This window comes from Aythya ferina, assembly GCF_964211825.1.
Source record: "Aythya ferina genome assembly, chromosome: 2".
NCBI classification, from domain to species: Eukaryota; Metazoa; Chordata; class Aves; order Anseriformes; family Anatidae; genus Aythya; species Aythya ferina.
Window position 1 is genome coordinate 153,041,348 of NC_140297.1, and position 57,769 is coordinate 153,099,116.

The following is a 57,769-nucleotide window of genomic DNA, read 5'->3' on the forward strand; positions in this document are numbered from 1 at the left end:
CAGCACCTGGGCATGGGCACCCTGTACAGTCTCAAGTGTATGTGCAAGTGTATGTAGTCTCAAGGTTTTATGTGCAAACCAGGAAGTGATCCATACTCATCTGTATGGACTTATCAATTCTGTGACACCAAGAAGTAAAACATAATTCTTTTTCATAGTTCAGTCAGTAGGCATGATTTGGAATTCATAGACAATGAGGATATATTGCAAAACAAGTTGATGTTTTTATATATCCCAGCTACCAGGGTAGAGCTGATTAAGTAGATTTCAGGGATGAGAGGCTTGGATCATGGAATAATTTACTCAGGAACTAGAAAAATCAAGTCAGTATACAAGACGGGAAAAGAACTATCCAAGATGATACTATAATAGATAAATATGTGCAAATTCAACCTTAGCTAATGCCTTTGTGATTACATACATTTTCTTTTCATCTCTCTGTGTATGTAGCATTAGTATGGAACTCCACTTTTTTATTTTATTTTATATCCATCTTAGATTGCAACTGAAGAGATTAGAATTGTAGAGCTTAGGGATATGGTTTAGTGGAGGGCTGTTAGCGTTAGGTTGGAGGTTGGACTCGATGACCTTGAGGTCTCTTCCAACCTAGAAAATTCTGTGATTCTGTGATTCTGTGAACAAAAAGCATCAATTCAACCCATCAGCCTAAACTGATGGATTTATTCTGCTTCTTTCCAGAACTCTTTAAAAAAAGACTATTTATCCTTATCTTACATTAAACATCTATGGAGAACCATAAAGCACTTTAGAGAGGCTAAAAAAGGTGGAATTCAATAGCAATGTTTTCTTTTTAATCACTTATTTATTTTATTTTATTTTATTTTATTTTATTTTATTTTATTTTATTTTATTTTATTTTATTTTATTTTATTTTATTTTTACATTCTGTTTTTCACAATTAGGGATGTAGCACTTTCAAAGAACGTATCGAGAAGTTTACGATGTACTGACCAATATCATAGATAGGCATTATCTGAACCTAGATTGCTACCTAAATAACACATTTTAAGTGCAGTTTTAATATTTCAGTTATAAGTGCAGCTTATTAATTTTCTATCTTAAAAATGAAAACAAGATCCAACCACAAAATACCCTCTGATACTTTCAGAGTTGCTTTTGCTCCTCATATCCAATTTGTCTGGAAGAAAAAGCTGTTTTGAAACACTAGCATTTTCTTTTTGCAGGGCCAAATGAAGCGTTCCTTTACAAAGGAAGTTTCAGATTCATTAGCAAGGTAATCTTCTAGATCACTGGGTTTTTATTTATTTATTTATTTATTTGGCTGGAGTTTCCCTTTTTTGTTTGTTTTTTCATTTGTTTTAATAAAAATGTCTTTAAAATCAGTGTACAAAAAAAAAAAAAAAAAAAAAAAGTATTAATTTTCAGTATAGAATCAAATGCTAATTCCCCAACTAAAAGATAATAGAGGCATTCAGGCACATACATTCTTAAATCATTTGGTAGACAATGGAGCTAATGAAGCTTGGTTTCCTGTGATTTTGTCAAATGTCCCCTGTGTATTCTTCACTTCAGCAATCCCCGAACCTAAAAATATTTTCTGTGATCTTCCCTCTACAAAATTTCATTGCCTTCTCAATACTATCTCTTTCCATAGTTACTCAAGGTCTAAGCATATTTCCTAAATACTTCCCACACTTACCTTGGCTTTTCCCCAGGTTCCCAGAGCCCCACCATCATGACTCCTACTTTAACTACTGCCTAAGCAAGAATGATAACATGCACACAGAGCTACTGACATATTGATTAACTGAGTAGCTACTGTCCAAATAAGTAGTGGCTGAGTTGTCTTCCCAGCAGTGGAGGTGTCCAGAGAATCCCTTTTTACAAGTCAGTGATGATTTTTACTAAATTTAGAGGATCTGAATATTTCTGGGACCTTTTTCTGCTGTCAAATAGGGTAATAATGACCAAAATGATTTTTGAAAGCAGAACTGAGATAACAATAACATGAGCCTTGTTTTCCTAGGAAACCAGGGGGGGGAAAGCAAATTTGGTCTTACCAAATTGCAATAATTTTCAATAATGGAATGGTAACCTAGCATGCATTTGTTCTTCGATGCTGCCTGTTGCAGTTCTAGGGCAGTTGAAAAGCTGAGGGAAAATAAGATAATGGAGTCTCTGGTCGCTAAAAATGGGCTAAAATATAGGGAAAGAATAGCTCGTCCTATTCCTCCTGTCCACCCTTCTTTGATCCCAAGGCTAATCACAGCTAAAAATTAACCTTGGTATTTGTAAGGGACTCTGAAAAACTTGGAACTGTCTAGAGCAGCTGCATTTAGAGGACCAAGAATGGTCTTAGTGATTTCTCTCAGCTGCCCCACAGTGCCACATGTCTGAGATAACTTGTTCAGTGATATCCTCTCACAACATTTTCAAGGAGTGGTATTACTATACCAGCTCCAGAATCCTGGAGCTCTGCCTTATGCTTAAAAATTCAGTCACTTATGGTAGAATACAGCAATGTCTCTCATCTCCAGAATGCATTGCTTTCTTTTACTGTTGTCCTTCATGAAAAAGAAAACATTGGAATAATACATAGAGATTTCTGTTATCTTTAGGTCAGTTAGAATAATCACAAATATTGTACAAATGCTTTTTCTCCTTCCTTCTCTTTTCTTTTTTTTTCAGTAATACGACATCTTTTAAGCTAAACAATACATCATTTGAAGAAATGACAATATTTCACTTATATGGCTCCCATTCTGATTTGGGATTTACTGCATAAAAAATCCAGAAAAAGAAAGAATTTCTAGAAGCAATATTCTAACAGAAAACACAGAAGAAAACAGAGGCATAACAAAGTTTATGATAACAACTGTAAATAATATTTCCAACTTCAGCTATATTATATTTACTTTACACATAGGTTCATGAAAACAACTCAGATATACAAGCCACATATAGAGGGACTACTTAAGAACACTTCAAATTAAGGGAGGAACATCTTCATTATCTTCAAAATCAATAAAATTCTTCTTAGTCTCTGAAATCTTCTCTGTTTGTAGCCTAATAGGTCCCTGTCCAATTCGTTCCTTTTCTTGGATTATTTTTGTCACATCAGGGAATGAATATTTACTAGGATCAACTTCTAATTTCTCAACTTGTCCACTCCTGAAAGAAGAAGAAAGCAAATGAAAAAAAAAAAAAAATCATTTCAGTGTCAAATACCACAATTCAGGGACACTGTTTATAAACCTGTTGACTTCTAAGTGAGACTTGGTACTAAATTTATTTATTTATTTCACTTTTTTTTTTTTTAATTCATTTACAATTTAGAATTAAATGAAGATTGAGTTCTTGTTATTTGTAATAACATATTTGCTTATATCAGCTTATATCACCTAACTCATGTTTTGTCAATATGAATCCTAACCATGTTTGTATTATGAAAAGGAAAAAAAAAAAAAAAAAGATATATAAGAAATGTCTGGGGTATAACAGAATTTCCAGATTCATTCACTATTAAGGTAATTCTTTTAGATCACATTTAGAAATGTGTACAATCCATGCATTAAGGCAACCAAGCAATGACATGATGATCAAAGATTTGAAATACTCCTATAATTTCTGTCTTGCAGCATTGGAAGGCTGGTTTTTGTTTGTTTATTTTTTTTATACTAAAGGAACTAAATACTTAACTGGAAAAAAATCTAGCCTGTTTTCAAGTAATTTGTAACAGTTTACAGCAAAAAAAAAGGCAAAATGGAAATGTAATTGTTCAATGATGTTCTAATTTCTGCATATTCCAACATGATTTTTACATTTTTGAACAAATTTTCCTTTTATACTGAATGGTACTTTGGGTCTAAGTTCCAAGCTCAGCATTACAGATGACAGTACATCAGTCTTCAAAGATGTGAGAAAACTGCCTGCTTACCCAGGAGATCAGAAAGACTTATTAGGACTAGAACAAAGGAAAAAGTAATAAAGCCACTGGATGAAAGAATGCATTGTTTTGATGACAATGTAGGTAATGAAAATATGTAAATAAAGTACATTAGATGATTTTAAACTGAAAATACACCATTTTTACTTGTTAAAAGTACAGCTCATTTTGCCAATGAGCTGCCAAAGCCTGTTTCACCATCAAGGCTCCTGAGGGGCCTGAGCAGACATCCCAGTTCACTTTGTGTAAGATGTCTGTACGTGTAGAGGAGAGGTGCAGAGGGATTCATGGCAGGTTTCTTCCTCTCCTCTGCCGAGGAAAGCAATAACAGAAGAGGTGTTAGTCAGCTTACCCACTTCTTTCAGCCTTATGCCTCTAGGTTTTTCTTGGGAGTTTCTTAGGAATTATTTGCTCATTTTCCTGAGCTCATTTTCTGCTGCCTTAAGAATCCAAAAAAAACTTTCCCTGCAAGTGGCACAATCAAAAACTACTCAGAAGATAATTTTATCGATAATGAGGGATCATACAAGAAAACTTTTATTTCTTCACCTGGAATGTTCTTCACTTTATAAGGCTAGATCTTTAATGATATTACACATTTTTTTTGAAACAAAAGTGGATGTGCTGTGTGGCAACACTTCAGAAAATGTTCATCCCCAAGAGGTAAGAAACATTTTTATCTCCTTTGTGATTTGTGAAATGTGCTGTGACCTTGAGTGATTCTATTTGTAGCCACTGGGGAGATTCCAAAAAGAGCACCACCTGTCCAGAATCCTAATCTAATTGCTAATGACTAATCACTGATTCAAAGTACCTCAGAAAAAGCTAAAAATCGTAAGTATGAAAATTAATTAACCTCAGCATGTGCTTTGTTCAAATAGTAGAAAAGGTTTTCCTTGATTTGATGTATTTTAATTAGTAGTGGTAATTTACATTTGTTCAACAGCTCTAAAATTGTACAAATTGCTAGTCATGAAAATATAGTAAATTCTACGGAGTTTGAATAATTTATTGCTTAGTAGCAGAATAAACTTCAATACACTAACTAATTAACAGTGAGTGTCATAATTAACTGTCCACATCAGCAAGCTATGAAGGGATTATAAACATCAGTCATTCTCAAAAATTAATCAGCACATGCTATCTACAAGTATCTATTAGCAATGAACAATAGGGAAAATAGAATCAAGTACAGATGATTTTTTTCTTTCCAAAAACGAAGTAGATTTTTATGTACTTAAATATGCATGGTGCAATATTCTATATTTATTCAGTAAACCTCGTGGTACTATCTCAACTACTATGATACATGTATTTGGCAGGTGACAAGACAGTTGTGATAGTCAGTGCAGCTAGCATGCATTAATCTCCTGTGAATATGCTCTTCTGATCATGTAATCTGTGCAAAAAGAGCTGAGTATTGATGATGTCAAGACTAACTACCTAAAATTGTTGGAAGAAAAATTAGAGTTTTGGAAGAAAATTAGAAAATTAGAGAAGAAATAATAAGAAGAAAATTAGAGTTTTAGGTCACCTAAAGATTTTTTTCCCTGTAAATCTACTTAGAGGAATAAAAATAATCTTGTTGCTAATGTGGTTCCATGAGCAATAGTAAAACAATAGTGATGAAGACAATAATATTGCTTGCAGGACCAACTACAGCACATCTGGAAATCCCAATAATTGCAAATTATTTCAAAATCAGGTAAAATAAATAAATAAATAAGTTCACTGTGTTGGGCATTGCTACCTGCTGCTGAGCAGTCTCTACTCAGGGGAAAATTATGATGTAAAGATTAAATGACTATACAAAATAGATAATATTGAATTAAATGTTTTGTTTTGTTTTGTTTAAAAAAAAAAAAACTATTATTTTTTTCTGACATTCCTTTCCCTTAGAAAGGCTATTCCTATCTCTACATAGTTCAACAATGTTTTAAAAAAAGAAAACAATAAAGAGTTCACTATAAAAAAAAATGCAATTTTGCATAACTATAGCAGCCTGCTGAACAATCTGGTGTGTGACAGAACACTTATCTGATAATTTGATATTTTTTTATAATTTACACTTTTGTTCACACAGTTCTTAATCCCCATATTTGATATTTTAATGGTTTGACAGTTACATTTCCTTGTTTCAACTTCTGAATTTCAATAAAAGTTTAGATTACCAAACATTTCTCATACTTCTTATCCAGAAAATGCACTTTCTAACATTCTGACATGATTGAGTTTCCTTTTTGGCATCAGCATGTCCAAAGATATTTACAAGGTATGAGCAACAGCTTTGAAGAGCCACTTTTTCCAGTCTTCTAGCTCCAGGTCTTCATGAGAATGCAATTCAATCCATACTATAACCTTAACTGGAATAAAAAGTGTTTTATTTTGTTTGTAGTTTGTTTGTTTGTTTGTTTTGTCTGTTTGTGTTGTTTTTTTGTTTTTGTTTTTGTTTTTTTTAAATATTGCTTAGTCATACCTGATCTATATTCTGTTTAAAAAGTCAATTGAACTCCTGTAATTCTTCCTATTCCAGACAACATAACTTGAAGTGAGAGCAAGAATTCTCAATATCTACATAAAAGCTATCAAACTATGTAGCCTGAAAAGATTATATCTGCAAATCTATTCAACTCTAAATTTGTGATCTACTCCTAGGTCTCTGTAGATGGCACACATGACATCTTGGTAGAACTGATACCTGATTTGCTATGTGTGATCTTTTCATACATATATTCATCTCTTATGCAAGCCAGACCAGAGCTGCACTTACCTATCTCTTAGCTAAAATATTTGTTCTTGGTTTAGGAGCAGAAATGATAGTGAATTTGGGTTTTGAAAAAACACATAAATCCTCTTGCAATTCCTTCAGGTTAGTTTGTCTATAGATCCATTCAACTTCAGGCCTCATCTTACCTCACATTCCCAGACTGGAAATTAATTTTGTTCTACTGTATTTCTCTTTGCAACATGAATTTCTTTCCTTTCCAAGTTGTCACACCTTTATGTCTCTCTGTGAACTTTAGAAATTTATTGTGAGAGATCTTCAGCCATTAAGTCTGTGGAAAGGAGAGGGGTATTCCCACATGGTGCAAGGATTCTTTCAAGGATTCAAATTAAGACTCCTTACTTATGATAACGTTTGCTAGAAAAAGGGTGGAATTAAAATACAATGCAGTGATTTAAAATATCCAAGATCTCTTGGCCTATAGTTCAACAAAACTTACAAACATTTTATGTATCTGATGTATCTGCCAACAAGTCAAATTTGGCATTAGATAACCTGTTCAAAAGCATTTATGAGTGCACTAGCAAATAGTGATGGATACTCCAGCAGCATATGTTTTTCTTTTGTTTTTCCTCTCAAGAATCCAGAGGAGAAAAAAAAATAATACTTAGTTAACCAGTGCAATAGTGCAATTGTACTTAGCTAAAAGGTACTAGGATTTGCAATGTTTGAACTAGTTAGGTAGAAAAGGTAACCTTTACTTTACATTCCTTATTTCATTGTGAACAATATATTTGATATTTTAATGTTTGAATTTGTTGATTTGTTTTTAATTCTATGTTGTGAAGTATTATAGAATTTGATGCTCCGTTCCTTCGCCTCTTTAAATGGACCTATTCTCTAGCTGTATTTCTCTACTTCTGTACATAAAGAACTACAGTACAAATCAAAGAATAGGGAATCTTCCATGTATTCCTCCATCCTTTACTGGAAGATTTCAGGTATGTGTATATTAACATTTAGAGACATTTTGAGTTTTCTTTTCTTTTCTTTTCTTTTCTTTTCTTTTCTTTTCTTTTCTTTTCTTTTCTTTTCTTTTCTTTTCTTTTATTTTATTTTATTTTTTTCTTTTACAATGACATAGGAGGAACAGTCTCAAGCTGAAGGTATGTTACTTTTGTAACTGTTACTCTTAAAAATTATAGTATGACTTTATTTCTACCTATATATATACTTCATTTATGCAATTGCGAAAAACTCAACTTCTGTACCTCATAGATGAATGAGGTCAATTACAGTAAAGACTGACATACTCAGCTACTATATTAATAAATATTTTGGATGCATAATAAATAAATATGTCAAATTCCTGCTATGGAAACTTATCTCTTTGAAGGTTTGAAGTATAGTTTTGTATACAATCACAGAAGAAATTTCTCCTATGTGGCAGAAGTAATAATAGTATCATCATGCAATCTAGCTAACAAGTTAAGAGATTTAAAGCACTATACTGCAGTGTAGAAGATTGTCTGACAGAATTTAGCTAAGACATCTGTAGCTGTCAAGTGTAATCACTGTAATGAATGTTCTTCTGTAATCTAAGAGAACTATTCAGCAAATTTTTAACATCTGGCTAGTCAGCAATTTTTCAACCAGAGGTCAAAACTTACTATTTGTAGTAAGAGCTGTAATTCAGAATGCTTCTTTCCTACTTCTGTTTTTGCGATACATATTCCGGTAATATATTAACAGTAAAATTTGTATTTTTCCTTCAAAATCTTCAGTAAGCATTTTCATAATTACTCAAAGCTGTACGAAATCAAACACAACTTCTTAAACTTTTATTATGCCATGGGGTACCTTTAGTTCATCAATTGGCAGGGAAGGGGCAACTCCCCATTATGGCTATTTAATCACCTACTGTGTAGCCAAAACTAAATACACTCAGAGAGCTCTAAGTACATATGTATTCTTAACCCTGTAGTTGCTATCTCTTTTGCTGTTTGGCAGAATCTGGAAGAGAGATAACATCAGGTATCTACAGAAGGAAGATCTAGTTTTATCCCGGAGAAAAGTTCAGACATTTCTTTTAACTGATTTCTTTTAATGTTTCTAAGGCTTTAGCTGTGCTTCTGCTGGAAAGAACCATCACTTTTGCGCCATTTGGCTTGGACCTTTTAAAGAAAAATTACGGAAATATTCAGTAATTAAGAAGATGCACTGCTGCCTAAAGTAAGGGTGCAGTGGTTGTGGCTCATTAGGAATCTTAACAAAGTTTTGCAGTCACCCTATTGTCTTCTCATTAGTCAGGCCACTCAAGAAAAGACACAACTGATCCTTATTAAAATTACAAAATAAAAAGCAGAAATAATGACATCAGTAACTCTTGTGGTGCCATTTGAACAATGTCCCAAATATTGAGAGCAAGAAGAACAGTTGTGATCAATAATGCTAATTTTTACTAACTACTTAGCCTTTCCATCAACATGTTATCACAATGAAAACACACAAGGAAACAAATATAACAATTAAAATACAAACAGGTAAGATGCTTAACAAACTTTGCTGTTACCATATCTCATAATGGTGTGAACATTGCTGCCTATAACAAGAGGAAAGGCAAAATAATTTAACACATATTGTGGCATCACTTAGTAAGTCCAAGTGGCTATGAGCCTGTCTGACTACCATAATGGCTAGCAACACTTGGTAAGAGGAAAAACAAAAAACAGTGCAGCCCTGATATTTACTTCTTACTGGCAGTCACTAACTGAAAGAGTTTAAGAGCTGGAGTTTACGTCACATGTAACAGGATGGAGCTATGTTATAAAACCTTGAAGAACTGCTTTTTGAAACTACTTATTGGTGCAGTAGTTCAATATGTATACTGTATCACTGTGCAAATACATTCATGAGGTGTTCAAAATCATTGCTTTCTAAATGGTTTTGAGACCTAGACTATGTAGCAAGGAGCTCTGCAGAGGCAATTCTCAGTAGGTGGTTTGGTTTTAGTGTATACTAGATCAATATCTGAATGAGCTGATGAAACAGAACCGATCTGCGGAAATAAGTGCTTTTTTGGCTCTGCCATTGGAGCAGATCACTTTATAAACAGCACCAGACAGGCCATTAGTCTAAAGCTTTCATACATAGTTTTACTCTATACAAATCAATATTTTCATACTTTCCACAATAAGATACTCAATAAAAAACATATATTCTGACAAGTGAATAACTAATGTATCAAATAAATAAATAAATAAATAATGCTAATGTGAAATAAAAAAGGAATTACCTTCTTGCATTTTTTTGCATTGTGTCAGAAGGTTTGATTGAAGTTGATAATTTTTGCTTAGCCAGGATTATTTCTTTAGCCTAAAATACAAATATACAGAAAAATAAGTCCCACAAAAGTTATTTATGCTAAAAAAGCATCTAAATAATCTATCCAAAAAAAATTAAGAAGGTGTAAATAATTTTTTTCATGTGACTTTTATGTGATTTTAACACTCTTCACTCAGTGTGAAACATGCATAAAGCCCTTTTAACCAAATGATCTGAATGGAATTATATTCAATTATATATATGAGTTTATATATCTTTAAATATTTAAATATATACATATATATATGTATGTGCTGTATTTTTTTAGTACAATGCTAATAATGCACATTACTGATTTTCTCTGTAGCTAATGAACTTGTTCATGATGTGTCTCCTTATATTTCCGTCTGTGTCCATGTGCTAGTTCAGATATTTTTATTAAAGAATCTGCTGCCCTCTGGACTTCTCATTCTTTTTAAAAGGGACAAATGTCCACAAACTCCCTCAGCAACTTTGCTGAAAACAGAATCTCAAGATTGAAGACAAGGTAAATTCCCTTTCTCAAGGAAAATACCATTTTTTGGAGGACATATATGTTATTTCTTATGGCAAAAGAAATTCCTCATTCCCTATTTAGCGACATCAAGGGAGAGGGACCCCTTAAAGTTTGAAAGGAAGGAGATGAACAGGAACTATGACAAAGAGTATCAAGTATTTTCTAGTGACATTGGTTTGAAAACATGCTGTTCCAAACCTGCTCTAAAATGTTCAAGAAATAAGACAGATCTCATGGCTTTTATCATTCATTTCTGAAATGCATTGTCAAAGGGCTGATCCTTTCTGACTCTATGTATCCTCTAGTGAAGAAAAGTCTTTTTCTTTGAACTTTCCCTCTTCTCAGTAGGCTCTACAGTGTTCTGTTCTTCCGTAACTCATTTTGTTGATCCATCTGAAGCTAAGGTTCCTTGCTTCGCCCTCAGAGCACATCATCAAGGATGGTGAGGAAAATTGCTGATTCTGCAATCAACAGAAATGTCTCCTTGATGGGTTGTGATTCTGTCAAGGGGCTTTCAAATTAGGGAAGGGTTAGGAATTGTGTACTGGAGCATCTATTATTGTCAAATATCATTTGACTCAAAAGCTCCTTTGCTCAAAAGACATCCTCCTACCTCTGTTCAAGAAAAATCTTAAGTGATATTCTCTTTTTTCTTGTTTTTGAAACAATGTGTAACAATGACACATGAGCTTCACCAGGACAGTGATTGCATATTGATCTCTCAGAGATGCCAATCAAGTTAGGACAAATGATCTGGAAAATGGAACAGCCACTGCTTCAGCTGTGGACAAATATAAGACTTTGGGCTCAGTAGCAAGTTCATTGAATGAAATTTAAACTCTATAATATACAGGAAGAGGGACTAATTGAATATAACAAAGCTTTCTGCGAGTAATTCTATGAACCTATTGCTAGTATTTAGTGTAATCAGAAATCAGAAAAGAAAGGAACAGAGAAGCACAGACAGCAGAGAAGTCTAGAAAATGATGTGTTAAATAGAATCTGGAATATATTTGAGAAAACAGATGGAATTTGTGAAAACAATATTTTTAAGCTGAGTCATCTTTTCAGCCTACAATTTATTCCTGCCATGGCTTTCTTCTTCGGCACCATGAATTCCACTGAGTAACAGAGTTTCCCTGAAACACATTTATTTTGAAGGAAAAAAAGATTTCTGGGGTTTCACAGCTGTATGTCTCCATATGCCTTTGACAGTAATGAAATATTACTGCATTTGCCACACCTAGAAAAGTGAGAATTTTATAATGAAATTCCATCAAATAACCCTTACACTGACATGCATAATGTATACCCCTCTATTTTTAAATTAATTAAGGAATCTAACTCTCATTGATCTTTAAGTTTCTAAATGATTTCGAAGACCCAGGCTATAAAAAGCTGTCAGAATTAATTTTTTACTGCTTATATAATAAAGGATTAATCAAAAAGTCAAAATTTTCTTCTCTGATTCACTAAAATAAGGAAAGTCAACTATTAAAACATGACACAGAATGTCTCAGAACCCTAAATAAAAACTGTTTGGTAATAACACTGGTTTTGATGCTGTTTCTCAGACAGTAATTAACATGCTATTGGTGTAATCTATGGATGGCATTTTGCAAAATCACTGATTTAATATGCCAATTTTGGTCAAAGCCAATAAAGAAACATTCAGTTTTTTACTTTCCTGCATCATCTGCAAAGATGACACTGCCAGAGCATAGAGGCTGAAAGGTTGAAAAGCTTCATGTCACAAATATTTTTCCCAGAAAATGAAGCATTACAATGTACTTGCTATCAACCCCTTACTCATACAAAATCTCTGTACAGACGATTAAGGTTATTACAGTATAAACACCACACTTGAAAAGTGTCACAATTCACCGAATGTTGTGTCCTTCAAATTTGTTTTGATGACCTTCCAAATCTGTTGGTAGACAGTGCCTTAGAAAGACACCCTTTTTACAATGATTTGCTGTGCAATAAACAGTACATTAAAAAAAAAAAAAAAATCTGAAAAGATGGTGAAAATGATTTACTTTCTTTCCTTTATGTGGAATTTACTATCTCTAACATCTGTGGTATGGCAAGGCCATCAGAGAGGCAACTGAAGAGGTTTTACTTTTCATTTTAAAGGCTAGGGAACTATGAACAGGCTGGAAGATATATGCTGAAAAGTTTAGCAACCTGATCAGAAACTCCCTAAAGCAAACGAAAAATACTGAATTCAGTTCGTTTTCTGTTCCCTTCCTGAGAAGACAGAGGTATTTTCAGGACACTATTGCAAGAACCCTACTGCAGAAGTTTACTTTTTTGGTTAGTAGTATTCTTAGAATGTCAGTTACTTAAAGAATGTGCTAAGTCATTTATCTTGTTGCAAATAATTTTATTTTGAGAATAATTATTTATCAGGAACACAAAGGTTAAACAGCACGATATAGTCATTAGGTTTGTCTCATCACTGATATAAACTGAAAAGAAGTTGCATGAATTCTGTTCTTCCTATCATCTTATAAAAAGGAATTTATATTAAGTTGATGATATAAAATTAATATTCTCAAATATTGTTAATAACTTCAGCCATAATGTTCTCAAGGAAAAATAACTATTGGCATTCCACTTACTGCTAACCTTTATTCATTATACTTAGCTTCCTAGAATACATCCTGTTAATATCAATACAATATGTATGGATAGAGAACATCTGAAAATGATATGTATCCCTCAAAATATAGCTTGTGCGTTCCAATTTAGTTCTGAAGGAAGGGAAGAGATTGCATGACTGTAACACAGAACAATTCTTTTGTACCTGCCAAGCGGAATTGCTGCAAAGTAACACAGATCCATCTTTGTTCAACAAATCCACAAAACTTGATGTATCTCAAAATCATAAAACAGTTGAGGTTGGAATGGACCTCTGGAGGTTATTTAGTCCAAACCCCTGCTCAGGCACTGCCACCTGGAGCCAGTTGCCCAGGACCACATCCAGGTGGCTTTTGAAGATCGTCAAGGGTGAAGAAACCATGACCTCTTTGAGCAACCTGTGCCAGTGTTTGATCACTCTCACCATTAAAATATGTTTCCTTATGTTAGACAGAGCATTCTGGTGTTTCTCTTTGTACTTATTGCCTCTTGCCCTGTCATTACCCACCTATGGAAAGAGCTTGGCTCCATCATTACTCCCCCTACAACACCACCACCCCACCCCAGTCAATTAAGACCCTTTTGAGCTTTCTCTTCTCTAGGCTGAACAACATGACCTTGGTTATTCTGTAGAAACCTCCTCAGGTCTCACAAGTGTCTCTGAACCATGACATTCTGAGATGAGGCAGGCTCAAGACCTTCAGCCTAGGTAAAATATATAGGTGTAGGTAAAATATCAAGATAGGTGAAACATGGGTAAAAAATAAATTTAATCATGGAATAAAGGCAATTCTTAATCACAATAGAAAGAGGAAATATTCACGTTGCTCATGTAGGTACTGCTTTCTTGGAAGATAGCAGATTTGAATGTACACAGAGGCTCCTTGAAATATTTATGTTTTCTAGGGCACTGCTCATCCACAAAAATGCTATTGAAGTCTAATAGAAACTCTGTTCAAAAGCATTTGAAAATAACATTATCCAAAATGGCAAATGTCAAGGCCTCAGTTTCAAATAAATAAGTGTAGGAAAGTGTAAATTCTCGTATCAGTAAATTTTGAATATTAATTAAATATGAATCTTAATCAAATGAGTACAGTTTTCAGCATTCCTCAAACTCCTGGTGAAACTGTATGCTTGATGCTAAAATTACAGCTTGTGATTTAATCAGAGGTTGGCCCTGCGGGGTCCTACTGATTCCCGCCACTAAACCACCACATCCCTTAGTGCCACAAAGGACAGCATGACTCCATGCAGGCAATCAGAGCACAAGTGAGACAGAACACAGAGTTAGGAATATTAGGGGAATATGACTTCTGCCCAGGCTTCTTTAAGTACTGAGGCCTGCTGTGTAGCATTTCTCAGTTGAAGCACCATGTTGCCACAACCCTCTTACTCTGTGAATACACATACTTGGTAGAGCTGATCAGTGTATCATTTCCATCTAGGGAAAGCATGAAGGGAAAGTGAATTAAGCAACTCTTGTTCTGATCACCTGAGATGTGAGAGTAGTAGTACATAATGCCTATCCTTGAACCACAATGTAATTTTCATACAGGTGTGTGCCACACCAATTTTGAAAAACTGATTTGTTTCTGTTATAGGTAGAAAAACTGCTTATTTTCAGTTCTTTTAAAAATACATCTTACATTGTTGCACAATATGGCAGGTTTTGCAGAGGATATTTTCATATATAAAAAGCTGTTTCTATTGAAAATATAGGAAATAGAAATAGTTCCATTAATATTGTTTTCCATAGTGTTCCTTTAAAGGAATCCTAAATCCAATGGTTTGGCTCTATAATTAAATTGTCATTCTGGAATGTTCCTTCTTTCTTTGAGAAATACATCCTGATGGGAAAGGCTAGCCTGAATAACTAGCTAGTCAGGTGTTACCTGTAACTCAGAAATATTCTCATAGTACTCACAATATTTTAAATACCTTTCTATAATGCCTCCTCAGATTATTTAACATACCTTCGGCATGCTGACAACTAAATGACCGGTTGTTTGTGATCTTTTAGCAGAGCTGCTATCTGGCTTCACTTCCTCAGGGAGCACAAGCTGGAATGGCTATGACAAAATATGAAGTATATCATGATAAAATATTTATTTATTTATTTATTTATTTATTTGACCTAGACAGAACACATGCAGAAATATAACTATCACTTCCTTTGATCTATAGAACAGTATGCATCTAAATCCTATCACTATAAATATAGTATTACTAATCCTAATAAATGATTAACATGCTAAACAGCTTTTACTTAGAAGTATGGTTATATGTATATTCCTGAATTGCTGTCATTTCTGAAGTGACATTTCTAAAGAAGGTTATAAAATGATGCTTGACTTATATTAGCAATTAAATGAGAAAGATTATCTAGTCTATTTTAAACATAAAGTAATTTTGAAGTTTTATTTATGCAGTTGTTACAGTCATAAATGCAGATTTTGGTTTACCATTTAAATACTAAGAATTTTTCAAAAATTTGATGATAAAATTATAACCACTGAGAAAGAAGTAAACTTGAATTTTAAACACCCTTCCAAAAGAGTATACATCCACTTGTTTCTGTCTACTATGAATTCCTGATTGTGAAATTACTAAATACTAGCATAGGGTAATTAACAAGTTCCTTTCCTCAGTGATTTATTGTACATTGTTTTGAGGGAATAAGAAGAAATAAGGAGTGAAACAGAGAATGGAATTTCATTTCAGGCTTTACACCTCTTTTGGTTAGGACTTCAACAGCATATATGTGGTTCAGAATAATGCAAGTATGAAATAATGGTTCTTCTGCATAGGTGCATGGAATTTCATAATCTGTGAAAGCTCCAGTGTTCACTGAATAACCATTGTAAACTTTTAGTCTTGATTTGAAATTAATGTAGTAGGAAAATACTAACCTTTCCCTTCACCAGTACTCGTATGTAAGTTGTCTGAACATCAACATCAAGCAGAGATGTGTCCAGATGTCTTTGAAACAAAATATGAATAAATGAATCAATCTATTATACAGTCCAGTATATAAACATTTAAGACTACTCAATTATTTTATTACTACTTCACAGTTTGTAAAATACAGCTTCAATTTCAGGTATTAAGTTAAATGAAATATTATTAGCATTTAATATTTTTGGAAGAAAAATATGATCTTCCTATATGTGTAGGGAATGTGTAATAAAATAATGTCTAAGTTCTGTCATGTCCACCATCAGTCCTTCACTACAACTATTGTATGTTTCAAAATCCTTGTAGAAAGTGAAAAGTTGGTTTTTTTTTTCTATTAGTTTAGTGCTTTGACTTATGAAAATTCATCTATTAGCTATTAAAATTGTGAAAGTATTTTTCTACTTTTCTTTCTAAAGGCTTAAACAGTACCTTTGTAATAAAACTTCCTTTTTTTTACAGTGAATTAAAAATAAAATAAAATAAAATAAAATAAAATAAAATAAAATAAAATAAAATAAAATACATTGTATTCCCAGAAAACACAGTCTTTTTACATTTCAGTACTGACAGACTTGTCACTGTGACCTGCAAAAGCTCCACTCTAACATCTGCTCTTCTTCTTGTGATACATACGCTCTTGTTCTTGTGACCTGCTAGTGAAAGCGCAAATGCATATTCCCTATATCCCTGCCTTTATAACATTAATTCTCAGGTGAATTTTTAAAACTTTCTAGTTTACATTTCTTATAAATGAACACAGACTACAACACTATATCCAGTATTTTATTACACCTGAACAGATTTTCTGAGCTTCCAAAAAACCTAATTCTTATAATTCAGAAACAATGGAGCAGGCCTGTTTTGTGCAAAATTAATAAGTTTGAAGGGAAGAACACCTGCCATGAATACTATTTCTGTGCTATGAAGCTAGTTCCAACTTTAACTAGTTCCTATCAGAGCTGAAAAAGCTTGTGGATTTCTAACCCCTTTTCGAACCATGAGCAAGGGAACTGTTGTGCTTAGTAGTTACAAATTAAGTTATAATTTAACTTATAAGAGTTATAAAGTCTTCTTGTCATTTTTTGGCATGTTTCATCCACATTTCTTCCAGGTAATGCTCTGTTGTAGTTTAGGAAATAGGACAGACCATAGACTCCTTCCATTAAGCAATATGGACAAGGTTGCCCTACAATGTTTCAAGAAGAATTTAACTATACAAGGACATGAATTGTACTGGAGCACTTCTAGGGACAGAGAATAGACATAAAACCCCACTCCCTACAATCCTAACCAACTAATGAAGAATGGAAAATATTTTATGTAAATATAAGGGGACAGCACTGGAAGAAACCTGCCTGTGGACTGCAGAAATCATCAATTCAAAAAAGGACTACTGAGACACACTGCTCATTTAGGAGTAACAGAACAACCCAAAGGATCTTTATTTTATACATTTCTGTTTCTTTGGCAGAGGTTTCAAGATTTATTCTATCAATCCCTACATTATTTTTCTTCCACTTGAAAACTCCCCATTTACAAGGAGGAAAACAATTGAAATTCTGCATATTAGAACTTCTGAATGGCAAAATGAAGTGGAAAAATAAATAATATTTCTGACCTGTAAACAGAAAGATCCAAAATGAACTGGTTGTTTTCTTCATCATCTTTCAAGGAGAAATGAAGCCTAATAATAAGGACAAAAAACATCTCCAGGATCAACATAATTGGGGTGAAAAAAACAAACATTATGGCATATTTAAAATTCAACTGCTAGCAATTTTAGATTTAACACAAATACCCTTTAGACAAAATCACATGATCATTTTAGAAACAGTTGTACTTTTCCTCATGAACAGGAAAAATTACTAACGTTTGAGCTAGAGTCATTCAACATTTGTTTTCTATTCTCTCCACCCAACACTCAAGAAACAGAAATAAAAATAGTGCTGAAGGTCAGTTAAAATTAAGATCAGTCTGTCAGTGCAGGGAGAGAGACATCTGCTGGCAAAGTGTCTGATCTGTTGATGTCTTCGTAGTTAAGAAAAAAAAGTACATGAAAAGCACAGACGGCCTGAAAAACAGTGATTCTAACTTCATCTTTAAAAAAAAAAAAAAAAATGCATGCTTGTTAACAGAAATTAAGTTGCCTGTAGCATAAATATCTACATGTGCTTTTCCAAAATAAAAAAGAAAAAAAAAAGATAAAGATTTGCTTAATTTCCTTGATTCAAGGCTGTAGTGAGGTGGGGGTTGGTCTATTCTCCCATGTGCCTGGTGACAGGAAGAAGGGGAATGGGCTAAAGTTGCGCCAGGGGAGTTTTAGGTTGGATGTTAGGAAGAACTTCTTTACTGAAAGGGTTGTTAGACATTGGAATGGGCTGCCCAGGGAAGTGGTGGAGTCACCATCCCTGGAGGTCTTTAAAAGACATTTAGATGTAGAGCTTAGTGATATGGTTTAGTGGAGGGCTTGTTAGTGTTAGGTCTGAGGTTGGACTCAGTGATCTTGGAGGACTCTTCCAGCCTAGATGATTCTGTGATTCTGTAATATTTATTAAAAATGAGAGTGTATTAGCTGTGTGTTTGTGATCTGGTGGCTGAGTTCTAAAATTTTTGAACAAATCTTGAATAAGGAGATCTATTCTAGTCTTACTAGCCCTACTCACACTCTCATATATTCCCAAGTATTAAAGTAGAGAAAAGATAAAATAAAACCCACCTATAAATGAGATGATTTTATAAATTAGGTATAAGTTTAAAATGAGAGGGTTTGGCTTAATTTAATCTATCTGATACATTAAAACACCTAGATGTCACCTTTCAGTGACATTAAAACACCTAGATATTTTATATAATAGAAAGAATAGAATAGAATATTTTATATAATAGAAAGAAGCTCAAATTTGTATACATTCTTTCAGCAATAAAAACATCTGTCAGATATATTTTATAACTCCTTGCTCTCTTGTATTCTGATACCATCAACTTGGAAGAAAGCTTAGAGAACTTTAGGTTAATGGATATTTTTGAATGGTAAACTGCAAATGATACAAAACAGCTTTCTTTCCTGTACACACTTCTTTATTTTACTACACCACAAAATTAGAGAATTCACTAAAACATTAACAGTAAAAAAGAGAAGAGAATTGTAAAATTTTCTAGGTGAAAGCTTGAACAGAATCAAGGAGCAGAAATAGTCTTTTCTCAGCAGCACGTTGCTATTCCTCTCAATAACCAATGTTCAAAAAGAACCTTAGATAAATTTGGACATTGCATTGGATACTAGACTTTTGCAATAAGAGTAACTTTGGGGAGCACCACCTGTCTATTAGCAATGCTTTCAGTGAAGAGCAACTCTTTTCAGTGAAGAGCTATGATATTCTTGCTGAAGCCATAATGACAAAAATTGCTCAGTGATCTGACTTTACTTGAGCACATCCACACAGTAAATTCTAATCCAGAAAACTCAGGTGATATGAACAGGACTGCTACAAACAGTGAACTCAAGGTGACTGTATTGCTTAAACAAAGATAGCTAGAGCTTTGTTCTGAATGTCTCTGCTTTTTAGAGGCATAATTACATTCTATTAATGTAAGATTTAAACTATTTAAGGCTTGTCTTCTTTGAACTAAAAAAATCATTCTTTTGCTTTTCTGTCACTTTCTCAGTTCTGCCAGGTTTACATCTGTTATGAGAGGACAGGATGATTTTGACTAGAAATATTACTTGGACATATTTTCCCACATTTAAAGTAGCTACTTGTACACATTTATCTTCAGCAGTCAAGCTTTCACTATTTTTTTTCCACTATTAGCAAGATGCTCTAAGAAAGAGTCTTACCATGGAAGGTAATAAGAGTAAAGTATCTTATGTCATTTACAGAAAAACAAATTCTTCTGTCGTCAAACACCAAGATATTAAGTTAGACAACCTTCAACACTTAACTTACTGAAAAGTAATTAATTATTTTTCCAGCATCAGAATATAATTTTAGGAGTCAGTTTCACCATCAGGAATATAATACTACACATGAGAACTTGTCAGTTCTCTTATTATCATCCTGTATATCCAAATAGTGGCTCAAATCAACTATAAAGAAGTTAACCACAGCATTGCTTCCTTACGTACTTTGGCATGTTGACATTTAGAACTTTTCCTTCTGCAGTCACCAGTGTTGGAAGAAGCTTCTCTCTCTTTTTTGGCTCCCTTAACAAGACAGAAAGAAAAATGTTTTATAATTTGTCATTCTCATATTTTCTGTTGTATAGCTAAAATAAAAAAGAAAGAAGATGGCAAGAAGTTAAGTATACCTTATATTGTCTTTTGCTTTCCGTTTTTCTTCAATATATCTGTGAGTTTCTAATCTAGATTCTGGAGTATAAGGTGTAGGCTCCTCCCAAAATCTTCTGTCTTCTTCATCATCTTCAACTGTCCTCCATGTTTCTTTTTCTGTTTCTCCTTCTGATTGACGGTTTTCTTTGTCCTGTAGGGAGCCTGGGCTGAACAAGATCACAAGAAATGTTATTTTAATTAAATGAATGAAGAGTAACGGTATTGAAAATGTATTCTTGCAATAATTTATTTTTTTTACTTCAATACCAATAGTTGCGTAATTCCTACAGAGAATAATAGTTTAGAGATTTGAATAATTTAGTCTGTTCTGCAACTTTCATCAATCATTAAAACATTTTTCAACAGAATAGTTTTCATTGATTTAACTAAGAAGTGATACTATGGTTTTGCTTAGCTGTCTGAAAACCCTGACAGATTTAGTTTCAGGAGCAGAATTTTCAAATGCCTTTACAACCTTCAGGAGCAAAAAAACCTTCAGTCCCTGTTAAGTTTAAGTAGTCGCAAAGTCAGAGAGCAGCAGGTTAGAAATTTTAAGATAGCAACTTTTTACTTACGCATCTCCTCAAGTGCCATTTTAGAACCCAAATACATTTTCCCCTAGACCTAAACTTCTGTAATGTTCAGAAAGTCTCTAGCTATATAAAATGAAAACTAGATTTGTTATACAGCTGTGATCTGTGTGGAAAAAAGTTCCATAACCATGTTCTCCATGGAATTTGGACTCTATTGATCTAAAAAAAAATGTTAAATGACATGTACAGTATAAGATGACACAAGGGAAAAATCCTTCTGCTAACTAAATAATCTTAGTAGTATTAGGTAGAAGAAGTGTAGGAGTTAACATTCCTTAGCTATTTACATGTCAAAAGATCTGCAAATACTATGTCTTTCTTAATATATATTGTGTCTGAAGCAAAAGAAATTATATATGAACATCTGCTGTCTCTGAAACCACTGTACTACCTTAAATAACAATTTCCAGCTGTCCTGAAAGAAGCTATCAATCACACCACTTTGGAACCTAGAAAATTTAGTTTGGAGTTCTTGGACAGAACTTCTGTTGTACTGACTACAGGTTAGTAGTTAATAATGTTTATAATTATGTTTTTCATTAGAGACCATAGCTGAAATGCTAGAATCCTGCTAGAATCAGCAATGAAGACAAACATAAGACTTTAAGTGGAATTATATTAACAACATTGAACAAGGAAAACCAAAATTCTTAGTGAAGAAAGAGACGAGTGATATTTACTTACAAACTGCTGCTGCTTACTCTTACCTATCAAATCCAAGCTTAGCTTCCACTTGTTTCTCTTTCCTATCCTTTCTTTCATGCATCCTTCTTTGAGCCTCTTCTTTTTCTTTGGCTCTTTTGAGAAGGTAAGATTGTTCCTGTTCTTTAATTTTCTGTTTCACTTCTGGATAGTTTTGAAGAGCTTGAATCCTCTCTGAACGTTCTATTTCTTTACTATCCAAATACTTCCCAAAGGAAAAAAAAAAAAAGCAATTTAAATATATGAGAAATGTAAAACATATTTAAATCAATACATCAATTAAACGGCAGGTTAATTTAATATTTCTTTCAAACCTCTAAAGCACAACATAAGTTGTACTGCATTAAAATAATTAACAGTAAGTTGCTATTCAGATCTGAAAATGTTTGTGTGTCTGAGAGCTGCCTTTTGCATTTTCCTAGAATTTTAGTTAGTCATATTGCTATGTAGTAGAAAGAGTCCCTTCAGCCATTTCTGATATTTGTCTGCCTTTTATTAAGCTCATAAAGCTATTACAAAAATATTTCTTTAGATAATGTTCATTTAACTCAGAAATGAGTTGAGTCTACTCTTAAGAAGTTAAGCAAGTGTCTGTGCTTCTCCAAGGGAAATTGGAAGAGCATATCTCAGGATTCTGACTGCCTCTTTCAATGACAGAAAATCATTAGATCAGTCACTGTACAAAACCTCCATCTCAGAATATCTATTTACAATATAGAGCATTTTCACATCAATTTCTACTGTTTTCCTGCCTTGTGTTGTTGGTATGGTACATATTGTTGGTACATTACCAATGACCTGGTAACTTTCTAAAATCATAGTAATAACTTAAAAATACACTGTGCATATATATGTACACACACATATATAAAGCTAAAAGCCAGAACTGTACCATGTATTTATCTTTTCAGAACTTTATGTAAGGATCTCCAATGAAAATGACAGAAAAGTTAACAAATGCATGTGGCTTACTATAATTATTTATTATCACGTTACTTAATATGGTCACCTATTCAGAACAGAATTTAATTTTCTGTGGACAGTAAGAAAAATATTCCTAATTTTCCTACCACAAGCACTTAATTGTTTTGAATTACTATGTTCAGTCAACAAAGCTGGTTATTGATTTGGACATTAATTTAACATTAAAAATCTTACTTTCAACTGATGAAGTGTTGCCACTACAAATTGTCTATAACCTTGAAATTCAGTACATGGGTTACCCACTAGAAACAGTTCCTTCAGATGTATATTATATTTTAGGGTTTCAATACTGGAAAGTTCACCAATGAAATTTGCTGTCAGGTCAAGTTTCTTCAGATCTTCACAGCCTGTTTGAATAAATAAATAAATAAATAAATAAATAAAACAAAACAAACAAACAAACATCATTCAATGTGGCTACTCTATGTGGCTAAAGAGTGTCTAATTGCTTCAGGAGAGCAGAATCCTGATGGATTTCATTTCTTTGTAACTTAAATCTTCACTAACATTGATTTTATTACTGGTTAAATTGTTAATATTGGTGAGAAAATTGTATGTTAACCAGAAGAATTAATTATAAACAGAAACACTAAATTTGCTAACAAAATGCTCTGGGAAATTTGGATCCAGAATTCATTAGCCACTCTTTTTATCATAATATGTCCATGAGTCATAACCTTGATTCTAAGAGTAAAAAAGTTCAGCTAAGAGCAAGCTCAACTTCTGTGCTCATCATTTTAATCACTTATTTTCCTTTGCAGGTCTATTTGGCAAGTATTTTATTCATAATGGAACTGAAAGAGCATAAACAACGCAAAATGATTTATTAGGGGATTTAAATAACCTCAAGTTTTGCACAGCTAATTCCCAAAGGTTCTGACTTCTAAGTAAATGACAAATCACAGTAATAAATAATGCAGCCTGATAGAGGAACTTAAAATTTACTGGCATGAAAACAGATGTAAGTTTCTTAGCAAATTGCCAAATAGGTAATGTACTACATATTTCTTCAACTTTTACAAATTTCTGTGTAGCCTATTTGTTTATTTTTCTGTTTGATTTAAACCATCCTCCTGAAACAGCTTGCACACTGTTTAAACAAAACAAAACAAATCAGCTTTTTTTTATTGTTCTGTTGCCAAGGTGGACATTTTATATATTCAGCAACTTGCCTACGCGAGAAAAATAATGAAATAAGTCAAAAGTCAGATTTTATTCAGAAAATATGGAATGTGTTTATGCATGGCTTTAAGTCTTAGGATTTGATCTTTGCACATGCAATTATCATGTCAAGATAAATGGTTAAACATAGATAAGATAGACAAGACTTCGTGTAATGACAGAAAAAAGAATCACCTGAAAAACTGTAAAAATACTCCAGACTGACAATGCAACTTGTGCACAGTGTAGAACCTTCTTTGTGAGACTTTTGATTGCTGAAGATGACTGCTGAACCATTACAAGAGACACTCTCTATATTCCGTATAGCATCAAAAAATATTGCATTGCTCTAGCTAACCTACCTAGCAGATCATCTTAACTTTACAGTGAGGCAATACCAATTCTCTATGGGTTTCCTGAAAATTTTGATCTCCTATTTTGCAAAATATTAAAGAATAGAGCTGTCATAGATGACAACACTGGTAAGAGAATATGTAAAAATCAAGTTAAAATGCACTTAAGAAACTGCAGTGACAGAACGTCAGCAGTAGGAACCACTTGAAACACTGCACAGAAGCTGGCTCCTTCTTCTGACAATCAATAAAGTACAGAATCACAGAATCACAGAATTTCTAGGTTGGAAGAGACCTCAAGATCATCGAGTCCAACCTCTGACCTAACACTAACAGTCCCCACTAAACCATATCACTAAGCTCTACATCTAAACGTCTTTTAAAGACTTCCAGGGATGGTGACTCTACCACTTCCCTGGGCAGCCTGTTCCAATGCCTCACAACCCTTTCGGTAAAGAAGTTCTTCCTAACATCTAACCTAAAACTCCCCTGGCTCAACTTAAGCCCATTCCCCCTCGTCCTGTCACCAGGCACGTGGGAAAACAGACCAACCCCCACCTCACTACAGCCTCCCTTAAGGTACCTGTAGAGAGCAATAAGGTCACCCCTGAGCCTCCTCTTCTCCAGGCTGAACAAGCCCAGCTCCCTCAGCCGCTTCTCGTAGGACTTGTTCTCCAGGCCCCTCACCAGCTTCGTTGCCCTTCTCTGCACCCACTCAAGCACCTCCATGTCCTTCTTGTAGCGAGGGGCCCAAAACTGAACACAGTACTCAAGGTGCAGCCTCACAAGAGCCGAGTACAGGGGGACGATCACCTCCCTAGCCCTGCTGGTCACACTGCTTCTTATGCAAGCCAGGATGCTGTTGGCCTTCTTGGCCACCTGAGCACACTGCTGGCTCATATTCAGCCGACTATCAACCAATACTCCCAGGTCCTTCTCCGTCAGGCAGCTCTCCAACCATTCCTCTCCCAGTTTGTAGCTCTGCTTGGGATTATTGCACCCCAGGTGCAGGAGCCCAGGTCCTTCTCCGTCAGGCAGCTCTCCAACCATTCCTCTCCCAGTTTGTAGCTCTGCTTGGGATTATTGCACCCCAGGTGCAGGAGTCGGCACTTGGCCTTGTTGAACTTCAAGCAGTTGACCTCAGCCCATCAGTCCAGCCTATCCAGATCCTCCTGCAGAGCCTTCCTACCCTCGAGCAGATCGACATTTATTGGTGGGCATAATCAATAGCTTCCACCCTTATACTTAATCTAAATTCATTTACAACTCAACTGTTTCAATAAGAAAAGGCAAAATCATTCATTTAAAAACCTTACCTTCCAGATTTTCGATTTTTTCAATGTTGTTCAAAGCTAAATTTAAATATTCCAGCTTCTTTAACTTACCCACATTCTCTGTAACAAAACACAGATCCATTATTTCAGTTTCCCTCATGGGAAGGGCATTATTATTTTACTTGCTCACTTGACTGTGATCAAACAAGAAAGCAGAAAAATTGGAAGGACAAACCTGAATATATAATAGACTATCAGACATTAATATTTTAATACTAATAAAAAGATTAAAACAGAAATTCTCTGCAAAGCATAAATTGAAATGAAAATAGTATAGTCAAATAGGGAAGGCTATAAACACATTTTATCAAAAGTTCTATAACACAGATATATAATGCAAGAGGACTGGCCAAAAAGCATGGTGAAATATTCCTTTCATCATGAAAGTCATGAATGCTCAGACCATACTTTGTCAAGCTTTATAAAATTTTAGTTTTACACTCACTTATATAGAAAAGCTCGTTGGTGGGTTTGGGGTATATATTTTTAGTATATTTTTAGTATATATTCAATTTTTAAAGATATTCTATCTACAGGGTTAATACAAGAAACTTAAATAATCAATAAATCCATACTGTATTACATTTGGCAGAATTTATGCTGTTTTGAAATAAAGCCTAGAACTATTCTTTTATGTAACACAGACTTGCTTACACAATGTAAGGAATGTACACAATGTATGCATTGTCTATAAAATGGTAAGGGGGTATTCTGGCACAAATGTGGTCTAGGAAACTTCCTTTTCTTCTGGAATTTTTGTGGTAACTGACTTTTTCTGAAAATTGTTTTAAAAAACAACAACAACAAAAACAAACCAACCTTAAGATTTATTTACATTTCTAATATTAGGAAGTAAAGGGGAAATTAAGAAATTAGATGTGAAAATGTCATTTTCAACCAGAATTTTCAAATATACATGATCAGTTGAGAAAGCAGGAGTGGGATGGCCCACAGTTATGGGTTAGTTACTATCTTTTGTGTTTTTACTTTTTTACTAGTGTCATAGTGAATATATGAACACACAATTGTAACAAAAGTAATGGTGCAATAATAAGCAACTTCAAACTAATCTGCTTTTTTGCCATAAAAGTGAAAAACAACGTTGAGGCATGCACTAGCATTCTGGGATACAAAATTTATCTACCAGTTTAATTCCTCAGAGCTCATGTTTCTACAGTAGAAAGTTTGGTAGTGCTGTGTTTGCACCAGTCACACTGTCCTTCACTGCAGCTCTTCCTCCCATAATACATTGTTCAAGGTTTGTGGTGCTATATGTCCGTGTACTGAGTGGAAGTGGCATAGTAGGTAACGTTAGTTCATATACTACAGAGGCACAATAGAGGTAAGTAAATAACGAAAAAGTCACACGATTGTATAGATGGCTAGTGGCTTGGGAGCTGGAAGGTAAAGCCATTTGCAGAGGAACACAAGATCTGCAACGCTGAAGGGTCAAGATCCTAAATGTTTGCCTACTTCTTCAGAGAGGCCTAGCTCACCCAGCTAAATGGTGCTGGCAAACCATGAGGACACAAGGGTCTCTGAGATGATCACGCTTTGTGTCAAAAGTATTCACAGCGCTGTTACTGTTGCTGTATGGGAGAATTTCTTTCCTGGTTTCTGAAATATTAGTTAGGTAAGAATCAATTTACATTAATTTCAGGCTTTCTTTTATATAATTTTGTACTAGTTTTGGGCTTTCTTTACAGGAAAGCATTATGTAAAATCTAAACATCACCTGATGTTATCTAATGCACTTTTTTTTCAGAGTGTAAATCATGGAAGGAGTGCAATACTGCTTGATGTTTATTCTAAGAGGAGAACAGAATTAGAAAGTTGCTTTAATCATAGAAAATGTGCCAGAGAGAAGAATGGTTAAAATGGAGTAGTACACAGGGCACAAGGGGACGTACTACATTGTTTTGCTTCAAGGCAGGAACAAATTTAGTAGATAATATTTTCAGGAATAATCTCTGATCAATTAAGACCATTTGACAGAAATAAATGAGTGAGGATTCTCTTTTTTAAAATACAGTGACCCAAATTTACCCTTAATATCACCGTGATGTAACCAGAATACCTAAAATGACTTATCTAAATCTACTAGACTGTTCTAGGCCAAGAACACTACTAGACTGTACAGGCCAAACAAAAGATAGCAGGCAGCTCTCAGCCAAGGATAGGAGCATTCTATAATCTAGGATCTAAAATGTATTATTTTCACCATGATCTATTGAAATGTGCAGGTCCACAGTGACTGGGTTTGTTCTGTCAGAACGGCTAGCATTTCTTCCTTTGAATACACAAAGGAGATGAAGAGGGAATAGGGCAGTAAACAAACTTCAGCTGTCCCAAAAGCGACTGGAAAATGCAAATGTCATTTGAGAAGTGACTGAAACACAATTATGATACAAAATACACAGTGTAACTCATGATACAGTTCACCGAATTTTCCCCATTCACCACAGTTTTTGAAGATTTGACTGGGAAACCTATCTGATGAAGTCAAAAAGTTTACCTCACAGTCTAATTTACAAGCTGCACTGATTAACTGTTGTACATACTTTCCCTGCAGAGACAAACAAGAAAATTCAAGCATTCATCTAACACACACAGATCATGTCTACGGCTGAGCTACTGGTCTAGGCTCCTCTATAATCAATAAAGAGAAATAGGTTCTTCAAGGTGCAATTTGTCTTACCTTAAATTGGCTGTCTAAAACCAGTGAACTAAATCATGCTCAAATATTCTTTCTTCATAAGGGAGGCTACAGTGGCTAAGATATGAATGTCTAAAAGTTAGGTGACATGAATTCTACCACTTAGCTTACTAAGACCTTGGAGAGAGAGTTTTGTAATTCACAAACAGATGATGAAATTAATTTCTCAGCAAGGACTCATGAAGTTTAGTTGTGGCTGTACATTTCTCCTAAGGTATTTCTTTAATGACAGCTGACAAAAAATGGGATGAAATCTTTTGCCTTAAGGACACAATAACAGTGAGAAAAACAACTTATTTTGGTACAATTTTGATGGAATAGATCAGCATAAAGAAGTTTTTTTTTTTTAAAAAAAAAAAAAAAAAGTATTCTCTCTTAGAAAATATTTATCCTCTCTAAGAAATGCAGATTTTATCGATACAAATACTCCCTAGGAAATCCCTGACAAGACCCTTCAGGGTAGGACAGAGTTGAAAGGACTTAAAGCCATTGCCTACAGATCCTAAGCACATTATTTCATCCTAAAACCTTAGATTTTTTTCTACCTTTCAAGGAACTTCAAAGAATATGCTAATATCATTCCTGAGCATTTCTGATTTTCCAGCCTTTATAAAGCCCTTAATAATATGTTTTAACCTTTGGTTAGCTCTGAAGAGGTCAGGTAGTTGGACTAGATGATCTTTGAAGGAGTCCTATCCTATCCTATCCTATCCTATCCTATCCTATCCTATCCTATCCTATCCTATCCTATCCTATCCTATCCTATCCTGTCCTATCCTATCCTATCCTATCCTATCCTATCCTATCCTATCCTATCCTATCCTATCCTATCCTACACAGTATCTGTAGCATCTAAGCTTTTCCAGCCCAAGGCCTGATGTCATGTCTTTCTGTGTACCTAGCAAACTTAAAGCTACACCGTAACACCACAAAACATAGATCATATGGAATTATATCTTCTCCTGTGGTACAAGAAGATCATTGAGATTCCTCTGTAAAAACTTGTCTTTATGCACAAAAGCAATAATTGTGTATGAATGAAAATCATTTCAATGTTAAAAAAGCTACTGTTAAAAGCTACCTTATAAAAATTGAATTGAAAAGCAAGCATGAGGATAGCTAGTCTTCTCATGTCACAGTCCATGGTATGCATTAAACTATCTCTCCGTTTGAACTGTTAAACTGTCTTATACCATGAAAACATGATATATGAGTTGTATCTTGACACAGGAGATTTAAATCAATAAAAAGGTGTTCTGCACTCATATTCTAGTGAGTGTATCTCACATCTCGTATCTCAGCACTATCTATGTTTTTCATTTAAAATTTATCTTACAAATTTCTGAGCTTTTTAGAAATCTACTTCCATAACAGGGAAAGAAAAGCTTGTAGGATCAGATTCACAAAGAACTGTTCTGTGGCTACTTACTGCACATTCCCAAAAAGTATAATACAAAAGATTTATTTTGTTGGTTTGTTTATTTTTGTTTCTGATTATGCATGCAATTCCATGTAATAAGAAACATATCCGGAAAACACTTACCAATTTTGGGAATTAGATTATTCTGAAGATAGAGAATTTTCAAATCTCGACACCATTTGTCAAGATATTCTAGTTTTTCTATTTCTTGCTGATGTAAAGAGATTTCTTCCAGTGAAAAAATTTCACAGTTATTATGTTCTGCACGTCTTCGAACAAGATCTTCGGTGACTGAAAGAAATATTTGAAGTCATTGGAAAATATATCACAGAATCATAGAATCATTAAGGTTGGAAAAGACCTTCAAGATATTCTCCACCTGGTTTATGAACAACTTAGAGAATCGTTAAAATCTTTTGTTCCACCATACAAAATAGATATCTAGTATGAACAGCAACAAAAAGAGAATCTGCTACAAAAGACAACAAATGCCAAGTAACTTCAGCTCACTCTGCCACTGTAAACATGATTTGTAAAACACAGTCACATCACCTGTAACGTTTAGAAAAATACATACAAAAACTGCTGAGTCTTTTGTAAAAGTGTAATGCAAACCTTGCAAAAATGAATCCATCGTGCATTGTTTTTGGCATAGCTTAGATTGCAAAGTGATTCATGAAGACAAGCAATGGAGTGTTTTATACTCTTTTATTTCCTGGTGACACTTGTTCACATCAGAGGTACCAGGGGAAAAAAAAAAAAAAAAAAAAAAAAAAAAAGTAAAATAGCTTCACTCTCATCATATTCTTCTGCCAGCACAGTGTGCTGAGAAATATGCAGGATCAATGTTGAAAGCGGACAGATATTTTCTACTTTTTTCATGCTTGAGGCAAATCCATAACTAATGCATGCTTATAAATGTTTATGGTGGGATGAAATTAATCCTGGGTATTTATTAGGCACTAACAGTTCATCAAAAGCAAGCGAAAGAGTTTCAGTGGCTGAAACTCACCAGAATCTGGGGTTAAAGATTTTCATGTACTAATATTTAATGCCAGGCAATCTTTCAAACAGTGAAAAGGCTCTGTATAATGAAGGTAAAGAAATTCTATGAGAACCAGTACTCACTCTTGAGCTAGATGTTTTTATTTTGCACCAAAAAAGTACTGGCATTCTCATCTCCTTGATAAGCAGTGAACTACAGTGAAGTACTGATTAAAAAATTGCATTTTATCAAATAAGCATAGGTATTTTCATGGCTGCAAAAACCTAAAGAAGCCTAGCAAGCCTTTCAAAAGTTCTCCGAAGAAAAATAGTTTAAAAATAAATAAATAAAATAAATAAATGCAGAGATCTATGAAAACATCCCTGGAGGTGTTCAAGACCAGGTAGGATGGGGCCCTAAGCAACCTGATCTAGTGGGTGACAGCTCTGCCCATGGCAGGGGGGTTTGGAACTAGGTGATCTTTAAGGTTCCTTCCAACCCAAGCCATTCTATGATGCTATGAAAAGAAGTTGGTCCTGACATGCATTAATGAAAGATATATTTAATTGCTTCTTTATATCAGGGAGATTTTCTCAAATCATCTGTTTTTGTTACTGGTCCTGGAATTGCTGCATGTATTCTTGTGGTCTGGGCTGGTAAAAGCTGGGTAATCCACACACCAATACAGTCTATACATGTGCATGTCGGTGTAGTTTGTCAATCCACAGCCTCTGGGAAAGGTGTGAAACAGGCTTTATATGTATGTTATATTATTTTCAGATGAACAGGAATAAATTTCCCATCTGTTCACCCAAGTTTTGTCTGATTAACCGAATTATGTAATAGTGGTACTGATACTGATGGAGTGTTGATCCTGTCTGCATACAAAGCATATTGGGAAAGGTGTCTTTTTATTTCTCAGTCATTGTGGGTTGGTTTCCTATATCTGAACAACCATCTTCTCTTCAACAGGCTACTGATTACACCTGAATAAGTTATTAGAGAAAATAGAACTATGGCAATAACCACGACTAAATAATTTAGTCTTCACAGAAAATATGAAAAAAAAAATCACCATTTCTAATAAAGTACTTTGCAAATATGCTGGTATAACAGAAATAATGACTTAGTAATATGTTTAGTAAGTATTATTAAGTAAGAAGCATTCTTAAGTATCACAGAATCACAGAATTTTCTAGGTTGGAAGAGACCTCAAGGTCATCGAGTCCAACCTCCAACCTAACGCTAACAGCCCTCCACTAAACCATATCCCTAAGCTCTACATCTAAACGTCTTTTGAAGACTTCCAAGGATGGTGACTCCACCACTTCCCTGGGCAGCCTGTTCCAGTGCCTCACAACCCTTTCAGTGAAGAAGTTCTTCCTAACATCTAGCCTAAAACTCCCCTGGCTCAACTTAAACCCATTCCCCCTCGTCCTGTCACCAGGCACGTGGGAGAACAGGCCAACCCCCACCTCGCTACAGCCTCCCTTGAGGTACCTAAAAAGAGCGATAAGGTCGCCCCTGAGCCTCCTCTTCTCCAGGCTGAACAAGCCCAGCTCCCTCAGCCGCTCCTCGTAGGACTTGTTCTCCAGGCCCCTCACCAGCTTCGTCGCCCTTCTCTGCACCCGCTCAAGCACCTCGATGTCCTTCTTGTAGCGAGGGGCCCAAAACTGAACACAGTACTCGAGGTGCGGCCTCACCAGAGCTGAGTACAGGGGGACGATCACCTCCCTAGCCCTGCTGGTCACACTGTTTCTTATGCAAGCCAGGATGCCGTTGGCCTTCTTGGCCACCTGAGCACACTGCTGGCTCATATTCAGCCGACTGTCCACCATCACTCCCAGGTCCTTCTCTGCCTGGCAGCTTTCCAACCATTCCTCTCCCAGCCTGTAGCTCTGCTTGGGGTTATTGCGCCCCAGGTGCAGGACCCGGCACTTGGCCTTAAGTAAGAATACTTAAAATGTTTTTAGTAACAGATCTTTTAGTGACCGTATTTCCAGTGCAAACTGGTATTTCTGAGCAAGAGAACGATATTCCACAATCTGCAGACTTACACTTTGGAGGCAGCATTATGCTCTATGCCCCTTCTTTATACAAAAGGAATTAATATGAACTATTCTTGACAGTTTTATTACAGTCAGATTTCCATTTGTTGATGAAAAGAAACTTGAACTGATTGTTGCAATGATTATGCAAAAATGCTAATTTTCATTACCAGATGGTTTGTAAGGTAGAGACAATAATTCCCAATAGAAGCTACAGTGGGGCTTTATTGACCTGTTTTGGGGCTGCTGTAGGGAAATGAGCGAACGTTTGACATTTTGTATGCTACCTACTGGGTTTAAGAGGAATGAGGGAAACAAACTTGCAAGAGAAAACAATTAATCTGTTTTTTTTCCAGGCACTGACAAATCACATTGCAACAACAGTTTTTGATGAAAAGTATGTTAACTAGATTATCTGATGTTGCTGTGTGCTATAACAGAAGAGTGGACCAGAGACCTGAGAGATCACAGCTACTCTCACATTCCCATGAACACAGGAGGAATTAAGGGGAGGGCATCAGTAGACAGGAGATAAAACAGATCTTGAAGATCTTGCAGCTGGGCTTCTGGAAATTGTTTTATTCAAGATTTAGCAGATAAAAAGGAAAGCTTTAAATAAATTGATAGAATAAGCAGTTATATTAAGAAATAATGTGGGAAAATGGCATTTCAGAGAAGTGAAGTATTCAACCATTATTTTAAGACTCATTTCATACCATGCTGCTGAGGAGATGAAGCCATTCTCCTTCAGGCAGTGCCTGCTCAAAGCAGTCATCTGCCAACTTCATGCAGAGATAAGGATTTGCTTTCCAAAGCATTATTTTAGCCCAGCAAGGGACTGGCGGTCCTGTGATGGTATACAATCAAAATAGATCACAGGGAAAATCACAGAGGAACGGGATTCCTCAGTAGCTTTTTTCCTGAGTGATATGTATGAGCACACGGTCTTTTAGGTCACACTGCTTTACCTCTAAAAGATTACAGATTTGTAAGTAACGGTATGGTAGATATTAACCTTATTCAACACTTCTGTTTTGTTTTGTTTTGTTTTACATCTCTGATAAAGTACTTGCTTTGGCTACCTCTACCTAAAAAATTATTTTAAAAAATTCAATGCAGAATGGCAAATTTGTAATTACAGGGTAAAAACCGGGCTTACAGCTCTAACTCCTAACACAAACCATCCCGCCAAGCATCTCCCCTTGCAGCAGGACATCCCTAACATGGAGGGGTCCCTGCCTGGGCTGTGCAGCTGCTGGGCTTCTCAGGGGAACAAGGCTGTGCTGTGCTTGGTAAAATAATATGGGTTGTTACTCCCAGGGAGCTAATTAATGCAGCTGGGTAAATAAGAGTGAGGGAAGTGTGGGGAGAGGCTGGCTGCCAGGGCATGGAGAAGGTGGTGGGGAAGGGGTGGCAAGCATGGGGAGAGGAAATATGGGAGCTGGGGAGCGGGTCAAGTTGTGGAGAGGAGGGACGGGGTCCTGGGGAGGGAAGGGAAGGGAAGGAAAGCGAAGCAAAGCGGCTCTCAGTGACACTCACTCCGCACCATGGCTGCCCGCCGCTTCACGCCACCGCCATTACAGGACGCCGCTGCCCTGCCATGGCAACGGGGCCTGGAGGGACATGGCTGCCGGGGTGCCCCCAAGCTCAGCTCCGGGCTGAGGGGCTCCGGGTCCCCGAGGGGTGGTCCCCGCACCCCAGGATGTTGCCAGGTTCCTGCCCTGCTCCCCTCAGCACTGCCAGGGGCTGCCACCCACAGGGCTGGGGATTGCCCCCTTCCACCGAAGATGCTGGCTGCTGCCCTGTTCCACTGGGAAGCGTGCCATAAAGGGTTTGGGGAGGTTGTTTGTGTGTTTCAAGGCTCAATCAAACCTAAAGGTCATCTACTATCAGAAAATTCACACGTATTTTATAAGAATTAAAAAAGACCATGGGAATCTATTGGAAATGTTGATTTACTAAGTCGTTTACCTAGGATGTAATTCATTAAAATATGGAACACTGTGTAGCTTTCTAATGTTCTTGCTGTTTAGGGGATAGGAGTAAGAAGGTATCATTGAGTTAAAACTAATAAATTCTGTGCCAATAACGAGACACAAAATAGTTTATGCACTTTATAACCCCCCTGTATTTGTCCTAACTGCCTGTGGCAGTCACCAGCCCACGCTGAGGACAAAAATGCTGACAGAGCTGGTTGCACGGCACCACCTTGTGGCCCAAGCCCGCACTACAAAGCCACAGAGATGAGGCTGGGGGCGAGGCCTTTTGCTATCTACTCATTTATTTTGTATTAAATTGAAGGCCCCTTCAAATGATGACTTTTATAGCTGATCCTTTTACTAGGACTATTAATTTCTGACTTGAGAGTACAACTCACAATCAAGCTAATCAATGTCAAGAAGAGATAGCTCATTCTTGCTATGTTCAATATTTTAAGTACTGTGTCTTCATTGTACTGCCCAGAAATACCCATTATTTTGTTATGCTGAAATCCTGTTCTTTCATCCTTTTGCAGAGAGTCTATCTGATAGTTCTGAAGAAATGGAATTAAAATGTGCAATGGATTCAATTGCAATATAGTGAAGGGAAACATTTATTTCATGATCTCTGTGCAGAAAATTAAGATGGTTTGATCAATGCCAGGTCAAGTTCTACCCTAAAAGAAAAACAGGATTTGCAAAATTTCAATCCTTTTTTAACATGTAAACAAGTTTTTTTTTTTTGTTTGTTTTTTTTTTTTTTTTTTTTTTTTTTTAAATAGTTGTTATCTCTTCACATACCAGCTGATATATTCGGAAAGCAGATTGGCTTCTGCTCTCTCAGTACCTGGTTAAAGCTAGATCTGAAAGGAAGCAGCAAGATACAAGCTTCATCCAGAGCCTAAAGATTCAGAATAAATACCTTCGTGCCCTGGAGGAAGACCTCAAGTAGTCTTTTACAAGCTACATGGGTGTAGGAAGAAGAAATCATATCAGGACAGTTTAGTGTCTCCTGTGCCCCTTGTTCCATATGTCTAAGTAATTAATATTGCTTTGGATTAAAAGCTTTAAAGTTCATGTATTCATTTAAGGAAAAGAATATCCAAGTTCAGTCATTCTTGGCAATGAAAATATACTCATTTTATGCAAAATTAAATGGCTTCAGCAGAGATCAAAGGATGCTCACTGCTTAATAAGCCTAGGACCAGAAAGTCTGTCTTTGCAGAGGAGAGGAGAGTGAATTACATGCAGATGTGATTAAAACTCTGCCAAATCTGTGCTGAATTGCTAGGTTAGGTTTTGGGCTGTGTGGTGGTGACACACCTGGGAGGCCCCAGCTGGTGACTGAGCAGGCCAGCACCTTTATTTCCACTGCTGAAATGGTGAGGCCTGTTTTACCTGAAGCTGATGTAGACAGTAATTTTTTCACTTTTTTGGTGGTCTGATGGTTCCTTAAATTCCTTTCATTTTCAATATTTTAATTGTCTATATGAACGCTAGTTAAATACCCTATATCAGAGCAGATCTATGCAGCTCTAGAACTGGGCTCTACTATCTTCTTATGTTATCAATAAATGTTGAGCACTAGATGGGTGTGTGTCTTCCTGTAAATGAGAGTAATAACCGGAGATGACCATGCTCTGAAATGCTACCTATGGATTTTTTTTGTCATTGTTTCTTATACATGAATGAATTTCAATTGTCAAGAAATTCATTTTTGCCCAGTTTGAATCTATTTTGCCGCTGACAATAAATAGTAAGTGATCTCCCTGTCTTTATCTTACATAGGCGTTCTCATGTTATTTTATCCTCCTGTCCTGCTGGGGAGGAGGCATGAGAGATTGGCTGGGTGGGAGTCCAGCTGCTAGCCAGGGCACAGCAGCAAATAGAAATGGGGGATTGCAAAGAGGTGGTCTAGCAAGATCTTTGTGGAAGTAGAAGTGCTGAAGTGGATTTCTTGAGGGTATTTCAAATCCTGAAGTAACTCACCAGTAAATAAGGCAGAAATGGATCCAAAGAGGTGACTTTGTGAGTTAGGGTAAAATTACAGAAGATGCTTTCCTCTGTCTATACCACATTGTTTTTCATTTTGATTTTCTGTTACTGTTCCATTAATGCAGTTATCTTGTAATTTTTTGGGGGGTTGCCAACTTTGTCAGTTTTACAGAGGGGACACTGCAAGGCTGCTACAGCCCCCCTGTCCAACCAATAGTGAGGCTGAGCATATATTCCCAGCAGGCACAGAGGACCCAGCAGGTCCCTCTGGGAGCCAACTCCTCCATGCACAAGTGAAGCTCTCACAGAATCTCGCTCTCAGAGAGAATCGCACATGCATGCCCAGCTCCTGGGAGACATTTCAATTTCTTGCTGGCTGATCTTCCTTGAGACTCCTGCTGATGCTGGAGCACCCTCATTTGCTCCAGTTGTCGTGTGACCCCTGGTCTCACTCCAGTTGCTGCACTCGGACTCCCCGTACACACATATGCTTACCAATAGAGAAGCCTTCAACCAGAAGAAGTTAGAAATGGGATTTAATGAGAAGATTGCTCTGATGATGCACAGTCCCCAGGACCAAAGCTCTCCTGGGACAGCCCCGGCAGGGGTTGGGGCAAGGACTCATGTCTCTGTTAATGGGGCTCTGGCACTGTTCTTATGCCTCCTGCCTCCGAGCTTCTTTGTTGTGGAGGTCAACTTTGTATCCCATAACCTGAAAGAATTGCTTAACTGCACAGAACATTGGCTTTTTTGACTACTATGTTACTTAGCACACATGGGTTAATTCTAGATGCTGAACCAGGATAATCACACTGGGGACTTTCTTGTCTTCATTAAAACTGCAGGCTCTTCAGAACAAGGATTACTTCTTACTATATACTTCATGCAACAACATATTTGCCATCTGTAGGACATTAACACAATGTACATATTTTTAAAAATGTAATTTGGAGGTTACAGCACTTATTGTGTTCATTATTTTATGAGTTATTTTTTACTCTAATTATGTGCTAAGAGCTTCAAGTAATGCAAATCTGCATTCTTAGCATGAGACAATGTCCATGGCACAAATAATGTAATAAACCACATTACAAACAGGAGAATGGACTTGAGTAAGAACAAGAGTCCCATCTGGAATTCATTCCTTGGATAAACTCACTTTACTGCTTTAATACATTACATGTTTATTTGTTAAATGCATAAAACAGTACAATATAAAATATCATTCTGTGTCATAACAAAATAAGCTTTACAGCATTATCATCACAGTGCATCAGAAATATCTTGAATATGTGCTCACTTCATGAGAATATACTCATGTAAGGTGCTATAGCCCTAGAGAATTGATGTCCATGGATAAATTTTAGCTGCTAAAATTCTGCAAATCAGAAGTTTAGATGGAAATCAACTGACTGATACGCACTCAGAATCTGGAACTATGTCTTTCTATTTATTTCTTGTTTAATTGAGGCCCTGGGCAACCTGCTCTAGTGGGTGGCACCCCTGTCCATGGTAGAGGGTTGGAATTAGATGATCTTTAAGGTCCTTTCTAACCCAACACATTCTGTGATTCTATGATTCTTTGATTCTATGGTTGTTGGTTTTGTTGTTACTATTATCATTATCATTATATTCTATGGTGTTAACAGTTACTTAGTAACTAACTGTAATGAAATTAGGCTTTCATTTTCATACCAAAGTACCAATAAATCCTGTCCAAAGAGCACATAACCTACAGGGCGAGACAGAAAAGGCAAATAACAAATTAATCATAATATATGCAATTCCTAATAAACAATTTCAGTACTGATGACACTCATAAATATAGGAAAAATGTAAACAAGAACAACTTAACTATAAAAGTAAATGATAAAGAGGACAAGCAAAAGGCAGCATAAGAAATTGTACAAAAAGAATAATATGAAATGAACTAGCAGTTTTACTCAGAATATATTAAAATATACAAAGATGTTTACAAAACTCTGCAGCTAATTCACAATAAAATACACAAAGAAACAACTAGGCTGAATGGCCATACCTGTTTCCTGTATCAGCATGGTTTATTCAATACCATTTAAGTCAAAATGTTAATCTTAGTCCATATGGTTTGAGTTCTATTTGTAATACTTCCAGGAGAAAAAACAGACTTGATCACACATTAGGAACATTATAAGCTAAGGGACTCCATAACTATTATAATTCTGCTTGCTGCTGTTCACTTCAACATGAACATCCACACTATTAAGCACTATGTGATATATAATCAAGAATGACCTTGAAATTCTGCTGAACACACCAAGAAATATAAGACAAGTCATAATGATAAAAAATAATTGTAAGGAAAGGTATCAGATAATATACAGGGAGTTATAAATCTCTATCTTGAATTTCTTCTTCGATTTCCTTTTATATATATATATATGTAATGTGCTATATTAGAACTGAGTAAGAGTTTAATCACTTTAATCACTGAGGACAGAAAGAAAATTCTAGGAATCCTCACTCTTTGTAGATGTGTTGGTTAATCACTGCCCAACAAATGGTTTTACTTGATGAGAATTACTGTTCAATATTATTCTAAGCTTTATTCCCTAGTTAACAGAAATTGCAAATACTAATTACATCTGACAGTCCAGATTTAATCATTTAGATTAGAAAATGTTGTCTTCAGTTTTTCATCAGATAGATTTTGACTTCAATTTTTCTTCTGATGGGATTGAACTTAGCACAGTATTGTGCTTCTTTTCAGGGAAACAATATAAGGTTTGCTTTCCTGTCCATTGGAATATACTGCAGGGAACTGTCAAAGGCAATCAGTCTGGTAACTGAAGAGAACTTAGTTAATTCAACGTTAATGAATATCACAGAGGGCATCTCTTAGCAGATCCCACGCATCTTATTTTTAGCCTTGAACTCCTATTACAAAATTGTTCCAGAGCTTCGCCCTCTCCTGATAAGAACACTCGCAATTTACAGCTTTTATTTTTTCATAGACAGATTAAAGCAATTCATATTACACCAAACTTTTAGCAAGCTAAATCAGCTTCTTCTTAACTTGCTGTTGTATGTTGACCAATTAGCTTACAGTGAATCTAAGCTTTCTTGCTTTTCAGTGTATCACTTCTGTAACTGCAGAGTAATTGCAGTCTTAGACTTTTGTCTCAGTACAGGATATTATTCTTCCAGATTATTCTTCCAGGAAATTATTTAAATACTAAAGATCTTTTAATCCTCTTTAAAAATAAAAATAAAAAATTGTTTAGTAAAGGATCTGGTATAACTAGCAATAAAATAGATAACACAGCATATTTATAAATATTACACTATGACACTCTCAGTGCTCTCTATAGTTTAACAAAATAAAGCAGAATAATACTGACAAAAATACTCAAGTGCATTAACTACAACTAAACAAGTTTTATGAAAAAGGACATTCCCTTGTCACCTTTTATTGAAACTGCAAACCCAAGTCTTGTTACATCGGATAGTCTGCCTTCATGTAAGACCAATGTAATGATCTGAGCAAATGTAAATTACTATCATAAATTGCTAATTTGGGTGAAATTTCCCTGTTTGAGCTCTAAATGTTGAGCTATTGATGCTTCGCTTCAAAATATTACTAGCATATATTTATTTACCCTTTGAAAGAGAAACATACATATTAAATTGCTGTAAGTACACTTTACTTCATTGCCTCATTTCTTTATATTTTTGATGCTAGAAATATGGCTATAATGTGCTTGATCTTGGCTTGGACATAGAATTGGACAGACAGTGGTGTTTCAGTTTTGTAGATTCTTTTTTCCACCAGAACCTTTAGTGTATGTGCTTTCGTTGCAGTTTTGAAATCCCAGACATTATGCCTGCCAGCCTGTTTGTATCCCGTCAGCAGACCTAGCTCTCCCACAGCCAGTATTTCACATCTGATTTACCAGCTGGGGCTGTGCTAACATCACTTTTAGCACAACAGGGGACAAGTAGACTAGAAGGAGCACTAGTTATAGAATGATTTGGTGGTCAAGAGTGTGCTTGCTTACACATTATCATCATTTTGTTGCACAGGAAGATGAAATGAATTCTGTCCTAGCTAAACTGGCATATAGGGAGATATTTAAAGTAGCAGATTATTAAAAGCTTGGAGTCACAAGACAGCAGTTTTTGGTTACCCACAGGATCCATGTGTAATATAGTCTCTGTGGTAGCAAAGATACAAGTTGAAAAATAAGGCTCAATGTTTCCAAATTACAGTTACTAGCTGCAGGGTGTTTTTTGTTTGTTTGGTTTTGTTTCTTTGTTTTGTTTTGTATCATAACCCAGGTAATTCAGAGCAATTATTGCTTTTCCACATACTGACTGATGGTTTTCTGAAGAATCTCTTCCTTCTAATAATTGGGCACTGATTTGTCATCATTTACTTATACTTTTTGTGATGTTTCTTTCTTCCTTTTTTCTCTTTTTACAGTGCTAGCTATAACTGCCAAAAGACAATGCGCACACATGATACAATAATGCTTCTGAAATATTACCACATGTACTCATTATCCAAACCAATTATTGTTGACAGCATGTCATTACAAGAAATTAATACATATAAAGTATTTGAAGACATCAGCTATTTACCAAAAGCAAAATTAATGGGGATTGCTAAACACTTTCACCATTGGTTTACTATCAAAGTGCTTGTAAGACTCATGCTTACGCAGGACTTCCTTGACCTGAGACTAGAGGTACCACAATCTTTTTGCATTACTGCTTGCAGAAGTTCACCAAGAAGTATGGCATCACCTGTAGTTTGACCAGAACAAAAATAAAGCTAAAATGAATTGTATTCTAAAGGAAGAATACCAATAATTCTGATTGTCTTGATTTTGTTGTTGTTGTTGTTTGTTTGTTTTTGTTTGTTTGTTTCCTTGGGAAAATGTGTAACAGTGCCACAAGGAGGTATCTAGTAGTTTGATACTGAGGAAAACAAATTTCAGGAGGAAGAAAAATGAAAACTGGTAGTGAACTGAGAGTGAAATATATAGAAGTAAACACTCTGACTTTAAGTTCCTGTGGAAGGCAGGAGAAGAGCTTGTTTTGAAATGCTGGCATGCTGTCTCCAGTGTCCTGGACCAACCTGTATTTCACTTCTGCTAGGAAACAAGTCCCAAGTTCTCCATTCCATCCTGTAGTACCTGCTTTGGTTAATATTGATGCTGGCTTTCAAAATCAGTAAGCTTTAAACCTCTGGTGTTGTAGCCATGGATAAATAGTCCCACTGACTGTAGGAAGTGCCATATCTAGTGTCCACTGCTTGGCTGTGGATGAGCAGTATGCATTTTTCATCATAGGCTTTCATACTCTGCAAAGTGATCAAGTGCCTACACGCAGTTCTAAAATGCTTTGTTCTCAGGATGAACAACCTCTTTCTGAGGAATGACTCCAAGGTTGCACCTGCAGCTGTGCAGCTGCCCTTAGATCTCAGAAGCTGAGCTGCACTCATCCAAGAACTGATGAACAAGGCTGTTTTATCCAGTCTACAAGGAACACAGCTCCTGGGCACAGCTCCACTTAGGTTCTTCTTTTCATTTTTGTCTTTTCAACTTAGAGAGATGAAAGAAACAATGAACCAGGACTGGGATGGCCAACTTACAGTAGAAGGAAGTGAGTGCTCCTGTTTTAAGGGCTCAGAGCTATACCAAGACTTTGAAATGCTTGATAAACAAAAACTGGGGACTGAGAATAAAACTTGACTGAAAACTATTAAGGAAGAGAAGAAACTATACGGGTTTTTCAAATGTTTATGCTGCTTCACTTGTTCAGTGGTACCAGACTAGAGCAGTACAGCACCTGGCCCTACTGTTCAGTTTAAACTGAAGAGGACTTACTTTGCCCACTACTGAAAAATATATACTTTTTTTTTTTTTTTTTTTTTTCTTCCCTGGGATAAAGCAAAGTGGCTGTTTAACAGCTTAACACCTATTGTCAAACAATAACAAATATTTCATCCACATAAAATCAAATAGGCGTTTTAGACAGCAAAGTGGAATAATTCACTGTGGAAACTGGCAAAAGTCCTACAGCTAAACCTGCTTTTAATGAAAAGCTCAGGGAACTCTTCTGTTGTGCTTGAACCCTGTTTCATAATGGGGCTCTCCCAGAAATGTGTGGAATTCTTTCAAACTTAAACATATACTCACCAATATTCCTGCTTTTCAATTGTTCCTGTGGGGGGGAAATAAAAATAAAATGTGTATGTTTTTGTATGTCCTGATTCAAACAACAGTTCGTTATGTTCAATATATTGTGTAGGTTCTGGTTTGTCACATTTCCTTATGCTGTTGGATTACTTGTTTGAACAGGTATCTTTTCTTTTGTGTTGAGGGTAAAAGAGGTATTCTTTGTACCCCAGTAAATGGAAAGCTCTCAGAGTGTGTTTGTTTGCCTCTTGTGAGAACAGCTTTGTTTATGACTCAGGACTAAACTATTCAGGAAGTCTGAAAGCTGTACTTTGCAATATGCTAGTCCTAACTTGGTGGCCTTGATTTTATTTGGAATAAGGACATAGTGACAAAGTGTAATATACTATCCTTGGGTACTTGAGGTGTTGTGCTAAGACCCTTGGTTGATCAAAATCTGAGTCTATCACTGCAATATCGCTCTCCAGGCTTTGCCTATTTCCTAGCTTCCCATTTACTCAATTCAAATGCTGCAAATCTGTCAGATTTGTCCTGTTGCCCTTGGGATACATTAAAACATTGAACTCTGACACAGTATCAGAAACAAACAGTGTCCTTTTGAGCTTCACTTTCACCACATATTCAGATAAGCCCAAATGTTTTTAGTCTTAGCAGCATTTTAGACACATTCAGAAGAATTTTCTGCTGCATAGAAAGTGAAAGAATAATAATTCATAAATCAAACACATGCTTGCAGCACAGAGGCCTATGCATGAGCTATTCTGAAGAAGTAATTCAGATCTATGATGCTGCAAGTATTTTTCTCCAGAAGGATTTAGAAGCTACAACTCTGTGCAAAACTTTTAAATAAAGCAGTCTGAAACAGAGCCACATTAGCACCATTTTTCAACTCATCAGATTTAATATTTCTAAAACATTTATCAGACTAAAGTATGAGCCAAAGGCAAAGCTCTGTGCTGAACCTAATGGTGCATTGGGTTAGTGGGGCATGTCTTATGTTCATGTCTCTGCATGTTCGTATTATAGCGTATTAGGTTCGTCTTCCTTTTCTGTGAACAGTTAACTGTTACAAAATTTATTGCACATTATTAAAAGTCAGTTTTTCAAAATAAATGGAAATTTTCTGTGAATACAAATCAGTAACAGGAGAAGCCAAATCCCTATCAAAAAATTCATATCATGCCTTCTATCTTTTGACATGAAAACAACAGAAGGAATCTCTCCTTCCTCTCAATATAAAATTCCTAAATTTTTCTATTTATCACATGACGTTATTGCTACTTACCAAAACTTAGCTGTTTTGAAAGATGTGACAAGACCGAAAAAAGATGACAGAGCAGCATCTTGGGACAAAAGAACCGTGAAGTTTAAATGCAAAATCCTGTAATTGATTGAAGGCTACATTCTGTCCCCATATGCCCACATATTGCTCTTATCAGCATCAATAAGAGCCACAGATTTACATCTAAGGACACTTTTTTGTCCTCATATGTGACTTAGTAAAAGATTATGTGTTAAGTAGAAAGAAAGTTTGTACTTACAAACTAAAATTATCAGCAACAAAGTGGCAGACAATCCTCCCAGAAAATACCTGAGAATATAATACCCATAAAGTTTAGAAAGAGGCAAGAAACGCATATTAACAGAGGTGAAGACTGGGTGCGAAGAGAACAGAAGGTTCTTGCAGATGAACCAACAAAACTATCCTAGGTGAACTGCAATTTGAAACTTTAAGTTACTTAAGCTATTGTGGATAATGTCCTAGAAATAAAGATCTCAACATTCGCTGACTGAGAGAAACACCCATGTTGGTCATTTGGAACGACATGGATCCATTCTGATTCTTCTCAGGCTTCCATGACCCTTGTCCAAACACACTTGACAAAGTAGGTGCCTTATCTGCATACAGATTTCTTATTTTGTTGCATACCTACATAGCTGAGATGCTTGTCTGCATCAGCTATCATGTGAAAATACATTTTCACAGTAAGATATATTTAACTTTGAAAACTAGACCCTTATTTTATCTTTTATTAACCAGGTAAAATGGAGTAATCATTAACATAAGCAACACATAATAACAAAAAAAAAGAATTACCTTGTACATATTGAAATGATTAAACAAAAGACCAGTGCAGCCATCTGAGCAAGAACATTTCGCACTGTGCTGTTTTGTTTTTCTAAAACAAAAGTATGGAAAATAATTCTCATCAGTTTTCAGGAAAATAAATACATGATAGGAGGTGTTTGCAAAGACTGTCTTCATCCCATAAGGTCAGTCTCTTCAGTTTCTCTCTGTTTTTAAGAGTTCACTTAGAGTGATTCAAAGCAGAAACCTAATTTTCATGCTCTGGGTGTCTCTCAGGAGTCTTTTTCCCCCACGACCATAGAGACACTGTGCCCTTCAATGCTTGCAGGAAGCAAGCGTTTCGGAATAATTGCCCTTTTCAGTTTTTATTCCCATGCCCTTTCCTCTATTTTCCTCTTCACTTTTTTCTTTTTACATTTGTCACTGAAAATAGGAGGGGAAAAGATGTGAGCAGGGAGAAGTGAACAATACTGATTTTAAGATTTTATTAAGGAGTCATTTAAAATGCATGTTTTTGGAATAAATTTTGTTCTGCAAGGATCTATATCAACATTTTTAATGTGTGTATTTTTGGTTCACTCTAAAAATGCAGTATCTTAGGATAAGAGTGTAACATACCTGCCTTGATCAACGTCTCTTCATTTGCTTTTATCATGAACTGAGAGCAGGACGCTGAAGCACAAAATGGTTTCCCAGGCTGAATAAACTCCTCATCTTTGGTGAGAGAAGCTCCAAGAGATGCTGGAGTTTGCCCTTGCGGAACATGGCTATCATATTCAGAGGAAAAGTCTGAATCGCCTGCCAAAAGTGCATATGTAAATGAGACCACGCAAAAGATGAGCTTTGAGAATTTGTGGTAATAGATTTTATACACACACACACACAATACTTAATCATAGGGAGGTTTTCAGATTCTTAGGAGTAGGCAATTGGCAGGTTCAATGTATGCAAGAGAAAATATTCAGAGCAAAGACAAGGCTGCATAGAGCATTACACAATGATGTTATTAAAAGAGCCAGGTGAAAGCAGCCAGAGCCAGATATTAATTGCACCGGGATAAATGTCACTGGTGATGTCTTTGTATTCAAGCTCAGTCTAAAAATGTCCTTTTGACACAAAGGTCTTTGTGGACTCACATTCCATGAACTTTAATGCCAAGAGCTCAACTCACCACTTATAATTCCATTGTTCATCTAACCTTTACCTGCACATTTTGGGAGACAACCCAAACAAAACCTATAGGAGGAGCTAAGAAATTTCCAGAAAATATAGGCTATAATATTGTAGCTGGTCAGAGCTTACCAATATCAGCCTGACTGGCCTCTAGTTTACTGCATCCATCAGACCAGGGATCATCCCCATGGGAGGACTCTGTATTGCTGAGGACAGTGCTGCTGAGCCAGGAGCTGGAGGTACTGAGACTGAACAAGCTGGCAAGAGAGCGGCGGATTTTCTTCTTCCGCCTGAATATGCTAGAAAGAAAAGACACATTGTCAAGGGATAGAATTAATTAGTCTTAATGAACAGGGACAGAGCTCTGAAGCTTGCAGAGCTGAGATGCAAGAACCAGGTTTGGATATGGTTCCCAGCTCTGTTGTTGACCCTGGGCATGTCACCAAGGATGTATCAGCAGCATGGTAATGTATTGGGCTACTGTGATGTTGGGTATTGTGGTACCAAATGATACTACTGTTGACAGACTTCGATAGTACTCCCAGTGTTCTCATGCTCCCCATGAGTTTCATGTGGTATAGCCTGGATCCCCAGATCCACTGTACTTTGTACTTTTTTGGACTGCATTTTATATCCCATCCTAGATCAATGCTTCTTCTGAAATTGAGAGGGAGTTTTCCCAATGAGGAATGCTAGGACCAGACGTTTTTATTATTATTATTTTTTTAATTATTTTATTCCTTATCATGATAACACCCCATTGGCAAAATCAGTTGTAACCCTTATTTTTCTTTATTTCACACAACTCCAATTATAGCAACTGTACACTGAACGGTTTTCGGGTAGTAAAATTAGTTATGACTGAAAATTAAAGGATTTTAATCACTGCACTCTGCAAACTAGATCAATTTAGATACTCCCATTAACAAACAACACTAATATACATAAATAAAGGAAAAAAATAAGAAATCTTAAACCAACCAAAATGTAGGCAGCCATGCAGGTATCTCCAGATAAGCACAGAGATGTTGAGCCAACTGCCAGCCTGGAGTAAAACCTGCATGTAGTTCACTTACCGAACTAAGTTCTCTTTGTATGTAACACTTGTCTGGGATGGTGTCAGTGTTATGTTGCCCTCTTCATCAGACAGAAAACTGTCTTCTGTCAAAACGTAATAACCGTTAGAAAGCAGTCGGGGGCTGCGGCGACATGTGAAAAGGGAGCCTCTGAGAGGGTCGGTGGAACAATACCCGCAGGCAGTGTCATCAGCCAGAAAGGCACAAGCATAACTGAAAAGGAGAGAAACCCAAACCTCCAATTAAGTGAATGTCTAGACAGTGCAAAAGCATGATTTAATAATAGCAAATTTACATATGCCATCAACTCTCAGTTAATGGGAGCTGGCAATGAGAGATGGATTTAAAATATGCAGATAATGCTTTTACTTCTGGACCTAGGAGGCTTCAGCCAACTGCAGCGTGACTGCCTCACGTTTTCCAGAGCTTCAGATTACTCTTTTTTTTTTTTTTTTTTTACTTATGGTGAGCCCTTTCTCCTCAACAACTTGACTTTCCAAGTGGCCATGCAGTGACATCCATGAAAGGAAAGGAAGACATTGTATTGACTGAGTGGTTGAAATGGGCCAGCAGCAGGTTTCAGTATCCCATACAGAATGTGACAGAGGGGGAGCATGATTTCAGTAGTGGGGGGAAGAAAGTGGACTGGAGGTGTTCTAAAACCTCATAATTGCAAAGCTATTGCTTCTAATGCTCCATTGCAGTACTTCTAATGTCTCTTTAAATTAGTAATTAAATTAGTATCAACACTTTAATTCCGTGTGGCCAAGGGGAATTTTACAAAATCTCCAACAAAATAAAAACAAAATTAAACAAGTATAATTTTCCTCAATACCTCCGCAAAATATGTTCTGAGAGGCCGCGTCCGTGTTCTCCATCAAACGCTGTTGAACCTGCAGAGGCAAAGGCCAAGTAAGAAGGAGTTGTTATCATATCCACTGACAGCTTAAACAGTTGACAGGTTGTCACTGACAGGTACTTTGTGTAAATCATAAAAGAAGTTAAACAAAATGAAAAATTAATTAAGAGAGTGGTTGAAAGAGGTAAAAAAAAAAAACAAAACAACAAACTAGCATAGGAAAGATGAGGTGACTACAGGAATACTGTTTAATATCACGCCAACCAGGACAACATAGAATCAGAGACAACCATAATCAAAAACTTGTACAGGTTATTAGTAATTTTAATGTTATTTTCCCAGAAATCTGGTTCATGCTGAAAATAGTACACATTACAGAGTAGAAAGGAAGGGCCACCATTACCATTGTAACACATTTTTTGGGTAAAATTTGCAGACATGGCACAGCAGGCATGGGGAAAGAGACCATGGCCAAAAAAAATGACAATAATACTGTGGCAGAAAATTAAGGAAATAAATAGGATTTGTCTGGATTATTACAGCTGAAGTTTGCAAAGTACTGCCAGATGTTCAGCAGCTGCCAGAATCAATCTTATGAAATGCAAGCAATGGTTATCCATAGGGAGAATTTATATCCGTTGTTACATAGAATCATAAAAGATATGACCTTTCCCTATAGAACCTTACCTAAAAGTGTCATTAGAGCATCATTCTTACAACACTGTTATTAAATGCCTGTCACTCACCTATGAGAGAAGATAGACCTAAGAGGATTTTTTCTTCCTTTTTTTAATGTTCAATTTTGAGCTGAAGCAAGGGAAAGACATTAAGGTCAGTGTTCCTACTTTGGTAGTGTTGTTTACCCTCATTTGGAGCTGGGTTGTCAGTCACAGCCTGGATACTGAGCCTTGGGAGCCAGCAGAGTTGCCAAAGAGGGAAGTAAAACTTTCTGGGGTATTTTTTAAAAATTAGTCCTATTATCCTACTCCCATAGATACTGTTTCTCTGACATTAAAAAACAAAACAAAACAAAACAAACAAACAAACAAAAAAAAACAAAACACATTTCACTTTACTGTGAGGAAAATTATGCTCTAACCCTGGCAAAAACAACTTGCAGAGAGACAACTGGTAGAAACTTGGTGGAGGTACAAGATGTCAAGCAACATCAGTCAGATTGTCACACAGCAAAATGTCCCAAAATGAATGTTATGTGTGTTTTACTGACTTACATGTTGTAGACCTACTTTTTCACACACAACCAGCATCTGAAAGAACTTCTCTTACTTTATGCAAAATCATGCTTACAATCATGATACTCAATTATGCAAAAATATTATACTAAAAAAAATAAAGAAATGTGTCTGAACACTAAAAAAAAAAAAAAAAAAAAACCAGGAAAAAAAATCAACAGGTGGTTAGTAGACCTGGATGTAGACTAAAAAAGGCTAAATCCCAAATTTTGTCAGTCTCCCAGGATTCCCTCCACACCAGGTTGTTTTTATTAAAAACACAGGCAAATATGCACAGACTTACTTGCTCTTGGTGTTGATGCAACATGTGATATTCCATACATCTTGGAAAAGTTCATACACCTTGGGATAACAGGTAATATAGATTATCTGTTAAAGAGTTTAAAAAGATAGAGAGGAATGTTTTGTTTTATTTTGTTTTAAAATCAGGAAGGATACCATCATGAACATATATCACAGTATTAGTTATAATACAGTCCACTGAATATTCTCACTAAGACAAAACTGATTGGTTGTAGGGCAAATGTGTTTGAAAAGGGATAAAAAGGAATAATTGCATCAACTAAATCTATTACAATTCTTTAATAATCTGACAGCAAAACTTCTTTCCAGCAACTGATAGCCATATCACGGTTGTATTGCACTTGATTTTCTCACTTATGCTAACACAGAGTAGCAGCCACTAACAAAGAACAACTGTAAGGATCGTAGCTTACATATGGATAGTGCTGTCATTAGAAAGCTTTGACACAAACTGAAGAAAGCAGCAGAGCAAACCACAGTTCCGCTGCTGCTAATTTGGATTACTTCATAAATTTGTGAGGTATGTGAGGTATGGCTCTGCAGGACTGAAAATTTGTACTGAAGGCAAAATTCAGGTAAAATATAGTGTATACATATGCTTATAACACAGTGTAAGAGCTATACACATGTAAATACATTACTGGGGAGGCGATGACTTTCTCTCTTTTAAAGAACATTTTCTGAGCAGTTGTAATTTGCTTTTAACCCATTTTAATTTATGATAATGTCAAGCTTCTATAAACAGTCATGGAAAAGGGAGTCCAACAAATTTTTTCTCCACTCACTATCATGAAAATCTGTGGCTTATGCATGGGTGAAGAGGGCTCTTGAATGTCATAATTAGCTCAATGCTGGAGAAAGCACGTAAGCATCATGTTGTAGACAATGCTGCATAGAGTCCTAGCTGTATTTAATATTCAGTTCCATTTGTGGGCTATTAACAGTGTGAGCAGCTAGAGTAACAACACAAGCAAGCCGAAACAAAGCATTTGAACCACCACTGTACAATTAAGCAGCAGTATATGTAAATCACAAAATGAGCATCAATATAGAACCTTTAACAGCATGAGAAAAGGCCAACAGCTTTAAGAAAATTCACTAAAAGCGAATCTAAGATGAACATAGCAATAAACTATGGCAAGAATCCAAATTGAAGTTTAAGGCAACACCCCCTTGAATTTCAAAACACCTGCAAGCATGTGTCATAATATAAAGAAAAAGTCACTGTGCAAACCAAATCTTTCCCTCCCCAAATTAAATTAATCTTTAAACCAACTATGTCCTGAACTGATAGCCAGCAAGACCTTGTGCATGTTTACACTGTAAATATTTACATTAGGATGTACCAAAATATAGAGCTAACTAGTAGAATAGTTGAAGTCCAGGCAACCAGATTTATTCTATAGTACCTACCAAAGATAAGTGTCTACAAAAATATTTTTATTTGTTCACACAAATCAGTCATTACTGAAGAGCATTTTAGTCTTCTCTCCCTGCAAGTAATGATAAAAACATTCAGAAAAATACAAAACTTCCCGAAGAGCAGCATATAAACGATTCTGAAGCTTAATTATTACTCAGCTGACAAAAGTATTAAGAGATAAATATTTGTAAAATCTTCCAAACCTGGAAAATCCATTTCACTATTAACAAATGCATGCAAAAAAGTTTCTCATCAACACCAGAGCCTCTGAGACATAAGTGTAGGGTGCTCTTTCTGCAGCTTCCTGGCGCAGAATGGCACTGGGTCTTCAGAAAGGCAGGTCTATGAAGTCCCTTGTTTCCTTTTGAAAACAGCCCGTGCAATCAGCAGCACAGAGGCAGAATGAGGTCATGCTTCCTGTAATGTAGCCTCACACCAGAAGCATTCATTTTGAAGAGCAAACTGAAGATTAAGATTAGCTGGGGGAACACACTTGCAGATCGTTGTGAAACACAGGCAGACGGATGATAAATAACATTTCTTTCCAGTTTTGACATGGAGAAGAAAGACAAAACCTTTTCTCATACAGCAAAGTGGCACAGATTTTAATTTCAGCTTTACTTTTCTATCGTACTCAGAAAACTTTAGTGGTATAACCAAGTCAGACCAGTGAAAGAGCCAGTGAGCCTGACGGGCTTTGTTTGATGTAGGAAAGTGAGACAACTACCACAAAATCCATGCACAGTAACAAGATACTTTGCAAAAGTGTTATTGTACAGAAGAAGCATTTAGTAAGAGTTCACAGTTGTTTAAGTTCCATGGTCAAAAACATTATTGTAAATATAGGTCATGTAATGTTAAGATAAATTCCTTTGAAAAAGGGAATTTTCTAAGATGTCCTGGCAATCAAAATGATTGGCTGCAGAACTGTTACATGCAGAAGTAATTTAAACCAGACTACTCTACACCTATGAATTACACAGCTGTAGGGAAAAAAAACTTCATCTGCAGAAAAACAGACAAAAGATGCAGGTATGCATCTCTCCTGATGTGTGCATGCATCACTGACAAAAAGAAAGCATAAATCTAGTAAAGTATGACTGATGTGCTTTAATGACAGCTTTCTCTTTGGAGAAGGAAAAATATTTCCACTGATAGCAAAGTAATGGAGAATTCTCAGTAGCTTTCATATCTGAAAGCCGCTATCCCACAGGCTTTTGATGCACGTACTTCGTGCACTGGTGAATATTTTACAGGTAGGTGCTAGCCTATGGTTGAAATAAACACATAAAAGTTTATATATAGCTTATTTATTGCCCTCCCTGTTGTTCCTCAAAATACCTACCCCACCCCAGCTGCATCTCAGCCTCGTAAGTATAAATTATAAGGAAATGAATATGCCAACAGTCCGCTGTGCAGTAGTTTCAGTGCAGTAGTTTCAGGTCAGTTGCATACATTGCAAGTTTAACCCACAAAAGGAAGGAAACAAGAAATTACAACACTAAGTACCACATACATTTCTTCTCTTCTCCTACCCTTACTGTACCTTTGACAACACTACAAATACAGTATGAAACATACTGCCAGCAGAAAACACATCACGCTGGGTCTGACAGCCCGTGGGAGGCCTCCACCTGCAGGGTTCAGGCCCTCAGTCTACACCGTAGCAGTCCCTGGGTCCCAGTCTCCCCAGTTGCTGTTGCTATACTCACACCCCATATACCTGCACACAGAGTTGAGTCCCTTTTTGAAGAAAGAGTTTATTAAGGAGACAGAACAGACTGTGCTGATCAGACGCAGGGCATGGTCAGACCAGCATACTGACCAGCAGAGAGTTTACTATGAGACAGACCTTCTAATATCTTTACCATTGCACTTTCCTACATTTCTTCCTCCCCAAATCACCTAAATCCGTACCTTTCCACACCTTTTTTCTCTCACCTAAAAATCACATAATAAATCTTGTGCCATCCCCAAATGATCTCCCCTTGCACCCCCTTCCATGTCCCATGCTGCCAGGCAGCAAGACCCCTCAGTCCCAAAGATGCTCTGGTGTTGACCCATCTGGGTGGGTTTCATACCTGGACACTGGGGCTGAGGCTCACCTGGGGCCCAGACAGGGTGTCCCTTCTTTTGAGTCCTCACTTCATGTTCTCACCTGCCCTCCTCTCAGAAAGGGTATTTTAGCAGTGAAGTGCCCAGTAGAGTGAATTAAGTAAATGTGGTGGAGGGTGGAGGGTGCTTATTGATTTAATGTAAAGTTCACAACGTTCAGATTTTGCAGCTTCAGTGACCATGGTATCAAACCATTTGTCCCAAATCACAGCTCTATAATGCCCTTTATAGAGTATTCAACAAGCAAAAAAGATTCTGAGATATCTAAGAACTAATTGAAACATTCAGAAAACTAGGAGAGGATTGGGTGGTAAAGAAAATCACAGAGCAACTACATGGGGTCCAACTGAAGACCATGTTGCCTACTATTCTGTCACCCACAGGCACCAAAATCAGGCTCATAGTGTAAGGAGCAGGATGAGAATTTACACCTTTCCCTGAAACTCTTCCTGTCTGTATGCTTGCTGCAGAGAAAACTGAGACTCATTTTAATTCACCTTTGTAAATCATCACCTTTTAAGCTAAGTGTATTGCTTTATGCAGTAGAACCACTTAGCAACGTCTGAACTGTCCTGGTAATTGAAAAACCTAATTCTCACAAATCCAGCTATCTTATTTCAGTTTTAAGAGAAAGCTGTTCCTTCATATAACTAGAGTTTCACTGCAGTTTACAGAAATGTCACATTATATATGACTTTAGTAATTTGCTTGAAAAGAGGAACAAATTCATTTTTAGTTTTATCAGATGGAAATCCTACACCACCTAACTAAAAACCTTGCTTTCAGGCTTGATGTTTTTTTTCTTCTTTTTTTCCAGCTTAGTTCTTTTAGCTTAGTTGCTCCTGCTACACATGCAAAAAAGAGCATTCCTATTTTCATGGTGGAGTACAACGCATACATTTGCTCTGAGCTTGCTGATACATCCACGCTGCTTGGATCTCAACATGTGCTTACCTGCCAGTTACCTTTGTATTATCCTACACAAAGAGTCCACGTAGAAAAAAAAAAAAAAAAAAAAAAAAAAAAAAAAAAAAAAGGATTATAAAGGATTCAAATCTATCAAACCTTTAATGCACTATAATACTTCTCTGTGCAAAGCCATGACTTGTCCGTGCTGCATCTCCTTGCTCTTTGATTTTATGGTATCACAAGTAAGTTTAGTTGATATGTAACTTGATGCAGATGCAGAAATACTATTGAGAGGAACTTATTACAATATCACTTCAATATACAAGAGCAGTGGAAAAGCATACATGGGGAGAAGAGAAGCTCTTCCGTAAGCATCTGCAACTCCCCTTGCAACCAAAAATACAGATTCTTTAATAACTATTTTAACAGAGAAAGGCTAATACTCAAATCCATCAGTCAAATCAGAGTTTAGTTGACATCCCTAAAAGAAGTTACAGTTCCTCATTAGACTTCTTTGTAAACTTCCTTACAAGAAGGGGTACCATCTAACAAGAGCAGTGACCATTTCTGAACAGGCAGGTAATGAACAAACAAATCTTTGCTAACATTTGGCTGATTTAATTTTATTAAGGATTATGAAAGTACATAAAGTAGGAAGAAACCTAGAGAGGTGGTGAAGGCTTGATTGCCTTCATTCCTTGTCTTCCACATCTCCTTGGGTAATGGTGGACAGACCAAATGTATAGTGGCATCTTGGTGTCTGAAAGCTGAACAGATTACCTAGATAAGCACATCTTTGGAGTACCACCTAGGTGCTCCATCTAGACAGATACAATCTGAACCTCTGGTAGGGAGTTTCCTTGCTGCATGACGAGTCCCACAGTGAAAACAAATGTTTCTCTGGAGGTGGTGATGTATTGCTGATCTGTGTACCTGAGCTCCTGGCTGTTTTTTGTGACAGTCTTGTCACAAAAATGTGATCAGAACGGAATAATAGGGGAAGGTCACTGCTGTGCAGTGAAGTCTTCTGGACATCATATAATTCGAAAGGATTTAGTAATCTCAATGTATACTGAAAATATATAGTTGAGAAGGTATCAGGACCACTGGTTCTTAAGGCATGGATACTGACAAATTACTCACATTACTGATGTCATGGTCCTTTCAATAATAAATTGTACTGGTGAATGCTCAAATGAAGACAGATAGCAACTGGCAGTGTTACTCTAATAATGTTCTTTAAAATGCCTGTCTTACATGGTGGCTTACACAGCACCCTTACCAGTTGTCTATTTATATGTAAATAACCACTGTAGAATGATGGTGATGGAGTCCCTTTTTGCCTGTATTTAAGCAAAATCTAAATTTGTGAAGCTTGTACAGGGAACATACAGGACTTTCTGGAACTGTCTACAATCTTTCCAGCTGTGCCGTACTTACTTGTCACATTTCCAGCTGAATTCAAAGTGCTGTCCTGGACTGCTAGGGAGAGGAAAAGGTACATGCAGGCTTGGTATGCCATGGAGGATTATAGTACACTAAAGGTGAAGTGGGTTTACAGGTTGGAAGCTTTCCAGCACTGCATAAAATCAAGAATTTGAATGTGACCTAGTAGGCAACTGAGGACAGAGACCAGAACTTCCAGGAACATGTCCATGGGATGCCAGAATAGCCCTAATGGCCAAGTATCAAGAAAATTCTCCCATAAACAAATGTTTTACAAGAATTTACAGGCAGCATTGGAGACTCTGGGCTAGTCGTTGGGTTGGCAACCATCCTTCAGCCCCTACAGACACCCCAGGACTACAAAGGAGAGAGGAAAACATCACATCAGTGTTACAAAGCGACCAGTAGTGCATGCTGGCAGATGTGGCATATTTGTTTTCATTCTCAGTGCCAGCCTCCACCTGGTTGGACGGATGTGAGTTTTGGAGTTATACCTTCCTTTGCTCCAACTTGCAAATTCTCTCTACACGTTTGTATTGGCAACCTGACTGCAAAACTAGATGGCATGTTTTGCTGTGACTTAGCCATCTCTCCTTTTCTCTTACAGCACTCCCCAATATCTTCATGACTGAGATAAAGATCCAGCTGCTGAGCCCTCAGTGACTCCAATACAGTCATTGTCCTGGCAGCACATTCCTTCTGTCCCTTTCCCTCACCCACCACGAGGTCAACTCTCAGAAATTGCAGACCATGACAAATTTACCACTGGGATATGCTTGTGAGTCAAGTGCTCTGCTCATCCACCACAAATTATACGCTGAATTTCAATTTCACAGCGAAATAACCTAGGAAATCAATGTACTATCAGAGCAGGTATTAGCACAGTTTCCATTCAGTACAGTTCTTAACAAAGCTTTCACAAAGTTCAATACAATATTTATTGATGTGTTCCAATCTATAGACCCCGCCAAAACCATAACAGAGCCTCAAACATATGGCTGCAATATGTAAGGCAGAAGTAAGCAACACATTGCACAGCACTGCTTCCCAGGCACAAACACAATTAAATCTTGAGAGGTCTAACATTCATTGCAAAACAATATTCAGAGCACAGCAAATGTTGAGTGTGCCCACCAGAAACATCAAACGGATGCACAGAGAGTGCTTCAGCTGGGATGTAATGTGCCTCAGCAAAGCTGCCATTATCCAGAGCTGCTCCCTTCCACCCACACCTGCCTCCCAGGTTTTCCCTTATCCTCCATCAACAGCCAGTGTTTGCTCTTTCTTTTCTTTCTTTCTGTGGATTTGGGACTCTCACTCACGTTACTACTACTTGCATGACCTCAAATTTTGTTACTAACCTTGCCTTACCAGTACTCGCTCCTGAGCCTCCTCATCTTTACCATATTTCACATACAGTATTGCTACAAGGGAATATGATTCCTGGCTTATAGCTTCACTCCAACATGCACAAAAATACAGTGTTGTGGCTGCAATACCTGTACAGCAAATAGCCAGATCTCTGGGAGAAATAATTTATTGAATTACATATGTTCTGCAAAGAACAAGAGAGCAATTGAGGAGAAAAATAGAAAAATAAATAAATAATTCCAGCTTCAATGTCTTGAAAAAATGGAAAAGACTGGGTTTGGTGTCCAGACTCATGGAGTTACTATTTTGTTTGGTGTCCATGGCAATAGCTGCTGGCAACTTTATTTTCTCATACAAGGTCAGGTGCTCCAAAACAGCCACCTACTTCCTAGCATCTGGAAAATGTAGGGCTTTAAGAGGAAAAAAAAAAAAAAAGAAGATATGGTTGATGAAATAGTGGAAATCTTCACAAAATGAAGGAGGAATTTCTGGAGAGGGGGGTGCCTTTGGGATGAAATAAAAAGGACAGAGAAGTTGAAGAGGACAGAGTAACTAATGACAGATGGTATTAAAATGGGCAAAAGAAGTGGCAGAAAAAGGACAGATGTTTACAGAGCAGAGCTAGGCTACAGCTATGCCACCTACACAAATGGATAGAGGGGGCAAAGGTACTGCTGCATGTTTGCTAGGCTGAAGCCATGCAAGCACCATTAAAAGAGAAGCACCAGCAGTCACTTTAAACACGTCTTAGGTAAAATAATAAGGGTAAAAACAAAGATGAGGTTTTATTCCATTGTCTATCACCTTGTGATTGCAATATCTGATATTTAAGGCAA

The 57,769-nt window shown here is 36.4% G+C and overlaps 2 protein-coding genes across 9 annotated transcripts; both read right to left on the bottom strand.

The window, feature by feature from the left end:
* Window positions 1–1,405: 1,405 nt before the first annotated feature.
* DNAAF11 (dynein axonemal assembly factor 11) lies at window positions 1,406–34,342 on the bottom strand. 3 transcript variants are annotated; one of them, XM_084510436.1, is made up of 12 exons: window positions 34,300–34,342; window positions 29,851–30,018; window positions 25,574–25,651; window positions 22,918–23,090; window positions 21,765–21,964; window positions 20,443–20,631; window positions 20,261–20,338; window positions 17,753–17,818; window positions 16,089–16,158; window positions 15,153–15,248; window positions 9,949–10,028; window positions 1,406–3,153 (listed from the first exon to the last, which is right to left on the bottom strand). In XM_084510436.1, exons 1-12 carry the CDS (start codon window positions 34,307–34,309, stop codon window positions 2,967–2,969), a joined length of 1,395 nt encoding a protein of 464 aa, XP_084366562.1. In that variant the 5' UTR covers window positions 34,310–34,342; the 3' UTR covers window positions 1,406–2,966. The 3 variants fall into 3 exon arrangements, with proteins under 3 accessions (XP_084366562.1, XP_084366563.1, XP_084366564.1); XM_084510437.1 differs by lacking the exon at window positions 15,153–15,248; XM_084510438.1 differs by lacking the exons at window positions 1,406–3,153; window positions 9,949–10,028 and adding an exon at window positions 13,642–13,881.
* A 3,533-nt stretch (window positions 34,343–37,875) lies between these two features.
* Window positions 37,876–51,440, bottom strand: TMEM71 (transmembrane protein 71). Of its 6 annotated transcripts, none has more exons than XM_084511336.1 (12): window positions 51,296–51,440; window positions 51,083–51,162; window positions 49,650–49,708; window positions 48,090–48,147; window positions 47,255–47,467; window positions 46,308–46,477; window positions 45,624–45,803; window positions 45,015–45,096; window positions 44,458–44,507; window positions 44,202–44,274; window positions 42,917–42,941; window positions 37,876–42,319 (listed from the first exon to the last, which is right to left on the bottom strand). In XM_084511336.1, the coding sequence occupies exons 3-11, from the start codon at window positions 49,702–49,704 to the stop codon at window positions 42,932–42,934; spliced, it is 891 nt and encodes a 296-aa protein (XP_084367462.1). In that variant the 5' UTR covers window positions 49,705–49,708; window positions 51,083–51,162; window positions 51,296–51,440; the 3' UTR covers window positions 37,876–42,319; window positions 42,917–42,931. The 6 variants fall into 6 exon arrangements, with proteins under 6 accessions (XP_084367462.1, XP_084367463.1, XP_084367460.1 ...); XM_084511337.1 differs by having other exon boundaries at window positions 37,876–41,519; window positions 49,650–49,735; XM_084511334.1 differs by having other exon boundaries at window positions 49,650–49,735.
* Between the last annotated feature and the right edge of the window lie 6,329 nt (window positions 51,441–57,769).

What these genes read in the sequence shown, in the direction of transcription:
- DNAAF11 (XM_084510436.1), bottom strand. An exon ending in CAACACTTCATCAGTTGAAA is followed by an intron (nt 21,965 to 22,917) that starts GTAAGATTTTTA and finishes TCCTTTGGGAAG; the next exon opens with TATTTGGATAGTAAAGAAAT. An exon ending in TAGTTGTCAGCATGCCGAAG is followed by an intron (nt 10,029 to 15,152) that starts GTATGTTAAATA and finishes TTTGTATTTTAG; the next exon opens with GCTAAAGAAATAATCCTGGC.
- TMEM71 (XM_084511339.1), bottom strand. Translation starts at nt 49,704, where the DNA reads ATGAACTTTTCCAAGATGTATGGAATATCACATGTTGCATCAACACCA. An exon ending in TACAAAGAGAACTTAGTTCG is followed by an intron (nt 46,478 to 47,254) that starts GTAAGTGAACTA and finishes TTTTCTTTCTAG; the next exon opens with CATATTCAGGCGGAAGAAGA. An exon ending in GGCCAGTCAGGCTGATATTG is followed by an intron (nt 45,804 to 46,307) that starts GTAAGCTCTGAC and finishes CACTTTTGGCAG; the next exon opens with GCGATTCAGACTTTTCCTCT.